At 47.7% G+C, this 72089-nt stretch overlaps 2 protein-coding genes and 1 long non-coding RNA gene across 5 annotated transcripts in view; all 3 read right to left on the bottom strand.

Moving 5' to 3' along the window:
- Window positions 1-2113, bottom strand: part of LOC134983151 (zinc finger protein 33B-like) — a 25690-nt gene extending 23577 nt beyond the window's left edge. Inside the window, exons 1-3 of one of the 3 annotated variants that reach the window (XM_063948890.1) lie at window positions 2029-2113; window positions 758-898; window positions 377-568 (exon numbers count right to left, since the gene is read on the bottom strand). In XM_063948890.1, the coding sequence (XP_063804960.1) occupies window positions 377-568; window positions 758-835 (270 nt within the window). In that variant the 5' untranslated portion in view covers window positions 836-898; window positions 2029-2113. Of the gene's footprint in view, window positions 1-376; window positions 569-757; window positions 899-1149; window positions 1192-2002 lie in introns of those variants that run through there. The other 2 variants (XM_063948891.1, XM_063948892.1) reach the window with 2 other exon arrangements.
- An 18236-nt stretch (window positions 2114-20349) lies between these two features.
- On the bottom strand, window positions 20350-32970 carry LOC134983086 (zinc finger protein 1 homolog). The gene is made up of 4 exons (XM_063948780.1): window positions 32563-32970; window positions 31715-32017; window positions 23468-23555; window positions 20350-22080 (listed from the first exon to the last, which is right to left on the bottom strand). The coding sequence occupies exons 1-4, from the start codon at window positions 32968-32970 to the stop codon at window positions 21359-21361; spliced, it is 1521 nt and encodes a 506-aa protein (XP_063804850.1). The 3' UTR covers window positions 20350-21358.
- Window positions 32971-33864: 894 nt separating this feature from the next.
- LOC134983072 (uncharacterized) lies at window positions 33865-35300 on the bottom strand. The gene is made up of 3 exons (XR_010191604.1): window positions 35126-35300; window positions 34065-34188; window positions 33865-33943 (listed from the first exon to the last, which is right to left on the bottom strand). It is a non-coding gene; the product is annotated as an uncharacterized LOC134983072 (long non-coding RNA).
- Between the last annotated feature and the right edge of the window lie 36789 nt (window positions 35301-72089).

The following is a 72089-nucleotide window of genomic DNA, read 5'->3' as shown; positions in this document are numbered from 1 at the left end:
GTGTTACTGTATAATGTCCTATTCCCAGCAGTCACCTCTCCAGTCACATCCCCTGTTGTTACTGTATAATGTCCCATTCCCAGTAGTCACCTCTCCAGTCACATCCCCTGATGTTACTGTATAATGTCCCATTCACAGCAGTCACCTCTCCGGTCACATCCCCTGATGTTACTGTATAATGTCCCATTCCCAGGAGTCACCTCTCCGGTCACATCCCCTGATGTTACTGTATAATGTCCCATTCCCAGCAGTCACCTCTCCAGTCACATCCCCTGGTGTTACTGTATAATGTCCCATTCCCAGCAGTCACCTCTCCAGTCATCACCCAGACACATCCCCTGGTGTTACTGTATAATGCCCCATTCCCAGCAGTTACCTCTCCAGTCAGCAGCTGAATGATCTTCTTGGTGAGTTCCAGGATCTTCTGGTCATTGTGGCTCTCATGTATCAGTGAGTGAGGTGGAGGCATCGGGATGGGGCTCTGGGTCCTGCTCAGTGATCCTGATACACGTGGATGGCTATTGCATGGTATACTTTTATCAGATGTCTTCTTCACTACTGTGTAATCCTGTGTATTGAGAAGGATAACTATTTAAATTAAAAATCTTCACCTCCCCTGTCAGGTTCCTATGTCTGTAATAAAGAGAAGAGTGACTTCACTGTGACACTCCCAGACTCCCTCACCTCCCCTGTCAGGTCCCTATGTCTGTAATAAATATAAGAGTGACTTCACTGTGACACTCCCAGACTCCCTCACCTCCCCAGTCAGCAGGTAGATGATCTCCAGGGTGAGATGTAAAATCCTCTCAGTTATGTGACGTACGTCCTTCTTCATCCTTAGAGACTGCCTGATACTCTGTACAGATCAGTAAGCAATAGCCAAGTTTCAAATCAAAACCTACAAAATTAGAATACGTTATATCTGGACATACAGTAGTAATAAAAACAGAAAATAAAGACTTAGACTTCCCATCTACTCTTGACAGAGACAGGCAGGCAGAACACCTGTATAAAAGTTTAACAATTGTGTATTGTATATACGCTATTCACTATTAGAACAATGGATTCATAAATGATTATACAGGTAACACAAAAAATAAATAAATAATTTAATGAGTGAAGTGCAGAACATCTGAACTGGGGGTATACCTCATGTGAAGCACATATAAGATTTACATGGGTTGCCGCTGCATAATAAACTCTGCTCCACCTGTATAATAATAGGAGACCAGAGTCTAATTCATAATAAAAAAAACAAATGGAGTCTGCTCTTACTGTATTATAACAAGTATTATGGTAATGGGACATCAGAGTCTCCTAAATCTATATTATAATAGCTGGACAATACAGCCCGCTCCACCTGTATTATAACAGTAGCACTCTACAGTCTGTACGCTGTATTATAATAGCTGGACAATACAGCACGCTCCACCTGTATTATAACAGTAGCACTCTACAGTCTGTACGCTGTATTATAATAGCTGGACAATACAGCCTGCTCCACCTGTATTATAACAGTAACACAACATATTCTGTATGCTGTATTATAATAGACTGACAACAGAGCCCGCTCAACCTGTATTACAACAGTAGCACACCAGATTCTGTATGCTGTATTATAATAGACGGACAATAAAGCCCGCTCCACCTGTACAATAACAGTAGCACACCAGATTCTGTATGCTGTATTATAATAGACGGACAATAGAGCCCACTCCACCTGTATTATAATAGTAGCACACTGGAATCGGTGTGGGGAGATATATTAAGGCTCGGCGATATAGTGGAGAGATAAAGTACCAGCCAATCAGCTCCTAGCTGTCATTTTTCAATCTGCCTGTAACATGGCAGTTAGAAGCTAATTGGCTGGCACTTTATCTCTCTCTATGGCTTAGTAGATAGACCCATATATATATATATATATATATATATATATATTAATAAAAGATGACTAGTCTGCTCGACCTGTATAATGCTAACATGACACCAAAATCCACTCCACCTGTATAATAAGGTAAACGCCATTACCTCCCGCCAGACACAGCAAAGTCTCCTCTGTATTTCCTCAACGATTAGCTTTGAAGATGGTAATACCTCCTCCTCCTGAGTTTACTTCCGGTCTGTGCGTTCCACATTACTTCCCGTATTTGCGTTCCACCCAACTCCTGAGTTACAGAAAGTAAGTGCATTGTGGGATATGTAGTTCACTTCTCCAGAAAGTTCTATTGACTTATAGCATCAGGCGGAGTGCAACATCCAGAATGCATTGCGATAGGCGGCAGCCAGTGTATGGGAAGTAATACTGACCCGTGTGACCTCTCCTGAGTTATTGTAACCTTAGGCTTATGGGAATAACGTATAGGGTTCTGTAGCTGACGCCCTCTGTGCTCTGTCTCGGTACTGCAACCTCCCCACATCACGCTGTGTTACTCCGCCATCTGGTGGCCAAATAGAGAACTGCAGCTACTGTTCTTCCATCATTAAAGTGAGCTGTTTCTGATTGGCAGCTCCCCTCCCTGACCATCAGTTTTATAATTATTATCATCATTATTATTATTATTATTATTATTATTATTGTTGTTGTTGTTATCATTATATTATAAATTGGACAGTATGGATGGTGTAATGGTTAGCACTTTTCCTCACAGCACTTAGGTCATGGGTTCAATTCTCACTATAGCCGTGACTGTGTGGAGTTTGCATATTCTCTCCAAATAAACTGGTAGGTTAATTGGCTCCCAACTAAAAATTAACCCTAGTGTGTAATCGTGTGCATGTGGTAGGGAAAATAGAGCGTAAGCTCCACTGGGGTGTGGACTGATGTGAATGACCAAATATTTTCAGTAAAGAGCTGCGGAATATGTAACATTATTATTATTGTGACACCATTGCCTTGTGGTCTCTGTGTACACTGCAGATGCTCTCTGTGGATTTCACATTTATTATCATTGCTATTATTATCTACCGTTATGGACCCGTCGTTGGCCAGGTCACTAGCTGTCGGGTATATTGCTTGTTGGATGTTATTAAATAACGTCCACACAGAACACTATGGGGATGGTTGCCCTGAATTCTACACTTAAACATGCAGAGACAAGAGCCATGTGCTTATGTGCCTGACATATAGGCCCCATGCTCTGATCCCATCAGTGCTGGCCATCTGCCCACTACTGCTCTATCTGAGCCATACTTGCCGACTTTCTGGCTGCTCTCTCCGGGAGAGAGCAGCTAGGTCGGCTCAAGAGGGGGGCGGGCAGTGATGGGGCGTGCAGAGGGGGCAGGCCAGAGGCGTAATGGGGCGTAGCAGAGGCGGGACGGGGGCGTGGTTGTGGGAACACGTCACGTAAGCCATGCCCCCGCTGTGTAATGCCGCTATTACCGGCATTACACAGCAGGGGGCGTGGCTATGATGACGCGATTCAACAAGAATCGCGTCATCGCCTGCCCGGACCGCCCACTTTACTCGCTAAGTGGGCGGCCGGGCAGTGGGGAACCCCTGGAATCGGGAGACTTGCCTGTTCTTCCGGGGGGGTCGGGAGGGTCACCTGATTTTTGGGAGCCTCCCGGCCATTCCGGGAGAGTAGGCAAGTCTGGTCTGAGCTCCAGTTCTGTCACCTGACCTGGCCAGGGCCGGATTAAGGGCCACATGGGCATGGAGCTGAAAATATTCAAGAGCCTACTGAGAGAAACGAGGGAGGTGTGATCAATGCTGTGTGGGTGTGGAAAGAGCCATGTGGCATACTGACCTACTTTGTATTTCTCTTCTTCGGGAGAAGACCGGAGGGGCAACGCTGCAAGGACCTTTGGGGTGGGCGGAGCTGGGCTGTGACATCATCAAGCATGCCCAACATCAGTAAACTGCAGCGTGGCAAATGCAGCGAGGCTGCATGGGGCTTGTGGTGCACCCCCACCACAGCACGCAGGCATTTCGCTGCCAGAATCCCGCGGTCGGTATACTGACCACCGGGATACCCAGCGGCGGTACAGCATACCCAACCCATGCCACCATATGTACATAAATGTCCCCAGTATATAGAATGTACCCGATGTACATTATGCCCCATCACACCTGTGTATATAATGACCCCAGTGTGCATGATTTCCCTCTGTGTATATAATGACCCCAGTGTGCATGATTTCCCTCTGTATATAATGACCCCAGTGTGCATGATTCCCCGTGTATATAATGTCCCCAGTGTGCATGATTCCCCATGTGTATATAATGCTCCCAGTGTGCATGATTCCCCCGTGTATATAATGCCCCCGGTGTGCATGATTCCCCCGTGTATATAATACCTCCAGTGTGCATGATTCCCCTCGTGTATAGAATGACCCCAGAGTGCATGATTCCCCCCTGTGTATAGAATACCCCCAGTGTGCATGATTCCCCCATGTATATAATACCCCCAGTGTGCATGATTCGCCCGTGTATAAAATTACCCCACTGTGCATGATTCCCCCCCGTGTATATAATGCCCCCACTGTGCATGATTTTCCCCCATGTATATAATGCCCCCACTGTGCATGATCCCCCCCTGAGTATATAATGCCCCCAGTGTGCATGTTTCCCCGTGTATATGCCACCAGTGTGCACGATTACCCATGTATATAATGCCCCCAGTGTGCATGATTCCCCCCTGTGTATATAATGCCCCCAGTGTGCATGATCCCCCGTGTATATATTTTTCCCAGTGTGCATGACCCCCACATGTATATAATGCCCCCAGAGTGCATGATCCCCCCTGTGTATATAATGCCCCCACAGTGCATGAGCCCTCATGTGTATATAGTAACCCCTGTGTGCATGATTCCCTGTGTATATAATGCCCCCAGTGTGGATGTTTCCCAGTGTATATAAAGCCCCCAGTGTACATGATTCCCCATGTATATAATGCACAGAGTGCATGATCCCCCGTGTATATAATGCCACCAGTGTGCATGATCCCATGTATATCATGCCCCCAGTGTGCATGATTCCCCATGTATATAATGCCCCTAGTAAGCATGATTCCATGTGTATATACCCCCCAGTGTGCATGTTTCCCCGTGTATATAATGTCCTCAGTGTGCATGTTCCCCCATGTGTATATAATGCCCCCAGTGTGCATGATTCAACCCGTGTAAATTATACCCCCAGTGTGCATGATTACCCCTGTGTATATAGTGCCCACAGAGTGCATGGTTCCCATGTATATAATGCCCCGAGAGTGCATGATTCCACCCCTGTGTATAATGCCCAAAGAGTGTATGATCCCCCCTTGTGTATATAATGACCCCAGAGTGCATGATCCCCCATGTGTATATAATGCCCCCAGTGTGCATGATTCCCGTGTATATAATGCCCCCAGTGTGCATGATTCCCCTGTGTATATAATTCCTCCAGTGTGCATGATATCTCCTGTATATATAATGCCCTCAGTGTCTATGATTACCCTTGTGTATATAATGCCCAGAGACTGCATGATTTCACCCCTGTATATAATGCCTTAGTGTGCATGATCCCCCCTGTGTATATAATGCCCCCACAGTGCATGAGCCCTCATGTGTATATAATAAGCCCTGTGTGCATGATTCCCTGTGTATATAATGCCCCCAGTGTGGATGTTTCCCAGTGTATATAAAGCCCCCAGTGTACATGATTCCCCATGTATATAATGCCCAGAGTGCATGATCCCCCGTGTATATAATGCCCCCAGTGTGCATGATCCCATGTATATCATGCCCCCAGTGTGCATGATTCCCCATGTATATAATGCCCCTAGTAAGCATGATTCCATGTGTATATACCCCCAGTGTGCATGTTTCCCCGTGTATATAATGACCTCAGTGTGCATGTTCCCCCATGTGTATATAATGCCCCCAGTGTGCATGATTCAACCCGTGTAAATTATACCCCCAGTGTGCATGATTACCCCTGTGTATATAGTGCCCACAGAGTGCATGGTTCCCATGTATATAATGCCCCGAGAGTGCATGATTCCACCCCTGTGTATAATGCCCAAAGAGTGTATGATCTCCCCTTGTGTATATAATGACCCCAGAGTGCATGATCCCCCATGTGTATATAATGACCCCAGTGTGCATGATTCCCAGTGTATATAATGTCCCCAGTGTGCATGATCCCCCATGTATATAATGCCCCCCAGTGTGCATGATCCCCCATGTATATAGGCCCTCATTCCGAGTTGTTCGCTCGCAAGGCGATTTTAGCAGAGTTGCACACGCTAAGCCGCCGCCTACTGGGAGTGTATCTTAGCTTCTTAAATTTGCGACCGATGTATTCGCAATATTGCGATTACAAACTACTTAGCAGTTTCAGAGTAGCTTCAGACTTACTCGGCATCTGCGATCAGTTCAGTGCTTGTCGTTCCTGGTTTGACGTCATAAACACACCCAGCGTTCGCTCAGACACTCCCCCGTTTCTCCAGCCACTCCTGCGTTTTTTCCGGAAACGGTAGCGTTTTCATCCACACGCCCATAAAACGCCGTGTTTCCGCCCAGTAACACCCATTTCCTGTTAATCACACTATGATCGCCGGAGCGAAGAAAAAGCCGTGAGTAAAAATCCTATCTTCATAGCAAAATTACTTGGCGCAGTCGCAGTGCAAACATTGCGCATGCGTACTAAGCAGAAAAACGCTGCGATGCGAAGAAATTTACCGAGCGAACGACTCGGAATGAGGGCCATAATTCCCCCAGTGTGCATGATTCCCCCGTGTATATAATGGCCCCAGTGTGCATGACTCTCCGTGTGTATATAATGCCCCCAGTGTGCATGATTCCCCTGTGTATATAATGCCCCCAGTGTGCATGATATCTCCTGTATATATAATGCCCTCAGTGTCTATGATTACCCTTGTGTATATAATGCCCAGAGACTGCATGATTTCACCCCTGTATATAATGCCCCCAGTGTGCATGATTTCCCCGTGTATATAATGATCCCAGTGTCCATTTCACCCTGTGTATATAATGACCCCAGTGTGCATGATTTCCCTCTGTGTATATAATGACCACAGCGTGCATAATTCTCCCCCAGTGTATATAATACCCCTAATGTCCATGATTACCCCCCTGTGTATATAATGCGCCTAGTGTCTATTATTCCGTGTATAAAATGCCCCTAGTGTGCATGATTCTCACCACGTATATAATGCTCCAGTGTGCATGATCCCCATGAGTATATAATGCCCCCAATGTGCATGATTCCCCACGTGTATATAATGCCCAGAGTGCATGTTTCCCCCTCTGTGTATATAATGCCCCCAGAGTGCATGATCCCCTGTATATAATGCCCACAGGGTGCATGATCTCCCGTGTATAGAAAGTCCCCAGAGTGCATGATTCCCCCCCCCCCCCGTATATATAATGTCCCCCTAGTGTGCATGATTCCCCCTGTATATAATGACCCAGTGTGCATGATTTTCTCCCTGAGTATATAATGCCCCAAGTGTGCAAGAGCCCCCTGTATAAATTGCCCCCAGTGTGCATGATTCTCTCCCTGTGCATATAATGCTCCAGTGTGCATGATTCCCCTTGTGTATATAACGCCCCCTGAGTGCAGGATCCCCCCTGTGTATATAATGACCCCAGTAAGCATGATTCCCTGGTGTATATAATGACCCCAATGTGCATTATTCCCCTCCAGTGTATATAATTCCCCCCATGTCCATGATTTCTCTGTGTATGAACCAAGTGTGCATTATTCCCCGCCCCCAGTGTATATAATGCCCCCAGTGTCCTTAATTACCCTCGTGTATATAATGCCGCTAGTGTCCATTATCCCCCGTGTATAAAATGCCCCCCCGTGTCCATTATTCCCCCATTAATTAAAATTACCCCAGTGTCCATGATTCCCCCTGTAGATAATGCCCCCAGTGTCCATGATTCCCCCGTGTATATAATGCCCCCAGTGTGCATGACAACCCCAGTGTATATAATGCCTCCAGTGTGCAGGATCCCCGTGTATATAATGCTCCCAGTGTGCATGATTCCCCCATGTATATAATGCACACAGAGTGCATGATTCCCCCATGTATATAATGCCCCGAGAGTACATGATTCCACCCGTCTATAATGCCCATAGAGTGTATGAGCCCCCCTTGTGTATACAATGACCCCAGAGTGCATGATCCCCCCTTGTGTATATAATGACCCGTGTGCATGATTTCCCGTGTATATAATGCCCCCAGTGTGCATGATTCCCCCCGTGTATATAATGCCCCAAGTGTGCATGATTCCCCCATGTATATAATGCCCCCAGTGTGCATGATTCCCCCGTGTATATAATGCCCCAAGTGTGCATGATTTCCCCGTGTATATAATGCCCCAAGTGTGCATGATTCCGTGTATATAATGCCCCCAGTGTGCATGATTCCCCCGTGTATATAATGCCCCCAGTGTGCATGATTGCCCCGTGTATATAATGCCCCCAGTGTGCATGATTCCCCCGTGTATATAATGCCCCCAGTGTGCATGATTCCCCCGTGTATATAATGCCCTAAGTGTCCATGATTACCCCCCTGTGTACAAAATGCCCCCATTTTGCATGATTCCCACTGTGTATATAATGCCGCATTGTGCATGATCCCCTCTGAGTATATAATACCCCCAGTGTGCATGATTCCCCCATGTATATAATGCCCAGAATGCATGTTTCCCCCTCTGTGTATATAATCTCCTCAGTGTGCACGATTCTCACCTTGTGTATATAATGCCCCCAGAGTGCATGACCCCCCCTGTATATATAATGCCCCCCTAGTGTGCATGATTCCCCCCTGTATATAATGACCCCAGTGTGCATGATTCTCTCCGAGTATATAATGCCCCCAGTGTGCACGATTTCACTGTGTATATAATGACCCCAGTGTGCATGATATCACCCTGTGTATATATAATGACCCCAATGTGCATTATTCCCCCCAGCGTGCATAATTTCCCCCTGTGTATATAATGCCCCAAGTGTCCATGATTACCCCCCTGTGTATAAAATGCCCCCATTTTGCCTGATTCCCACTGTGTATATAATACTGCATTGTGCATGATCCCCCCCTGAGTATATAATGCCCCCAGTGTGCATGATTCCCCCGTGTATATAATGCCCAGAGTGCATGTTTTCCCGTGTATATAATGTCCTCAGTGTGCACGATTCCCACCCTATGTATATAATGCCCCCTGAGTGCATGATTACCTCCTGTATATATAATGCCCCCGTAGTGTGCATGATTCCCTCCTGTATATAATGACCCCAGTGTGCATGATTCTTTCCCTGAGTATATAATGCCCCCAGTGTGCATGATTCTTTCCCTGTGTATATAATGCCCCAGTGAGCATGATAACCCGTGTATATAATGCCCCCAGAGTGCATGATGCCCCGTGTATATGATGCCCCGTGTATATAATGCCCCCACTAAGCATGATTCCCTGTGTATATAATGACCCCAGTGTGCATTATTCCCCCGTGTATATAATGCCCCCAGTGTGTATGATTTCCCACTGTGTATAGAATGATCCGTGTGCATTATTCCCCTCCAGTGTATATAATGCCCCCGTGTCCATGATTTCCTGTGTATATAATGTCCCCAGTGTGCATTATTCCCTCCACAGTGTATACAATGCCTCCCGGTGTCCATGATTACCCCCTGTGTATATAATGCAGCTAGTATCCATTATTCCCCAGTGTATAAAATGCCCCCAGTGTACATTATTCCCCCATGTATAAAATACCCCCAGTGTGCATGATTCCCCCTGTAGATAATGCCCCCAGTGTCCATGATTTCCCCGTGTATATTAAGCCCCCAGAGTGCATGATTGCACCCCTGTATATAATGCCCCCAGAGTGCATGATCTCCCCCTGTGTATATAATGTCCCCAGAGTGCATAACCACTCCTGTGTATATAATGCACCCAGTGTGCATGATTCCACGTGTATATAATGCCCAGAGTGCATGATCACCTCATGTATATAATGCCCCGAGAGTGCATGATTCAACCCGTCTATAATGCCCAAAGAATGTATTATCCCCCCCTTGTGTATATAATGCCCCCAGAGTGCATGATCCCCCATGTGTATATAATGACCCCAGTGTGCATGGTTCCCCGTGAATATAATGCCCCCAGTGTGCATGTTCACCGTGCATATAATGCCCCCAGTGTGCATGATTCCCCCATGTATATAATGCCCCAAGAGTGCATGATTCAAACCTTGTCTATAATGCCCAAAGAGTGTATGATCCCCCCCTTGTGTATATAATGCCCCCAGAGTGCATGATCCCCCATGTGTATATAATGACCCCACACTGTGCACGATTCCCCATGTATATAATGCCCCCGGTGTGCATGATTCCCCCGTGTATATAATACCTCCAGTGTGCATGATTCCCCTCGTGTATATAATGCCCCCAGTGTGCATGATTCCCCTCGTGTATATAATGGCCCCAGTGTCCATGATTCTGACCTTGGGGTAAATTTACTAAGCTGGGAGTTCAATTTAAGATGGGATGTTGCCCATAGCAACCAATCAGATTCCAGGTATTATCTTCTAGAAGGTGCTAGATAAATGAGAAGTAGAATCTGATTGGTTGCTATGGGCAACATCCCATCTTAAATAGAACTCCCATCTTAGTAAATTTACCCACCTGTGTACATAATGCCCCCAGAATGCATGATCCCCTTCTGTATATAATGCCCCAGTGTGCATGATCCCTCCCTGTATATATAATGCCCCCCAGTGTGCATGATTCCCCCTGTGTATAATGCCCCCAGTGTGCATGATTCCCCCCTGTGTATAATGCCCCTAGTGTGCATGATTCTCTCCCTGAGTATTTCCGTGTGTATATAATGACCCCAGTGTGCATTATTCCCCCCAGCGTGCATAATTCCCCCCGTGTATATAATGCCCCAAGTGTCCCATGATTACCCCCGTGTATAAAATGCCCCCATTTTGCATGATTCCCACTGTGTATATAATGCCGCATTGTGCATGATCCCCTCTGAGTATATAATACCCCCAGTGTGCATGATTCCCCCGTGTGTATATAATGCCCCCAGAGTGCATGATCCGCTTCTGTATATAATACCTCAGTGTGCATGATCCCCCGTGTAAATAATGCCCCCTGAGTGCATGATCCCTCCTGTATATATAATGCCAACCTAGTGTGCATGATTCCCCCCTATATATAATGACCCCACACTGTGCACGATTCTCCGTGTATATAATGCCTCGGTGTGCATGATTCCCCCGTGTATATAATGCCCCCAGTGTGCATAATTCCATGTGTATACAATACTCCCAGTGTGCATGATTCCCACCCTGTGTATATAATTCCCCCAGTGTGCATGATTTTGCCTGTGTATATAATGCCCCAGTGTCCATAATTATCCTCGTGTATATAATGCCCAGAGTGCATGATTCCCCCCTTTGAATATAATGCCCCCAGTGTGCATGATTCCCCCCGAGTTTATGATGCCCCCAGTGTGCATGATCCCCTTCTGTATATAATGCCTGTGTGCATGATCCCCTCTGTGTATATAATGCCCCCAGAGTGCATGATCCCCCCTGCATATAATGCCCCCAGAGTGCATGATCCCCCCTGTATATATAATGCCCCCATACTGTACATGATTCCCCCCCCCCTGTATATAATGCCCCCAGTGTGTATGATTCTCTCGCAGAGTATATAATGCCCCAGTGTGCATGATCCCCCTGTATATAATTCCCCCAGTCTGCATGATCCCCTCTGTGTATATAATGCCCCCAATAAGCATGATTCCCAGTGTATATAATGCCTCCCCGTGTCCATGATTTACCTGTGTATATAATGCCCCCAGAGTGCATGATCCCCTCTGTGTATATAATGCCCCCAATAAGTATGATTCCCCGTGTATATAATGACCCCAGTGTGCATTATTCCCCCCAGTGTATATAATGCCCCCCGTGTCCATGATTTACCTGTGTATATAATGACCCCAGTGTGCATTATTCCCCCAGTGTATATAATGCCCCCAGTGTCCATAATTACCCCCTGTGTATAATGCCCCTAGTGTCCATTATTTCCCCGTGTATAAAATGCCCCCAGTGTGCATGATTCCCCCTGTAGCTAATGCCCCTAGTGTCCATGATTACCCCCGTGTATATGAAGCCCCCAGAGTGCATGTATTCTCCCCGTATATAATGCCCCCAGTCTGCATGATCCCCAGTGTGTATATATTGCCCCAAGTGTGCATGATCTCCGTGCATATAATGCCCCCAGTGTGCATGATTCCCCGGTGTATATAATGTCCCAAGTGTGCATGATTCCCCGTGTGTATATAATGACCCCAGTGTGCATGATTCCACTGTGTAATGCCCCCAGTGTGCATGATTCCCCCGTGTGTATACAATGCTCCCAGTGTGCATGATTCCCACCCTGCGTATATAATTCCCCGTGTGCATGAGTTCCTCTGTGTATATCCAAACAAAAATAATTGAAGCGCTATACAACCAGAATATATTTAATATATTTAATATCACCAATAGACAACACATATATACAAACAACACAACACACGGCCGGTGTATAAAATATTAAAAATAGCAATTGCTTCAAGGAATAATTATTATTAGAACAACCTAACCATTGGGAATAATCATTTGTTAATTAGCCAGTGCACATTGACAATTAATTAATTTCAACTCAGATGTATTCCGTTGATCTTCTGTTAATTGAAACCACAGTCCAGATTGAACAATGTGCAAACAGTCACTTAGACGTGGGTATTAAATCGTGTCCACAGCTATTAATGCATGCATCGATGTATATTAGCCTTTCTAAAAAAGCCCAAAGCAAAACTTGCGTAATGGAATGTAAAATCTAATCCAATTTAGTGCTTATAGTGCAGTTGTATTTATTTAGAATTTAGCAGTTCGCAAGCACTCTTGTCTTAATATGTATCCCGTCAGCACGGGTGGATAATGGACATTGGTATCTTGGTTGGCTTACTGTGCATTGATCATCACCAGTGACTGCAGACTCCACCGGGAGACGATCCCCCCTCCAGCGGCCGAAAGTGCTGTATACCGCAAAAGCTGATCCGGGGTCTAGCCACACCAAGTCCGTTAGTTGTATGTCCCACCAATGGTCAGAAAGTCACAGCCGTGCTTAAGGTGCAACCTCTCTACGCGTTTCTCCGCCTTTAAACTCGGCAGCTTCCTCAGGAGTAATCAGTGATCTCCCCATTTTTTGAAGCAGCAATACACCCAGATACAAGTAGGGAATTTTCCCTAATTAAGTCAGCGCCTAGACTAAATCTTTTGTGTTTTTGTATAGTATCCTCTGTGTATATAATGGCCCCAGTGCCCATGATTACCCTTGTGTATATAATGCCCCCAGAATCCATGATCAATCCTGTGTATATAATGCCCCCAGAATGCATGATCAATCCTGTGTATATAATGCCCCACAGAGTGCATGATTCCCCCTGTGTATATAATGTCCCCGGTGTGCATGATCCCCCATGTATATAATGCCCCCAGTGTGCATGATCCCCCTCGTGTATATAATGCCCCAGAATGCATGATTCCACCACTGTATATAATGCCCACAGAGTGCATGATACCTCTCTCCCCGTGTATATAATGCCCCCAGAGTGCATGATCTCCCTGTGTATATAATGCCGAGTGCATGAACCCTGTGTATATAATGCCCCCAGTGTGCATGATTCCCCTGTGTATATAATAACCCCAGTGTGCATGATTCCCCCTGTGCATATAATTCCCCCAGTGTGCATGATTCCCCCTGTGCATATAATGCCCCCAGTGTGCATGACCCCATGTATATAATACCACCAGTGTGCATGATTCCCCGTGTATATAATGCCCCCAGAGTGCATGATTCCCGGTGTGTATATAATGCCTGCAGTATGCAGGATTTCCCCCGTGTATACAATGCTCCCAGTGTGCATTATTCCCACCATGTGTGTATATAATCCCCCCAGTGTGCATGATTTCCCTCGTGTATATAATACCCCCAGTGTCCATGATTACCCTTGTGTATATAATGCCCCTAGAATGCATGATCCCTGCTTATATATAAATATCCTGAGTGCATGATTCCCCCAGTGTATATAATGCCCTAAGTGTCCATGATTACCCCCCTGTGTACAAAATGCCCCCATTTTGCATGATTCCCACTGTGTATATAATGCCGCATTGTGCATGATCCCCTCTGAGTATATAATACCCCCAGTGTGCATGATTCCCCCATGTATATAATGCCCAGAATGCATGTTTCCCCCTCTGTGTATATAATCTCCTCAGTGTGCACGATTCTCACCTTGTGTATATAATGCCCCCAGAGTGCATGACCCCCCCTGTATATATAATGCCCCCCTAGTGTGCATGATTCCCCCCTGTATATAATGACCCCAGTGTGCATGATTCTCTCCGAGTATATAATGCCCCCAGTGTGCACGATTTCACTGTGTATATAATGACCCCAGTGTGCATGATATCACCCTGTGTATATATAATGACCCCAATGTGCATTATTCCCCCCAGCGTGCATAATTTCCCCCTGTGTATATAATGCCCCAAGTGTCCATGATTACCCCCCTGTGTATAAAATGCCCCCATTTTGCCTGATTCCCACTGTGTATATAATACTGCATTGTGCATGATCCCCCCCTGAGTATATAATGCCCCCAGTGTGCATGATTCCCCCGTGTATATAATGCCCAGAGTGCATGTTTTCCCGTGTATATAATGTCCTCAGTGTGCACGATTCCCACCCTATGTATATAATGCCCCCTGAGTGCATGATTACCTCCTGTATATATAATGCCCCCGTAGTGTGCATGATTCCCTCCTGTATATAATGACCCCAGTGTGCATGATTCTTTCCCTGAGTATATAATGCCCCCAGTGTGCATGATTCTTTCCCTGTGTATATAATGCCCCAGTGAGCATGATAACCCGTGTATATAATGCCCCCAGAGTGCATGATGCCCCGTGTATATGATGCCCCGTGTATATAATGCCCCCACTAAGCATGATTCCCTGTGTATATAATGACCCCAGTGTGCATTATTCCCCCGTGTATATAATGCCCCCAGTGTGTATGATTTCCCACTGTGTATAGAATGATCCGTGTGCATTATTCCCCTCCAGTGTATATAATGCCCCCGTGTCCATGATTTCCTGTGTATATAATGTCCCCAGTGTGCATTATTCCCTCCACAGTGTATACAATGCCTCCCGGTGTCCATGATTACCCCCTGTGTATATAATGCAGCTAGTATCCATTATTCCCCAGTGTATAAAATACCCCCAGTGTACATTATTCCCCCATGTATAAAATACCCCCAGTGTGCATGATTCCCCCTGTAGATAATGCCCCCAGTGTCCATGATTTCCCCGTGTATATTAAGCCCCCAGAGTGCATGATTGCACCCCTGTATATAATGCCCCCAGAGTGCATGATCTCCCCCTGTGTATATAATGTCCCCAGAGTGCATAACCACTCCTGTGTATATAATGCACCCAGTGTGCATGATTCCACGTGTATATAATGCCCAGAGTGCATGATCACCTCATGTATATAATGCCCCGAGTGCATGATTCAACCCGTCTATAATGCCCAAAGAATGTATTATCCCCCCCTTGTGTATATAATGCCCCCAGAGTGCATGATCCCCCATGTGTATATAATGACCCCAGTGTGCATGGTTCCCCGTGAATATAATGCCCCCAGTGTGCATGTTCACCGTGCATATAATGCCCCCAGTGTGCATGATTCCCCCATGTATATAATGCCCCAAGAGTGCATGATTCAAACCTTGTCTATAATGCCCAAAGAGTGTATGATCCCCCCCTTGTGTATATAATGCCCCCAGAGTGCATGATCCCCCATGTGTATATAATGACCCCACACTGTGCACGATTCCCCATGTATATAATGCCCCCGGTGTGCATGATTCCCCCGTGTATATAATACCTCCAGTGTGCATGATTCCCCTCGTGTATATAATGCCCCCAGTGTGCATGATTCCCCTCGTGTATATAATGGCCCCAGTGTCCATGATTCTGACCTTGGGGTAAATTTACTAAGCTGGGAGTTCAATTTAAGATGGGATGTTGCCCATAGCAACCAATCAGATTCCAGGTATTATCTTCTAGAAGGTGCTAGATAAATGAGAAGTAGAATCTGATTGGTTGCTATGGGCAACATCCCATCTTAAATAGAACTCCCATCTTAGTAAATTTACCCACCTGTGTACATAATGCCCCCAGAATGCATGATCCCCTTCTGTATATAATGCCCCAGTGTGCATGATCCCTCCCTGTATATATAATGCCCCCCAGTGTGCATGATTCCCCCTGTGTATAATGCCCCCAGTGTGCATGATTCCCCCCTGTGTATAATGCCCCTAGTGTGCATGATTCTCTCCCTGAGTATTTCCGTGTGTATATAATGACCCCAGTGTGCATTATTCCCCCCAGCGTGCATAATTCCCCCCGTGTATATAATGCCCCAAGTGTCCCATGATTACCCCCGTGTATAAAATGCCCCCATTTTGCATGATTCCCACTGTGTATATAATGCCGCATTGTGCATGATCCCCTCTGAGTATATAATACCCCCAGTGTGCATGATTCCCCCGTATGTATATAATGCCCCCAGAGTGCATGATCCGCTTCTGTATATAATACCTCAGTGTGCATGATCCCCCGTGTAAATAATGCCCCCTGAGTGCATGATCCCTCCTGTATATATAATGCCAACCTAGTGTGCATGATTCCCCCCTATATATAATGACCCCACACTGTGCACGATTCCCCGTGTATATAATGCCTCGGTGTGCATGATTCCCCCGTGTATATAATGCCCCCAGTGTGCATAATTCCATGTGTATACAATACTCCCAGTGTGCATGATTCCCACCCTGTGTATATAATTCCCCCAGTGTGCATGATTTTGCCTGTGTATATAATGCCCCAGTGTCCATAATTATCCTCGTGTATATAATGCCCAGAGTGCATGATTCCCCCCTTTGAATATAATGCCCCCAGTGTGCATGATTCCCCCCGAGTTTATGATGCCCCCAGTGTGCATGATCCCCTTCTGTATATAATGCCTGTGTGCATGATCCCCTCTGTGTATATAATGCCCCCAGAGTGCATGATCCCCCCTGCATATAATGCCCCCAGAGTGCATGATCCCCCCTGTATATATAATGCCCCCATACTGTACATGATTCCCCCCCCCCTGTATATAATGCCCCCAGTGTGTATGATTCTCTCGCAGAGTATATAATGCCCCAGTGTGCATGATCCCCCTGTATATAATTCCCCCAGTCTGCATGATCCCCTCTGTGTATATAATGCCCCCAATAAGCATGATTCCCAGTGTATATAATGCCTCCCCGTGTCCATGATTTACCTGTGTATATAATGCCCCCAGAGTGCATGATCCCCTCTGTGTATATAATGCCCCCAATAAGTATGATTCCCCGTGTATATAATGACCCCAGTGTGCATTATTCCCCCCAGTGTATATAATGCCCCCCGTGTCCATGATTTACCTGTGTATATAATGACCCCAGTGTGCATTATTCCCCCAGTGTATATAATGCCCCCAGTGTCCATAATTACCCCCTGTGTATAATGCCCCTAGTGTCCATTATTTCCCCGTGTATAAAATGCCCCCAGTGTGCATGATTCCCCCTGTAGCTAATGCCCCTAGTGTCCATGATTACCCCCGTGTATATGAAGCCCCCAGAGTGCATGTATTCTCCCCGTATATAATGCCCCCAGTCTGCATGATCCCCAGTGTGTATATATTGCCCCAAGTGTGCATGATCTCCGTGCATATAATGCCCCCAGTGTGCATGATTCCCCGGTGTATATAATGTCCCAAGTGTGCATGATTCCCCGTGTGTATATAATGACCCCAGTGTGCATGATTCCACTGTGTAATGCCCCCAGTGTGCATGATTCCCCCGTGTGTATACAATGCTCCCAGTGTGCATGATTCCCACCCTGCGTATATAATTCCCCGTGTGCATGAGTTCCTCTGTGTATATCCAAACAAAAATAATTGAAGCGCTATACAACCAGAATATATTTAATATATTTAATATCACCAATAGACAACACATATATACAAACAACACAACACACGGCCGGTGTATAAAATATTAAAAATAGCAATTGCTTCAAGGAATAATTATTATTAGAACAACCTAACCATTGGGAATAATCATTTGTTAATTAGCCAGTGCACATTGACAATTAATTAATTTCAACTCAGATGTATTCCGTTGATCTTCTGTTAATTGAAACCACAGTCCAGATTGAACAATGTGCAAACAGTCACTTAGACGTGGGTATTAAATCGTGTCCACAGCTATTAATGCATGCATCGATGTATATTAGCCTTTCTAAAAAAGCCCAAAGCAAAACTTGCGTAATGGAATGTAAAATCTAATCCAATTTAGTGCTTATAGTGCAGTTGTATTTATTTAGAATTTAGCAGTTCGCAAGCACTCTTGTCTTAATATGTATCCCGTCAGCACGGGTGGATAATGGACATTGGTATCTTGGTTGGCTTACTGTGCATTGATCATCACCAGTGACTGCAGACTCCACCGGGAGACGATCCCCCCTCCAGCGGCCGAAAGTGCTGTATACCGCAAAAGCTGATCCGGGGTCTAGCCACACCAAGTCCGTTAGTTGTATGTCCCACCAATGGTCAGAAAGTCACAGCCGTGCTTAAGGTGCAACCTCTCTACGCGTTTCTCCGCCTTTAAACTCGGCAGCTTCCTCAGGAGTAATCAGTGATCTCCCCATTTTTTGAAGCAGCAATACACCCAGATACAAGTAGGGAATTTTCCCTAATTAAGTCAGCGCCTAGACTAAATCTTTTGTGTTTTTGTATAGTATCCTCTGTGTATATAATGGCCCCAGTGCCCATGATTACCCTTGTGTATATAATGCCCCCAGAATCCATGATCAATCCTGTGTATATAATGCCCCCAGAATGCATGATCAATCCTGTGTATATAATGCCCCACAGAGTGCATGATTCCCCCTGTGTATATAATGTCCCCGGTGTGCATGATCCCCCATGTATATAATGCCCCCAGTGTGCATGATCCCCCTCGTGTATATAATGCCCCAGAATGCATGATTCCACCACTGTATATAATGCCCACAGAGTGCATGATACCTCTCTCCCCCTGTGTATATAATGCCCCCAGAGTGCATGATCTCCCTGTGTATATAATGCCGAGTGCATGAACCCTGTGTATATAATGCCATCAGTGTGCATGATTCCCCTGTGTATATAATAACCCCAGTGTGCATGATTCCCCCTGTGCATATAATTCCCCCAGTGTGCATGATTCCCCCTGTGCATATAATGCCCCCAGTGTGCATGACCCCATGTATATAATACCACCAGTGTGCATGATTCCCCGTGTATATAATGCCCCCAGAGTGCATGATTCCCGGTGTGTATATAATGCCTGCAGTATGCAGGATTTCCCCCGTGTATACAATGCTCCCAGTGTGCATTATTCCCACCATGTGTGTATATAATCCCCCCAGTGTGCATGATTTCCCTCGTGTATATAATACCCCCAGTGTCCATGATTACCCTTGTGTATATAATGCCCCTAGAATGCATGATCCCTGCTTATATATAAATATCCTGAGTGCATGATTCCCCCAGTGTATATAATGCCCCCAGTGTGCATGATTTCCTGTGTATATAATGCCCCAAGTGTGCATGATTCCCCGTGTATATAATGTCCCCAGTGTGCATGATTCCCCATGTGTATATAATGCCCTCAGTGTGCACGATTCCCCCATGTGTATATAATGACCCAGTGTGCATGATTCCCCATGTGTATTTAATGCCCCCAGTGTGCATGATTCCCCAATGTGTATATAATGCCCCCAGTGTGCATGATTCCCCATAATGTGTATATAATGCCCCCAGTGTGCATGATTCCCCCATGTGTACATAATTCCCCCAGATTGCATGATTCCCTGTGTATATAATGCCCCCAGTGTGCATGATTTCCCATTTATATAATGCCCCGTGTGCGTAATTCACCGTGTGTATATAATGCCCCCAGTGTGCATAATTCCCCAGTGTACACAATGCTCCCAGTGTGCATGATTCCCACCGTGTATATAATGCCCCCAGTGTCCATGATTACCCTTGTGTATATAATGCCCCAAGAATTAATGATCCCCCTGTATATATAATGCCCCCAGTGTGCATGATTCTGCCTGTGTATATAATGCCCCCAGTGTGCATGATTCCCCTTGCATATAATGCCCCCAGTGTGCATGATCCCCCTGTGTATATAATGCCCCCAGTGTGCATGATCCCCCTGTGTATATAATGCCCCCAGATTGCATGAGTCCCCCCGTGTATATAATAACCCCAGTGTGAATGATTCCCCCGTGTGTATATAATGCCCCCAGTGTGCATGATTCCCCTTCTTTATAATGCCCCCAGTGTGCATGATTCCCCCATATGTATATAATACCCCCAGTGTATACAATGCTCTTAGTGTGCATGATTTCCACCCTGTGTATACAATTCCCCCAGTGGGCAATTCCCCGTGTGTATATAATGACCTCAGTGTGCATGCAATGCTACCAATGTGTATATAATGCACCTAGTGTCCATGATTACCCTATATATATATATATATATATATATAATATGACCCCAGTGTGCATGATTCCCCCGTGTATATAATGCTTCCAGTATGATTGATTCCCCCTTTTTTATATAATTGCTCCCTACACCGTTCCCTGTACTCTCAACCTTTGATCCCGGCAAAGCAAACAGAGATTACAAACAGCAGGGGACTAAGATCACAGCCATACCGTGGAACAGGGGGTGATTGCCCCAATTGCCTTACCCTGGATCTGCCACTGGCTCTGGCCAATTAACCCAGGAGCTCAACCCATGCACTAATGCATGCAGCTAGTTGAATCTGTCCCTTTATGCACATTCAACATTAACCAATTTGACTTTCTTTGATAAAATGCTTCTGTCAGCAACTATCTTTATGTCCTGTGTGCTACTATTCGTTTTATGCTTCTATTCTCTAACACAGAGATAGATGTAGACACTACACTACACTTCAACAGAAACAAATCGCTCAGCTCACTGTGATCATCGGCATTGCGTGTTATTCTCATTTATGCCAAATCTGTTCTGCGAGTCTGGGACTTTAAATTCCACTTAATTCCACAGTGATGCGGACATACCCTTATAAGTGTTCATGCTTAATAAAACACTATATTTATGGTATACTGAGTAGTATTGCAATTCCGGTATCCTGTATCTATATCCGCTCATGGATATTTGCTTATGTGAATTGTCCCATCTATCCGTGTAAAACATTTCCCACACACAGAGCACGGAAACGGCCCCTTGCTCCAGTGACTCCTCTGATGTGTTTTGAGAGTTGATTTATGTGGAAAACACTTCCCACACTCAGCACATGAAAATGGACATTCCCTAGTGTGGATCATCTGATGCTTAATAAGACTGGCTTTGCATGTAAAATATTTCCCGCACTCGGAGCATGAAAATGGAGTCTGACCCGTGTGACTTGCCTCGTGTGCAAGGAGACTCGCCTTGCGGGCAAAACATTTCCCGCACTCGGAGCATGAAAATGGCTTCTCAACCGTGTGCGTTCTCCGGTGTGTTACAAAAGTTGATTTATGCGTAAAATATTTCCCACAGTCAACACATAAAAATAGTTTCTGGCCCAGGTGAATCCTCAGATGTGTAACAAGATCTGATTTATGTGGAAAACATTTCCCGCATTCAGGGCACGGAAATAATTCGCCAGTATGACCACTATAAGGTAAAACAATGGTTGACTGATGAGGGGGGCATTCCTCCGTGCTAGTGGAGTTAGATAATATATTGGCACTGTGATTATCCGGATGTATAACTGGGTAAATGGGGGTTTCTCCTGGAGGATCTGGTGTGAGTTCTTTATCTTCTATTTTACAATATGCAGAGAATATCAGCTGTCCCTGTGAGGTATAACCACTGTTGTATTCATCTGTTGAAAATAAATGTATGGATATGTAAAAAATATAATACAAGGGATTGTAATGAATCAAATCTTTTCACCTGTGGATACATACAAGACGTTAAATCTCAACAACTGCTCTCGTGAGAAAGACCAGGCCCAGTACTAAATGACCAGCAATACCCAAATGGACGTTGGACAGTGGTGATGCGTACGCTGCTGAGAAGACTCTATACCACTGTGTCAGTCATACACATTGCACATATTCCTGGGACAATTCAGCTGGTGCCATTTTCACACTAAGTTCTCTACAGCGATGTGAGGGGAAGAGCAGGACTATAATAGGAGCTGATGGCTCCTTATGTACAAGATACAACAGAGAGTGTGATGAGGAGACTGGTCAGATCTCTGGGCTGGTAACACACAGTGACATGATGTGAGGGGGAGAGCAGGAGTATAATAGGGGCTGATGGCTCCTGATGTATGAGATACACCAGAGAGTGTGGGGAGGAGACTGGTCAGATATCTGGGCTGGTAACACACAGTGACATGATGTGAGGGGGAGAGCAGGAGTATAATAGGGGCTGATGGCTCCTGATGTACGAGATACACCAGAGAGTGTGGGGAGGAGACTGGTCAGATCTCTGGGCTGGTAACACACAGTGACATGATGTGAGGGGGAGAGCAGGAGTATAATAGGGGCTGATGGCTCCTGATGTATGAGATACACCAGAGAGTGTGGGGAGGAGACTGGTCAGATATCTGGGCTGGTAACACACAGTGACATGATGTGAGGGGGAGAGCAGGAGTATAATAGGGGCTGATGGCTCCTGATGTACGAGATACACCAGAGAGTGTGGGGAGGAGACTAGTCAGATCTCTGGGCTGGTAACACACAGTGACATGATGTGAGGGGGAGAGCAGGACTATAATAGGAGCTGATGGCTCCTTATGTACAAGATACAACAGAGAATGTGATGAGGAGACTGGTCAGATCTCTGGGCTGGTAACACACAGTGACATGATGTGAGGGGGAGAGCAGGAGTATAATAGGGGCTGATGGCTCCTGATGTATGAGATACACCAGAGAATGTGGGAAGGAGACTGGTCAGATCTCAGGGCTGGTAACACACAGTGACATGATGTGAGGGGAGAGCAGGAGTATAATAGGGGCTGATGGCTCCTGATGTATGAGATACACCAGAGAGTGTGGGGAGGAGACTGGTCAGATCCCTGGGCTGGTAACACACAGTGACATGATGCGAGGGGGAGAGCAGGAGTATAATAGGGGCTGATGGCTCCTGACTCCCCCACTGGGCAGGTACATTTCCCTCATTAGTGTGTAGTGACAGAGGAGGGTGCAGGATAAGAGAGTGCTGTAGTGACTGAACAAGGAGAATAAGTGATTATTACTCACCTGTGCTGATATCTGTAGAGATTTCCTCTTCCTTACACTGCTGATAACCCATCACATACGTCTCCTCTTCCTCTTCTACATTTGTCCCCTAATATTGTAAATATCACAATGTAATAATTCCTGTGATACAGAACAGAGATCATACGGAGGAATATCAGGCTATAATAACTAGTGATGAGCGCCTGAAATTTTTCGGGTTTTGTGTTTTGGTTTTGGGTTCGGTTCCGCGGCCGTGTTTTGGGTTCGACCGCGTTTTGGCAAAACCTCACCGAATTTTTTTTGTCGGATTCGGGTGTGTTTTGGATTCGGGTGTTTTTTTCAAAAAACCCTAAAAAACAGCTTAAATCATAGAATTTGGGGGTCATTTTGATCCCATATTATTATTAACCTCAAAAACCATAATTTCCACTCATTTTCAGTCTATTCTGAATACCTCACACCTCACAATATTATTTTTAGTCCTAAAATTTGCACCGAGGTCGCTGGATGACTAAGCTAAGCGACCCTAGTGGCCGACACAAACACCTGGCCCATCTAGGAGTGGCACTGCAGTGTCACGCAGGATGTCCCTTCCAAAAAACCCTCCCCAAACAGCACATGACGCAAAGAAAAAAAGAGGCGCAATGAGGTAGCTGTGTGAGTAAGATTAGCGACCGTAGTGGCCGACACAAACACCGGGCCCATTTAGGAGTGGCACTGCAGTGTCACGCAGGATGTCCCTTCCAAAAAACCCTCCCCAAACAGCACATGACGCAAAGAAAAAAAGAGGCGCAATGAGGTAGCTGTGTGAGTAAGATTAGCGACCCTAGTGGCCGACACAAACACCGGGCCCATCTAGGAGTGGCACTGCAGTGTCACGCAGGATGGCCCTTCCAAAAAACCCTCCCCAAACAGCACATGACGCAAAGAAAAAAAGAGGCGCAATGAGGTAGCTGTGTGAGTAAGATTAGCGACCCTAGTGGCCGACACAAACACCGGGCCCATCTAGGAGTGGCACTGCAGTGTCACGTAGGATGTCCCTTCCAAAAAACCCTCCCCAAACAGCACATGACGCAAAGAAAAAAAGAGGCGCAATGAGGTAGCTGTGTGAGTAAGATTAGCGACCGTAGTGGCCGACACAAACACCGGGCCCATTTAGGAGTGGCACTGCAGTGTCACGCAGGATGTCCCTTCCAAAAAACCCTCCCCAAACAGCACATGACGCAAAGAAAAAAAGAGGCGCAATGAGGTAGCTGTGTGAGTAAGATTAGCGACCCTAGTGGCCGACACAAACACCGGGCCCATCTAGGAGTGGCACTGCAGTGTCACGCAGGATGGCCCTTCCAAAAAACACTCCCCAAACAGCACATGACGCAAAGAAAAAAAGAGGCGCAATGAGGTAGCTGACTGTGTGAGTAAGATAAGCGACCCTAGTGGCCGACACAAACACCGGGCCCATTTAGGAGTGGCACTGCAGTGTCACGCAGGATGTCCCTTCCAAAAAACCCTCCCCAAACAGCACATGACGCAAAGAAAAAAAGAGGCGCAATGAGGTAGCTGTGTGAGTAAGATTAGCGACCCTAGTGGCCGACACAAACACCGGGCCCATCTAGGAGTGGCACTGCAGTGTCACGCAGGATGGCCCTTCCAAAAAACCCTCCCCAAACAGCACATGACGCAAAGAAAAAAAGAGGCGCAATGAGGTAGCTGACTGTGTGAGTAAGATAAGCGACCCTAGTGGCCGACACAAACACCGGGCCCATTTAGGAGTGGCACTGCAGTGTCACGCAGGATGTCCCTTCCAAAAAACCCTCCCCAAACAGCACATGACGCAAAGAAAAATAAAAGAAAAAAGAGGTGCAAGATGGAATTGTCCTTGGGCCCTCCCACCCACCCTTATGTTGTATAAACAAAACAGGACATGCACACTTTAACCAACCCATCATTTCAGTGACAGGGTCTGCCACACGACTGTGACTGATATGACGGGTTGGTTTGGACCCCCCCCCAAAAAAGAAGCAATTAATCTCTCCTTGCACAAACTGGCTCTACAGAGGCAAGATGTCCACCTCATCATCATCCTCCGATATATCACCGTGTACATCCCCCTCCTCACAGATTATCAATTCGTCCCCACTGGAATCCACCATCTCAGCTCCCTGTGTACTTTGTGGAGGCAATTGCTGCTGGTCAATGTCTCCGCGGAGGAATTGATTATAATTCATTTTAATGAACATCATCTTCTCCACATTTTCTGGATGTAACCTCGTACGCCGATTGCTGACAAGGTGAGCGGCGGCACTAAACACTCTTTCGGAGTACACACTTGTGGGAGGGCAACTTAGGTAGAATAAAGCCAGTTTGTGCAAGGGCCTCCAAATTGCCTCTTTTTCCTGCCAGTATAAGTATGGACTGTGTGACGTGCCTACTTGGATGCGGTCACTCATATAATCCTCCACCATTCTTTCAATGGTGAGAGAATCATATGCAGTGACAGTAGACGACATGTCCGTAATCGTTGTCAGGTCCTTCAGTCCGGACCAGATGTCAGCATCAGCAGTCGCTCCAGACTGCCCTGCATCACCGCCAGCGGGTGGGCTCGGAATTCTGAGCCTTTTCCTCGCACCCCCAGTTGCGGGAGAATGTGAAGGAGGAGATGTTGACAGGTCGCGTTCCGCTTGACTTGACAATTTTCTCACCAGCAGGTCTTTCAACCCCAGCAGACTTGTGTCTGCCGGAAAGAGAGATCCAAGGTAGGCTTTAAATCTAGGATCGAGCATGGTGGCCAAAATGTAGTGCTCTGATTTCAACAGATTGACCACCCGTGAATCCTTGTTAAGCGAATTAAGGGCTCCATCCACAAGTCCCACATGCCTAGCGGAATCGCTCCGTGTTAGCTCCTCCTTCAATGTCTCCAGCTTCTTCTGCAAAAGCCTGATGAGGGGAATGACCTGACTCAGGCTGGCAGTGTCTGAACTGACTTCACGTGTGGCAAGTTCAAAGGGCAGCAGAACCTTGCACAACGTTGAAATCATTCTCCACTGCGCTTGAGACAGGTGCATTCCACCTCCTATATCGTGCTCAATTGTATAGGCTTGAATGGCCTTTTGCTGCTCCTCCAACCTCTGAAGCATATAGAGGGTTGAATTCCACCTCGTTACCACTTCTTGCTTCAGATGATGGCAGGGCAGGTTCAGTAGTTTTTGGTGGTGCTCCAGTCTTCTGTACGTGGTGCCTGTACGCCGAAAGTGTCCCGCAATTCTTCTGGCCACCGACAGCATCTCTTGCACGCCCCTGTCGTTTTTTAAATAATTCTGCACCACCAAATTCAAGGTATGTGCAAAACATGGGACGTGCTGGAATTTGCCCATATTTAATGCACACACAATATTGCTGGCGTTGTCCGATGCCACAAATCCACAGGAGAGTCCAATTGGGGTAAGCCATTCCGCGATGATCTTCCTCAGTTGCCGTAAGAGGTTTTCAGCTGTGTGCGTATTCTGGAAAGCGGTGATACAAAGCGTAGCCTGCCTAGGAAAGAGTTGGCGTTTGCGAAATGCTGCTACTGGTGCCGCCGCTGCTGTTCTTGCGGCGGGAGTCCATACATCTACCCAGTGGGCTGTCACAGTCATATAGTCCTGACCCTGCCCTGCTCCACTTGTCCACATGTCCGTGGTTAAGTGGACATTGGGTACAGCTGCATTTTTTAGGACACTGGTGACTCTTTTTCTGAGGTCTGTGTACATTTTCGGTATCGCCTGCCTAGAGAAATGGAACCTAGATGGTATTTGGTACCGGGGACACAGTACCTCCAACAAGTCTCTAGTTGGCTCTGCAGTAATGATGGATACCGGAACCACGTTTTTCACCACCCAGGATGCCAAGGCCTCAGTTATCCGCTTTGCAGTAGGATGACTGCTGTGATTTTTCATCTTCCTCGCAAAGGACTGTTGGACAGTCAATTGCTTGGTGGAAGTAGTAAAAGTGGTCTTACGACTTCCCCTCTGGGATGACCATCGACTCCCAGCAGCAACAACAGCAGCGCCAGCAGCAGTAGGCGTTACACGCAAGGATGCATCGGAGGAATCCCAGGCAGGAGAGGAATCGTCAGAATTGCCAGTGACATGGCCTGCAGGACTATTGGCATTCCTGGGGAAGGAGGAAATTGACACTGAGGGAGTTGGTGGGGTGGTTTGCGTGAGCTTGGTTACAAGAGGAAGGGATTTACTGGTCAGTGGACTGCTTCCGCTGTCACCCAAAGTTTTTGAACTTGTCACTGACTTATTATGAATGCGCTGCAGGTGACGTATAAGGGAGGATGTTCCGAGGTGGTTAACGTCCTTACCCCTACTTATTACAGCTTGACAAAGGGAACACACGGCTTGACACCTGTTGTCCGCATTTCTGTTGAAATACCTCCACACCGAAGAGCTGATTTTTTTGGTATTTTCACCAGGCATGTCAACGGCCATATTCCTCCCACGGACAACAGGTGTCTCCCCGGGTGCCTGACTTAAACAAACCACCTCACCATCAGAATCCTTCTGGTCAATTTCCTCCCCAGCGCCAGCAACACCCATATCCTCCTCATCCTGGTGTACTTCAACACTGACATCTTCAATCTGACTATCAGGAACTGGACTGCGGGTGCTCCTTCCAGCACTTGCAGGGGGCATGCAAATAGTGGAAGGCGCATGCTCTTCACGTCCAGTGTTGGGAAGGTCAGGCATCGCAACCGACACAATTGGACTCTCCTTGTGGATTTGGGATTTCGAAGAACGCACAGTTCTTTGCGGTGCTACTGCTTTTGCCAGCTTGAGTCTTTTCATTTTTCTAGCGAGAGGCTGAGTGCCTCCATCCTCATGTGAAGCTGAACCACTAGCCATGAACATAGGCCAGGGCCTCAGCCGTTCCTTGCCACTCCGTGTGGTAAATGGCATATTGGCAAGTTTACGCTTCTCCTCCGACAATTTTATTTTAGGTTTTGGAGTCCTTTTTTTACTGATATTTGGTGTTTTGGATTTGACATGCTCTGTACTATGACATTGGGCATCGGCCTTGGCAGACGACGTTGCTGGCATTTCATCGTCTCGGCCATGACTAGTGGCAGCAGCTTCAGCACGAGGTGGAAGTGGATCTTGATCTTTCCCTAATTTTGGAACCTCAACATTTTTGTTCTCCATATTTTAATAGGCACAACTAAAAGGCACCTCAGGTAAACAATGGAGATGGATGGATACTAGTATACAATTATGGACGGACTGCCGAGTGCCGACACAGAGGTAGCTACAGCCGTGAACTACCGTACTGTACTGTGTCTGCTGCTAATATAGACTGGTTGATAAAGAGATGTAGTAGTATGTATGTATAAAGAAGAAAGAAAAAAAAACCTCGGGTAGGTGGTATACAATTATGGACGGACTGCCGAGTGCCGACACAGAGGTAGCTACAGCCGTGAACTACCGTACTGTACTGTGTCTGCTGCTAATATAGACTGGTTGATAAAGAGATGTAGTAGTATGTATGTATAAGTATAAAGAAGAAAGAAAAAAAAAACCACGGGTAGGTGGTATACAATTATGGACGGACTGCCGAGTGCCGACACAGAGGTAGCTACAGCCGTGAACTACCGTACTGTACTGTGTCTGCTGCTAATATAGACTGGTTGATAAAGAGATGTAGTAGTATGTATGTATAAAGAAGAAAGAAAAAAAAACCTCGGGTAGGTGGTATACAATTATGGACGGACTGCCGAGTGCCGACACAGAGGTAGCTACAGCCGTGGACTACCGTACTGTACTGTGTCTGCTGCTAATATAGACTGGTTGATAAAGAGATGTAGTAGTATGTATGTATAAAGAAGAAAGAAAAAAAAACCACGGGTAGGTGGTATACAATTATGGACGGACTGCCGAGTGCCGACACAGAGGTAGCTACAGCCGTGGACTACCGTACTGTACTGTGTCTGCTGCTAATATAGACTGGTTGATAAAGAGATGTAGTAGTATGTATGTATAAAGAAGAAAGAAAAAAAAACCACGGGTAGGTGGTATACAATTATGGACGGACTGCCGAGTGCCGACACAGAGGTAGCTACAGCCGTGAACTACCATACTGTGTCTGCTGCTAATATAGACTGGTTGATAAAGAGATGTAGTAGTATGTATGTATAAAGAAGAAAGAAAAAAAAACCTCGGGTAGGTGGTATACAATTATGGACGGACTGCCGAGTGCCGACACAGAGGTAGCTACAGCCGTGAACTACCGTACTGTACTGTGTCTGCTGCTAATATAGACTGGTTGATAAAGAGATGTAGTAGTATGTATGTATAAAGAAGAAAGAAAAAAAAACCACGGGTAGGTGGTATACAATTATGGACGGACTGCCGAGTGCCGACACAGAGGTAGCTACAGCCGTGGACTACCGTACTGTACTGTGTCTGCTGCTAATATAGACTGGTTGATAAAGAGATGTAGTAGTATGTATGTATAAAGAAGAAAGAAAAAAAAACCACGGGTAGGTGGTATACAATTATGGATGGACTGCCGAGTGCCGACACAGAGGTAGCTACAGCCGTGAACTACCGTACTGTGTCTGCTGCTAGTATAGACTGGATGATAAATAATGATATAAAAAATATATATATATCACTACTGCAGCCGGACAGGTATATATTATATAATGACGGACCTGCTGGACACTGTCTGTCAGCAGAATGAGTTTTTTATAGAATAAAAAAAAAAAACCCACACAAGTGAAGTCACACGACGAGTGTTTAACTTTTTCAGGCAATCACAATATAGTATACTACTAACTATACTGGTGGTCAGTGTGGTCAGGTCACTGGTCAGTCACACTGGCAGTGGCACTCCTGCAGCAAAAGTGTGCACTGTTTAATTTTAATATAATATGTACTCCTGGCTCCTGCTATAACCTATAACTGGCACTGCAGTGCTCCCCAGTCTCCCCCACAATTATAAGCTGTGTGAGCTGAGCACAGTCAGATATATATACATAGATGATGCAGCACACTGGGCTGAGCAGTGCACACAGATATGGTATGTGACTGAGTCACTGTGTGTATCGTTTTTTTCAGGCAGAGAACGGATATATTAAATAAAACTGCACTGTCTGGTGGTCACTGTGGTCAGTCACTAGTAAACTCTGCACTCTCTACACTTCTACAGTACTCCTAAGCTCCAGTAAATCAGGTCAATCTCTCTCTCTCTCTTCTAATCTAAATGGAGAGGACGCCAGCCACGTCCTCTCCCTATCAATCTCAATGCACGTGTGAAAATGGCGGCGACGCGCGGCTCCTTATATAGAATCCGAGTCTCGCGAGAATCCGACAGCGTCATGATGACGTTCGGGCGCGCTCGGGTTAACCGAGCAAGGCGGGAGGATCCGAGTCTGCTCGGACCCGTGAAAAAAAACATGAAGTTCGGGCGGGTTCGGATTCAGAGAAACCGAACCCGCTCATCTCTAATAATAACACCAGACCACACAGCTTCTGTATTGCGGAGCCCTCTGGTACCTAGGGGATATGAGGTAAGTACCCAGTATTAAACATTTTAATGACCATACTGCAATAAGGAACTGACAGGAAAACCCCAGACTAAAATGGTTATAAATGTGCAATTCAGTGTTTTAGTGCCTGTTGTAATGATTTAGGGAATACAGAGGAAAGGAGTAAAGTGCTCAAAGTTAAAGTGACTACATCAACATGTAAAATAATACATGTGGGGCACACATACAGAGACAGAACTGTGGGACGTGACCTCGATGTCCTAGTATCAGACAATAAGGAAGTCAGCAGGCAGTGTAGCAATGGGGCGGGGTCAGCAAGAAGTGTAGTCAATGGGGCGGGGTCAGCAGGCAGTGTAGTCACTGGGGGCGGGGTCAGCAGGCAGTGTAGTCACCAGGGGCAGAGTCAGTAGAACATGTGGTTAATTATATTATATAAGAAGCGGTATCAGTAGCAGGCAGGTTATATGATCACTGTAGAGGTCACTGGGAATATGACAAATCTGTCTCTATGAATATATTGGTTTGTGTTATAGGAATGGGTAGAAGCAGTGACTGCGACTGGCGAAGAAGAGATCGGAAATGTGCTATGTATTATTACTGGGACCACACAAAGCAAGGTGCGACCCTCTTGTACTCATAGCGACACCGGAGGGAAGATGGATGGCAGGCGAAAGGTCCACAGGACCGCCAATGCGTCCATGAACGCTGCCTGAGGATCCCTGTTTCGATAAGAGCTGAACCTTGTGATTGCGTCGAGAGGCCATGAGATCCACGTCCGGGAGACCCCATCCGTCTACCATTTGTTGAAAGACCTTGGGATGAAGAGCCCACTCTCTGACGAGAACCTCCAGACGACTGAGGAAGTCTGCTTCCCAGTTGAGTACACCTGGGATGAATACCGCCGATATGGCAGGTAGATAGCACTCTGCCCAACGCAGAATCTTGGACACTTCCATCATTGCTATGCGGCTGCGAGTGCCACCTTGATGGTTGATATAGGCCACCATGGTGGCAGTATCCGACTGAACATGAACAGGTCTGTTCTGTAGAATAGGTTGAGCCAAAGTCAATGCATTGAACACTGCTCTAAACTCCAGCACACTGACTGGAAACAGAGATTCTTCCCTGATCAAACATCAGTCACGAAGACTGGCGTCCGTTTTTAGAAGGACCCAGTTGGGGATCCAAAAGGGATGACCCATGCTCAGTCGCTGGTCCTAGAGCCACTAGGTCAGTGACAGGCGAACCTCTGGAGTCAAGGAGATAATTTGAGATCTGATCCGATGAGGTATGCCTCTGCATTTGGAGAGGATCAAACATTGTAGAGGGTGGGAATGAAATGGAGCGTACTTGATCATGTTAAAAGATGACACCATCAGATCGAGAATGTGCATAGTCGAGTGTACAGACACCCGAGGACGGTGAAGGAAGTGACCTATCTTGTTCTGCATTTTCAGAACTTTGGTGATCGATACAGGCTTTGGCTGTGAGTGTCCAGAAGTGCCCCTAGGTGTACCATGCTTTGAAACGGAAGCAAGGAGGACTTTGTCCAATTTATCAGCCAACCATGGGTCTGTAAGAAGGTTACCGTCAGATGGAGATGACCGAGGAGAACTTTCCGTGAGTTTGCCAGAATCAGCAAGTCATCTAGGTACGGAAGGATTAGCATCCCCTGACGACGGAGATAAGCAGTCATAACGGCCATGACCTTGGTAAGGATGCGAGGAGCCGTAGCCAGTCCAAATGGCAGAGCTTGACATTGGTAATGTAGGTTGACAAAAGCAATCCGCAGGAACTTCTGATGCAAAGTGGCAATAGGAATATGCAGATACGCATCCTGTATATCCATGGAAACAATGTAGTCCCCAGGTTCCATGGCCAGAATTATGGAACACAAAGTTTCCATGCAAAACCTGGATACTCTCACAAACTTGTTCAAAGATTTGAGGTTGAGAATAGGCCGGTGCGACCCATTGGGTTTTGGAACCGAAAACATGGTCGAGTGTTTGGTTCCAAAACCCAATGGGTCGCAGCAGCCTATTCTCAACCTCAAATCTTTGAACAAGTTTGTGAGAGTATCCAAGTCAATTATCTCCTACACTCGGCAGTGAGGAACAGGCACAATCACTGCTGAGTGTAAGAGAGAACTGACCACAGTTTGCAAGATTTGCGCCTTTATCGAGTCCGAAGGTAGACCCGTGGTGAAATATTGATGAGGGGGGACGTCCCATGAACGAGACGGCGTACCCATGGGAGACAGATTCTAGCACCCAAGCGTCTGAAGTGGTCGTGTGCCAAACCTGAGCGAAGTGCAGAAGTTGGCCTCCCACCCTGGTGTCCCGCATGGGGAGGCCCGTCCTGTCAGGCTACGGGCTTGTCTGTTTTTGCGGCAGGTTGACGTGCCACCCAGGACTGTTTGGCCTTGGGCTTGGAGGATTTTGAATAGTGAGACTGTCTAGGGAATGACTGACCCTTCACCTTTCCCTGTGTCCGAAAGGAGCGAAAAGTGGTACTTTTAGCCTTCTGAGCAGGGTTAGATGGGAGCAGAAAGGCTCTCTTCGCTGCCACCATAGAAGACACAATCTTATTTAATTGTTCCCCAAAAAGAATATCCCCTGTGAAGGGGAGAATTTCCAAGGTTTCACCTTCCAAGGTCTTAACCACAGAATACGGTGCGCCAGAATGGACGTAGCAGACGCCTTGGTGGCCAACACTCCAGCCTTAGATTATACTTCCTGAATATAGTAAGAAGCAGTTTTAATATGAGACAGGTGTTGTCTGCCTTCCTCAGGAATATCCACAGGCAGCTTCTCCTCCAGTGCCTGAAATTAACACTTTTTGGCATCAGCTGAAACCTTCAGTTCCACCTACCTGATCCTCCTATGGGACACTGTGATTCTCCTCTGTATGATCCTGGGAATAAAGAGGACGGGGACTTCTCTTTGGGGTATTCCTGTTACTGGATCCATCTGTAGGAGACACACAGTGATTGAGTACATTGTATATATGGGATTATCAGATGATGTGTAGCTAGGTGGCCCCCATGTAATGGTGCTCTCTCCATTACACTACACGACAGTCTCCTCTTACCTAGTGATGTGAGGGGCAGGTGATTCTCCATCATCACGTCCTTGTATAGACACCTGTGTTCCTCTATATACTCCCACTCCTCCATGGAGAAATAGACAGTGACATCCTCACACCTTATAGGAACCTGACACACACAAGGACACAGTCATCACCAAGACACATCCCCCGATGTTACTGTATAATGTCCCATTCCCAGCAGTCACCTCTCCAGTCATCACCCAGACACATCCCCTGGTGTTACTGTATAATGCCCCATTCCCAGCAGTCACCTCTCCAGTCATCACCCAGACACATCCCCTTGTGTCACTGTATAATGTCCCATTCCCAGCAGTCACCTCTCCAGTCATCACCCAGACACATCCCCTGGTGTCACTGTATAATGTCCCATTCCCAGCAGTCACCTCTCCTGTCATCACCCAGACACATCCCCTGGTGTTACTGTATAATGTCCCATTCCCAGCAGTCACCTCTCCAGTCATCACCAAGACACGTCCCCTGGTGTTACTGTATAATGCCCCATTCCCAGCAGTCACCTCTCCAGTCATCACCCAGACACATCCCCTGGTGTTACTGTATAATGTCCCATTCCCAGCAGTCACCTCTCCAGTCATCACCCAGACACATCCCCTGGTGTTACTGTATAATGTCCCATTCCCAGCAGTCACCTCTCCTGTCATCACCCAGACACATCCCCTGGTGTTACTGTATAATGCCCCATTCCCAGCAGTCACCTCTCCAGTCATCACCCAGACACATTCCCTGGTGTTACTGTATAATGTCCCATTCCCAGCACTCACCTCTTCAGTCATCACCCAGACACATCCCCTGGTGTTACTGTATAATGTCCCATTCCCAGCAGTCACCTCTCCTGTCATCACCCAGACACATCCCCTGGTGTTACTGTATAATGCCCCATTCCCAGCAGTCACCTCTCCAGTCATCACCCAGACACATTCCCTGGTGTTACTGTATAATGTCCCATTCCCAGCACTCACCTCTTCAGTCATCACCCAGACACATCCCCTGGTGTTACTGTATAATGTCCCATTCCCAGCAGTCACCTCTCCAGTCAACAGCTGAATGATCTTGTTGGTGAGTTCCAGAATCTTCTGGTCATTGTCTCTCTCATGTATCAGTGAGTGAGGTGGAAGCAACAAGATGGGGCTCTGGGTCGTTCTTAGTCCCCCTGACACACAGGGACGGCTCCTTGATGTCTCACAGTCACCAGATGTCTTCTTCACTACTGTATAGTTCTGTGAATTGAGAGGGACACCAATATTTCTCTTACGTCCTAGAGGATGCTGGGGTCCACATTCGTACCATGGGGTATAAATCGGTCCATTAGGAGCCACTGGCACTTTAAGAGTTTGAGAGTGTGGGCTGGCTCCTCCCTCTATGCCCCTCCTACCAGACTCAGGAGGAGCCAGTCACAGCTAGGGAACCTCCTAGAGCTTCTTTCGTTTTATTATTTGGTCACAGCTAGGGTAGCTCCTAGAAAATTAATAATACTAAAGAAGCTCTAGGAGTTCCCCTAGCTGTGACCAAATAATAAAACTAAAGAAGCTCTAAGAGTTAGTTAGGCACAGGGAGGCTGCTGGCAACAGCCTCCCTGCTTCGTGGGACTAAGGGGGGAGTAGTGTCCGCCCTGAGGGGTTCGAGCCACTATCTCCACTGACAGGACACTGAGCTCCTGAGGGTGCTGATCGTTAGCCGCCCCAGGCGACCGCTCACTCCCGCAGCATGCCGCCACCCCCTTACAGAGCCAGAAGATTCCGGTGGCGAGTGAGTCACAGGCCCTTGGCAAGCGGGGTGCTGGTGTGAAGATGGCGGCAACAGGGTGGGAGCGCAGTACTAACTGCACTCCGGAGGCTCAGCGGTACACAGTGTGGCGCTGTGAGGGGCGCCCTGAGCCAGCGCCCATACCCTACACTGGTCAGCAAGCCTGTTAGGGACCTCGGTTACACTGCCAGCAGCAATCCTCAGGCCAGTATAAAGAACTGAAGAGCGGGAAGCAGCGCCATGTTCAGGGGGCGGAGCTTCTCCTCAGAGCGGACCCAGCAGCGTTCAGCACCATTTTCCTGGCTGCAGATCCTGTACAGAGACGCTGACAGGGAGAGATGGCCCTCCAAGCAACTCCAGCTATCCTGTGTGGTATCAGCTGGTTTTAGAAGGGGGGGGGGAGGCTGTGTAAATACTGTGTAGTCTATTAAGGTACACAGTAAGCGCTATGTAGTTGTATTATATCTACCTCAGTAAGAGCTGTGTGTGGGTTGGCTCCAATCTCTGTGTCTCTCTGTGGCATACTAGGGGGGAAACTGTGTCTGACATTTCCCTGTGTGTGAGGGTGTTTGTTGTCTCACATAGGTGGTCACTCCGAGTTGTTCGCTCGTTGCCGTTTTTCGCAACGCAGCGATTAGGTGGAAAATGCGCATGCGCATGGTACGCAGCGCGCATGCGCTAAGTAATTTAACACAAAACTTTGGAGATTTGCACAAGCTCGAGCGATGTTTTTTCAACGCTCGAGTGATCGTAGTGTGATTGACAGGAAGTGGGTGTTTCTGGGCAGCAACTTGGCGTTTTCAGGGAGTGTGCTAAAAAATGCAGGCGTGCCAGGTAAAAACGCAGGAGTGGCTGGAGAAACGGGAGAGTGGCTGGCCGAACGCAGGGCGTGTTTGTAATGTCAAACCAGGAACTTAACGGACTGAAGTGATCGCAGTCTAGGAGTAGGTCTGGAGCTACTCAGAAACTGCAAGGAATTATTTAGTAGCAATTCTGCTAATCTTTCGTTCGCAATTCTGCTAAGCTAAGATACACTCCCAGAGGGCGGCGGTCTAGCGTTTGCAATGCTGCTAAAAGCAGCTAGCGAGCGAACAAGCCGGAATGAGGGCCATAGCCATGTCTAGGGACTCTGTGTCATATGCTGCAGAGGATGTTTCCTCTCAGGAATGTAATGTCTCATCTCAGATGCCCATTAATGAGCCTGAGTGGTTGACCTTTATTAAGGGAATGATGTCTCAGATCTCTACTAGGGTAGTTCATACTGAGACTGAAACTCAAGTGTTAAAGAAATCTATGGCAGTTTGGTCAGGTTCCGTTCCTATTCCTGCAAAATCCCCTAGCATGTTCCCAAAGAAACGTGCACTTGCCCAGATTATGCAAGATGACACGGATACAGACTCTGATACAGCAGACGGTGATGGGGACGTGCTGAGGGGGGCAGCATCCCTTGCAAAGGGGCTCCAGTGAACGCAAAAACGCACTATGGCGCGTTGTTTTACCCATTTTTGTAAGACATGGGACTCCAGTTTACAAAGTGGGAGGGTTCTCAGGGATTGGCTAATGAGGAGTTTAATTGACACGCTTGCCCCGGGCTGAATGATATAAAGAGGAGGTGGAGCCAGTTTCCTCTCCTCTTTGGCGCCTGGCTGCTTGCGGAGGTTGACTCGGTGTCAGTGAGTGAAGGGTAGTGCGGGTGGTGGATGGGTTACGGGAGGGGGGTACCACAGCGAATCTGGGTGGTGCTAGCAATGTGCAGGGATCGGCGTCCTCCATGATCTAGAGGGTAAAGCTGGGCTTAGTGACTGGGGCTTCCTGCGGTGCCGTCTGAGGCTGTGGCCGCGCTGCTGCTCTTGCTGTGAGAGAACACCTCAAAGCAAGAGCGGCAGCGCGGCCACTGCCTCAGACGGCACCGCGGGAAGCCCCAGTCACTAAGCCCAGCTTTACCCACTAGATCACGGAGGACGCCGATCCCTGCACGTGTGAGTGACTGCCTGGGCTTGCTGAGGGGGCCGGGGTTCCCGCGGCGACGGTGCAGCTGTATGGTGCCGGGAGTAAGAAGTGGTCGGTGATTAGTACGTTTATTGTTGTAAGGGTTCCCTGGCTGGCGTCTTCGGAGGGAGGGGGGCTGGAGCTGTGTTCTTTCCCCATCACCGTGGGTGATGGATTGGCTGATAGTTCCGGGGGCGGGGGGGGACACACAAGGTGATTACTGCGATGTGCCTCAGTGCTCTTACCTGGTGCAGTGTGCCTCAGTGCTCTTACCTGGCGCAGTGCGCCTCAGTGCTCTTACCTGGTGCAGTGCGCCTCAGTGCTCTTACCTGGTGCAGTGCGCCTCAGTGCTCTTACCTGGTGCAGTGCGCCTCAGTGCTCTTACCTGGTGCAGTGCGCCTCAGTGCTCTTACCTGGTGCAGTGCGCCTCAGTGCTCTTACCGGGCGCAGGGTGCCTCAGTGCTCTTATTGGGTGCAGGGTGCCTCAGTGCTCTTATTGGGCGCATTGTTTATAATGTGCTGCTCTACCGGGCGCATTGTGTATAACGTGCTGCTCTACCGGAAGCATTGTGTATAACGTGCTGCTCTACCGGGCACATTGTGTATAATGTGCTGCTCTAACTGGCGGTGTGTATAATGCGCTCTAACTGGCGCAGTGTGTATAACGTGTTCTACCTGGCGCAATTTGTATAAGTCATCTACCTGGTGCAAAGTGTATAACGTGCTCTACCTGGTGCAAAGTGTATAACGTGCTCTACCTGGTGCAAAGTGTATAACGTGCTCTACCTGGTGCAAAGTGTATAACGTGCTCTACCTGGTGCAAAGTGTATAACATGCTCTACCCGGTGCAAAGTGTATAACGTGCTCTACCTGGTGCAAAGTGTATAACGTGCTCTACCTGGTGCAAAGTGTATAATGTGCTCTACCTGGTGCAAAGGGTATAACGTGCTCTACCTGGTGCAAAGTGTATAATGTGCAGTACCTGGCGCAGTGTGCATAGGAAGTTCTACCTGGTGCAATGTGTATAAGCGGCACTACTGTGTGGTGTAATGTGAATTGGCACTATTATGTAGCCACGCCCCTTCCCCGTGAAGCCACGCCCCTAAAATTTTGTGTCGCGCCTTCGCCGCGCATTGCCTATACTTTGCGGTCTGGGAGGTGGGACACCAATTCACTTTCTGCCTAAGGGCACCAAAATAACTAGTTACAGCTCTGGTGCAGGGTGTCCTGCACGCTACACAGCCCAGCAGCATCGTCACCCGATCCCCCCACCTTGCAACACTTTTGTAGTGTCCAAACAAGATTACGTTTAAAAAGAACCTTCATTACTATGGGACCCAGAAAAAGACCGGTAGGACCCCAATTTTTAAAAATGAGGGGTCCCTGGGACCCACCTTTTTTTTGGGCTCAGCGCGATCACTGGGCTCATGATTGAGGCCATTAGAGATGTGTTAAACATTAATGACACGCCACCTGAGCAGGTTGAAGAGGCTTACTTCACTGACAATAAGAAAGCATCGCTAACCTTCCCTGCGTCTAAAGAATTGAACGCTATATTTGAAAAATCCTGGGAAAACCCGGAGAAAAAATTCCAGATCCCAAAAAGGGTTCTGGTTGCTTTTCCCTTCCCTGAGGATAGGAAAAAATGGGAAAACCCACCCATAGTTGACACATCTGTCTCCAGACTGTCTAAAAAGGTGGTTTTACCTGTCCCTGGATCTACCGCGTTAAAAGAACCGACTGATTGTAAGATTGACACTACGCTCAAATCTATATACACTGCTTCAGGAGTGGCGTTAAGGCTTACTATTGCCTGTGCATGGATTTCTAAAGCCATTGTAAAGTGGTCAGGCACATTACTAGAGGATCCGGATACAATGGACAGAAGTGACATTGAATTGTTTTTACGTAACATACAGGATTCTGCGGGGTTCATAGTAGAGATGAGCGGGTTCGGTTTCTTTGAATCCGAACCCGCACGAACTTCACTTTTTTTTTCACGGGTCCGAGCGACTCGGATCTTCCCGCCTTGCTCGGTTAACCCGAGCGCGCCCGAACGTCATCATGACGCTGTCGGATTCTCGCGAGACTCGGATTCTATATAAGGAGCCGCGCGTCGCCGCCATTTTCACACGTGCATTGAGATTGATAGGGAGAGGACGTGGCTGGCGTCCTCTCCATTAGAATAGATTAGAAGAGAGAGAGAGAGAGAGAGATTGTGCAGACAGAGTTTACCACAGTGACCAGTGCAGTTGTTGTTAAGTTAACTTTTATTTAATATATCCGTTCTCTGCTATATCCGTTCTCTGCCTGAAAAAAACGATACACAGCAGTCACACAGTGTGACTCAGTCTGTGTGCACTCAGCTCAGCCCAGTGTGCTGCACATCAATGTATAAAAGCTTATAATAATTGTGGGGGAGACTGGGGAGCACTGCAGGTTGTTATAGCAGGAGCCAGGAGTACATAATATTATATTAATTTAAAATTAAACAGTGCACACTTTTGCTGCAGGAGTGCCACTGCCAGTGTGACTAGTGGTGACCAGTGCCTGACCACCAGTATAGTAGTATATTGTTGTATACTATCTCTTTATCAACCAGTCTATATTAGCAGCAGACACAGTACAGTGCAGTAGTTCACGGCTGTGGCTACCTCTGTGTCGGCAGTCGGCACTCGGCAGGCAGTCCGTCCATCCATAATTGTATAATTATATACCACCTAACCGTGGTATTTTTTTTTCTTTCTTTATACCGTCGTCATAGTCATACTAGTTGTTACGAGTATACTACTATCTCTTTATCAACCAGTGTACAGTGCGGTAGTTCACGGCTGTGGCTACCTCTGTGTCGGCAGTCGGCAGGCAGTCCGTCCATCCATAATTGTATTATTATAATATATACCACCTAACCGTGGTTTTTTTTTCATTCTTTATACCGTCATAGTGTCATACTAGTTGTTACGAGTATACTACTATCTCTTTATCAACCAGTGTACAGTGCGGTAGTTCACGGCTGTGGCTACCTCTGTGTCGGCAGTCGGCAGGCAGTCCGTCCATCCATAATTGTATTATAATATATACCACCTAACCGTGGTTTTTTTTTCATTCTTTATACCGTCATAGTGTCATACTAGTTGTTACGAGTATACTACTATCTCTTTATCAACCAGTGTACAGTGCGGTAGTTCACGGCTGTGGCTACCTCTGTGTCGGCAGTCGGCAGGCAGTCCGTCCATCCATAATTGTATTATAATATATACCACCTAACCGTGGTTTTTTTTTCATTCTTTATACCGTCATAGTCAGTCATACTAGTTGTTACGAGTATACTACTATCTCTTTATCAACCAGTGTACAGTGCGGTAGTTCACGGCTGTGGCTACCTCTGTGTCGGCACTCGGCAGGCAGTCCGTCCATCCATAATTGTATTATAATATATACCACCTAACCGTGGTTTTTTTTTCATTCTTTATACCGTCATAGTGTCATACTAGTTGTTACGAGTATACTACTATCTCTTTATCAACCAGTGTACAGTGCGGTAGTTCACGGCTGTGGCTACCTCTGTGTCGGCAGTCGGCAGGCAGTCCGTCCATCCATAATTGTATTATAATATATACCACCTAACCGTGGTTTTTTTTTCATTCTTTATACCGTCATAGTGTCATACTAGTTGTTACGAGTATACTACTATCTCTTTATCAACCAGTGTACAGTGCGGTAGTTCACGGCTGTGGCTACCTCTGTGTCGGCAGTCGGCAGGCAGTCCGTCCATCCATAATTGTATTATAATATATACCACCTAACCGTGGTTTTTTTTTCATTCTTTATACCGTCATAGTCAGTCATACTAGTTGTTACGAGTATACTACTATCTCTTTATCAACCAGTGTACAGTGCGGTAGTTCACGGCTGTGGCTACCTCTGTGTCGGAACTCGGCAGGCAGTCCGTCCATCCATAATTGTATTACAATATATACCACCTAACCGTGGTTTTTTTATACCACCTAACCGTGGCAGTCCGTCCATAATTGTATACTAGTATCCAATCCATCCATCTCCATTGTTTACCTGAGGTGCCTTTTAGTTCTGCCTATAAAATATGGAGAACAAAAAAGTTGAGGTTCCAAAATTAGGGAAAGATCAAGATCCACTTCCACCTCGTGCTGAAGCTGCTGCCACTAGTCATGGCCGAGACGATGAAATGCCAGCAACGTCGTCTGCCAAGGCCGATGCCCAATGTCATAGTACAGAGCATGTCAAATCCAAAACACCAAATATCAGAAAAAAAAGGACTCCAAAACCTAAAATAAAATTGTCGGAGGAGAAGCGTAAACTTGCCAATATGCCATTTACCACACGGAGTGGCAAGGAACGGCTGAGGCCCTGGCCTATGTTCATGGCTAGTGGTTCAGCTTCACATGAGGATGGAAGCACTCAGCCTCTCGCTAGAAAACTGAAAAGACTCAAGCTGGCAAAAGCACCGCAAAGAACTGTGCGTTCTTTGAAATCCCAAATCCACAAGGAGAGTCCAATTGTGTCGGTTGCGATGCCTGACCTTCCCAACACTGGACGTGAAGAGCATGCGCCTTCCACTATTTGCATGCCCCCTGCAAGTGCTGGAAGGAGCACCCGCAGTCCAGTTCCTGATAGTCAGATTGAAGATGTCAGTGTTGAAGTACACCAGGATGAGGAGGATATGGGTGTTGCTGGCGCTGGGGAGGAAATTGACCAGAAGGATTCTGATGGTGAGGTGGTTTGTTTAAGTCAGGCACCCGGGGAGACACCTGTTGTCCGTGGGAGGAATATGGCCGTTGACATGCCAGGTGAAAATACCAAAAAAATCAGCTCTTCGGTGTGGAGGTATTTCACCAGAAATGCGGACAACAGGTGTCAAGCCGTGTGTTCCCTTTGTCAAGCTGTAATAAGTAGGGGTAAGGACGTTAACCACCTCGGAACATCCTCCCTTATACGTCACCTGCAGCGCATTCATAATAAGTCAGTGACAAGTTCAAAAACTTTGGGTGACAGCGGAAGCAGTCCACTGACCAGTAAATCCCTTCCTCTTGTAACCAAGCTCACGCAAACCACCCCACCAACTCCCTCAGTGTCAATTTCCTCCTTCCCCAGGAATGCCAATAGTCCTGCAGGCCATGTCACTGGCAAGTCTGACGAGTCCTCTCCTGCCTGGGATTCCTCCGATGCATCCTTGCGTGTAACGCCTACTGCTGCTGGCGCTGCTGTTGTTGCCGCTGGGAGTCGATGGTCATCCCAGAGGGGAAGTCGTAAGCCCACTTGTACTACTTCCAGTAAGCAATTGACTGTTCAACAGTCCTTTGCGAGGAAGATGAAATATCACAGCAGTCATCCTACTGCAAAGCGGATAACTGAGTCCTTGACAACTATGTTGGTGTTAGACGTGCGTCCGGTATCCGCCGTTAGTTCACAGGGAACTAGACAATTTATTGAGGCAGTGTGCCCCCGTTACCAAATACCATCTAGGTTCCACTTCTCTAGGCAGGCGATACCGAGAATGTACACGGACGTCAGAAAAAGACTCACCAGTGTCCTAAAAAATGCAGTTGTACCCAATGTCCACTTAACCACGGACATGTGGACAAGTGGAGCAGGGCAGGGTCAGGACTATATGACTGTGACAGCCCACTGGGTAGATGTATGGACTCCCGCCGCAAGAACAGCAGCGGCGGCACCAGTAGCAGCATCTCGCAAACGCCAACTCTTTCCTAGGCAGGCTACGCTTTGTATCACCGCTTTCCAGAATACGCACACAGCTGAAAACCTCTTACGGCAACTGAGGAAGATCATCGCGGAATGGCTTACCCCAATTGGACTCTCCTGTGGATTTGTGGCATCGGACAACGCCAGCAATATTGTGTGTGCATTAAATATGGGCAAATTCCAGCACGTCCCATGTTTTGCACATACCTTGAATTTGGTGGTGCAGAATTTTTTAAAAAACGACAGGGGCGTGCAAGAGATGCTGTCGGTGGCCAGAAAAATTGCGGGACACTTTCGGCGTACAGGCACCACGTACAGAAGACTGGAGCACCACCAAAAACTACTGAACCTGCCCTGCCATCATCTGAAGCAAGAAGTGGTAACGAGGTGGAATTCAACCCTCTATATGCTTCAGAGGTTGGAGGAGCAGCAAAAGGCCATTCAAGCCTATACAATTGAGCACGATATAGGAGATGGAATGCACCTGTCTCAAGTGCAGTGGAGAATGATTTCAACGTTGTGCAAGGTTCTGATGCCCTTTGAACTTGCCACACGTGAAGTCAGTTCAGACACTGCCAGCCTGAGTCAGGTCATTCCCCTCATCAGGCTTTTGCAGAAGAAGCTGGAGGCATTGAAGAAGGAGCTAACACGGAGCGATTCCGCTAGGCATGTGGGACTTGTGGATGCAGCCCTTAATTCGCTTAACAAGGATTCACGGGTGGTCAATCTGTTGAAATCAGAGCACTACATTTTGGCCACCGTGCTCGATCCTAGATTTAAAGCCTACCTTGGATCTCTCTTTCCGGCAGACACAGGTCTGCTGGGGTTGAAAGACCTGCTGGTGACAAAATTGTCAAGTCAAGCGGAACGCGACCTGTCAACATCTCCTCCTTCACATTCTCCCGCAACTGGGGGTGCGAGGAAAAGGCTCAGAATTCCGAGCCCACCCGCTGGCGGTGATGCAGGGCAGTCTGGAGCGACTGCTGATGCTGACATCTGGTCCGGACTGAAGGACCTGACAACGATTACGGACATGTCGTCTACTGTCACTGCATATGATTCTCTCAACATTGATAGAATGGTGGAGGATTATATGAGTGACCGCATCCAAGTAGGCACGTCACACAGTCCGTACTTATACTGGCAGGAAAAAGAGGCAATTTGGAGGCCCTTGCACAAACTGGCTTTATTCTACCTAAGTTGCCCTCCCACAAGTGTGTACTCCGAAAGAGTGTTTAGTGCCGCCGCTCACCTTGTCAGCAATCGGCGTACGAGGTTACATCCAGAAAATGTGGAGAAGATGATGTTCATTAAAATGAATTATAATCAATTCCTCCGCGGAGACATTGACCAGCAGCAATTGCCTCCACAAAGTACACAGGGAGCTGAGATGGTGGATTCCAGTGGGGACGAATTGATAATCTGTGAGGAGGGGGATGTACACGGTGATATATCGGAGGGTGAAGATGAGGTGGACATCTTGCCTCTGTAGAGCCAGTTTGTGCAAGGAGAGATTAATTGCTTCTTTTTTGGGGGGGGTCCAAACCAACCCGTCATATCAGTCACAGTCGTGTGGCAGACCCTGTCACTGAAATGATGGGTTGGTTAAAGTGTGCATGTCCTGTTTTGTTTATACAACATAAGGGTGGGTGGGAGGGCCCAAGGATAATTCCATCTTGCACCTCTTTTTTCTTTTCTTTTTCTTTGCATCATGTGCTGATTGGGGAGGGTTTTTTGGAAGGGACATCCTGCGTGACACTGCAGTGCCACTCCTAGATGGGCCCGGTGTTTGTGTCGGCCACTAGGGTCGCTAATCTTACTCACACAGCTACCTCATTGCGCCTCTTTTTTTCTTTGCGTCATGTGCTGTTTGGGGAGGGTTTTTTGGAAGGGACATCCTGCGTGACACTGCAGTGCCACTCCTAGATGTGCCCGGTGTTTGTGTCGGCCACTAGGGTCGCTAATCTTACTCACACAGTCAGCTACCTCATTGCGCCTCTTTTTTTCTTTGCGTCATGTGCTGTTTGGGGAGGGTTTTTTGGAAGGGCCATCCTGCGTGACACTGCAGTGCCACTCCTAGATGGGCCCGGTGTTTGTGTCGGCCACTAGGGTCGCTTATCTTACTCACACAGCGACCTCGGTGCAAATTTTAGGACTAAAAATAATATTGTGAGGTGTGAGGTATTCAGAATAGACTGAAAATGAGTGTAAATTATGGTTTTTGAGGTTAATAATACTTTGGGATCAAAATGACCCCCAAATTCTATGATTTAAGCTGTTTTTTAGTGTTTTTGGAAAAAAACACCCGAATCCAAAACACACCCGAATCCGACAAAAATAATTCGGTGAGGTTTTGCCAAAACGCGTTCGAACCCAAAACACGGCCGCGGAACCGAACCCAAAACCCGAAAAATTTCAGGCGCTCATCTCTAGTTCATAGCTCGCAGGGGACTCTGGCTACGCCAATGGTCTGCAGACGCAGAATCCAGGAGAAGTGTGGAGAACCTACCCTACACAGGTCAGGCACTATTTGGGGAAGCATTGGATGCGTGGATTTCCACGGCAACTGGGGGTAAGTCACCTTTCCTTCCCTCTGCTACGCCTTCTACGAAGAAACCATTTTATTCAGCTGCTTCGCAGTCCTTTCGGACCGCTAAGGCTAAAAAGTCCAGGACTCCTACCACCTTCTTTAGAGGTGGTCATGCAAAATCCAAAAAGCCTGCACCCGCATGCTCCCAGGACCAGAAACCTGCTTCTGGTTCCTCAAAATCCTCAGCATGACGGTGGACCGCACAGCCTGGAGGACCGCCTGGTGGGTGTGAGACTCAGACATTTCAGACACGTCTGGGTGTCGTCTGGCCTGGATCACTGGGTACAGGTTATTGTGTCCCAGGGATACAGACTAGAGTTTCAAGAGCTCCCGCCACACCGATTCTTCAAATCAGGCTTGTCAGCTTTGCTGACAGACAGGGCTATCCTACAGGAAGCCATCCTAAAATTGGAAAAGTCACAGGTCATTATCCCAGTTCCACCTCATATGCAAAACAAGGATTATTATTTAAACCTTTTTATGGTAATGAAACCGGACGGTTCGGTCAGACCAATTTTGAACTTGAAATCGTTGGGTGTTCAAATTCAAAATGGTGTCTTTCAGAGCAGTGATCTCAGGTCTGGAGGAGGGAGAGTTTCCGGTATCCCTGGATATCAAGGATGCGTACCTCCACATTCCGATTTGGCCGCCGCACCAGGCTTATCTCAGATTTGCACGGTTAGACAGTCACTATCAATTTCAGGCACTGCCATTCGGCCTCTCCACAGCACTGAGGGTCTTCACCAAGGTGATGGCAGAGATGATGGTTCTCCTCCGCAGACAGGGAGTGAACATAATCCCATATCTGGACGATCTGCTGATAAAGGCATCGTCCAGGGATACGTTGTTGCAGTCCATTGCCCTCACGACTCATCTACTCAGGGAACACGGTTGGATCCTGAACCTTCCAAAGTCACATTTGGAGCAGACAAGGAGATTGTCTTTTCTGGGGATGATCCTCGACACGGAAGTGCAGAGGGTGTTTCTACCGGAGAAGAAAGCGGTGATTCAAACAACGGTCCAGGATGTCCTGAAGCCAACCCGGGTATCGGTTCATTAGTGCATTCACCTTCTGGGGAAGATGGTTGCCTCCTACGAGGCTCTACAGTACGGAAGGTTTCATGCTCGGTCTTTCCAACTGGATCTCCTAGACAAGTTGTCGGGATCTCACCTACACATGCACCAGAGGATACGTCTGTCGCCGAAAGCCAGGATTTCACTCCTCTGGTGGCTGTAAATGCCTCACCTTCTGGAGGGCTGGAGGTTCGGGATTCAGGACTGGATCCTTCTAACCATGGATGCAAGTCTCCGGGGCTGGAGCGCAGTCACTCAGGTGGAAACCTTACAAGGAAGGTGGTCAAGCCTGGAATCCAGTCTTCCAATAAACATTCTGGAACTAAGAGCTGTCTACAACAGTCTTCTCCAAGCGCTCATCTTCTGTGAGATCGAGCCATTCAAGTGCAGTCGGACAATGTAACGACGGTGGCCTACATAAACCGACAGGGTGGAACGAAGACCAGAGCTGCAATATCAGAGGTAACAAGAATCATCCTCTGGGCAGAAAAACACACATTGGCGCTGTCAGCAATTTTCATTCCGGGAGTAGACAACTGGGAAGCAGACTTCCTCAGCAGACACGATCTCCATCCAGGAGAGTGGGGCCTCCATCCGGAGGTGTTCACGGAAGTGACAGATCTTTGAGGTGTACCTCAAATAGACATGATGGCCTCCCATCTCAACAAAAAGCTTCGGAGGTATTGTTCCAGGTCAAGGGACCCGCAAGCCATGGCGGTGGACGACCTGGTGACTCAGTGGGTGTTCCAGACATATACGGGTTTCCTCCACTTCCACTAATTCCAAGACTTCTAAAACTCATAAGGAGAGCAAGAGTTCAGGCAATCCTCATTGCTCCGGACTGGTCAAGAAGGGCTTGGTACGTGGATCTTCTGGGTCTTCTGCTGGAAGATCTGAGGCCTCTTCCTCTTCGGAAGGACCTACTGCAACAGGGGCCGTTCGCTTATCAAGACTTACCACGACTAAGTTTGACAGCATGGAATTTGAATGCCAGATGTTAGCTCAGAAGGGCATTCCGAACAAGGTTATTCCTACCCTGATACAGGCTAGGAAAGGAGTAACGTCTAAACATTACCATCACATTTGGAAAAATTATGTCTCTTGGTGTGAATCCAAGAAGTTTCCTACGGTGGAGTTTTAACTGGGATGGTTTCTCCTCTTCCTGCAAGCAGGTGTGGATATGGGCCTGAGGTTGGGATCCGTAAAGGTCCAGATTTCAGCCCTGTCCATTTTTTTTACAGAAACAACTGGCCACCCTCCCTGAGGTTTAGACTTTCTTGAAAGGGGTTCTACACATCCAGCCTCCCTTTGTACCACCTACGGCACCCTGGGATCTTAACGTGGTGTTACAGTTCCTCCAATCGAATTGGTTCAAGCCTCTACCGGAGGTTGAGGTCAAGTTTCTCACGTGGAAGGCTGTCACTTTGTTGACCTTAGCTTCTGCTAGACGTGTGTCGGAGTTGGGGGCTTTGTCTTGTAGAAGCCCCTAATTGATCTTCCATGAAGATAGGGCTAAGCTCCGGACACGTCAGCAGTTCCTTCCGAAGGTTGTGTCGGCATTTCATATTAACCAACCTATTGTGGTGCCAGTTGTACTGACTCCCCAATTTCATCAAAGTCCTTGGATGTTGTAAGGGCTCTGAAGATCTATGTGAAGAGGACTTCTAGTCACAGAAAATCGGACTCGCTGTTTGTCCTGTATGATCCCAAGAAAATTGGGTGTCCTACTTCTAAGCAGACTATATCTTGCTGGATCAGGTTCACTATCCAGCATGCATATTCTACTGCAGGATTGCCGTGTCCTACGTCTGTTAAGGCCTACTCTACTCGTAAAGGGGGGTTCTTCCTAAGCAACTGCCCGGGGTATCTTGGCTTTACAGCTTTGCAGAGCGGCTACTTGGTCTGGGTCCAACACGTTTGCTAAGTTTTACAAGTTCGATACTTTGGCCTCTGATGACCTGAAGTTTGGTCAATCAGTTCTGCAGGAGCCTCCGCGCTCTCCCTCCCGTTCTGGGAGCTTTGGTACATCCCCATGGTACTAATGTGGACCCAAGCATCCTCTAGGACGTAAGAGAAAATAGGATTTTAATTACCTACCGGTAAATCCTTTTCTTTTCTTTTTTAAATACTTTATTTATGCGTGGTCAGGTAGATACAGAAAGCATATTGAAAATACATGGGACAGGCGGCCAACATAGCCAGTGTCCGGGGTAGACCACATTTTTCAAGCATATAACAAGATTAATCAGTGAGGGAGAGACAATCAAGTTCAAACATGGGGTTTGGGAGGGGAGGGGGGAGGACCACATTTGTGTCTATACATGATGTATACCATGAGAACAAGTAAAGTCAGATTAAGAGGGGGGAGGGGATTCAGAAAGGGGGTGTGGACGGAGAGAGCAGCAGGGAGGAAGGGAAGTTAGAGCGGGGGGGGGGGGGTTTAGAGAGAATTGTCAGAGGGAGGGAGCGGTAGGGGCCCATGGGTCCCTGGGGGGGAGGGGGATGTTCTAAAGGAGGGGAGACTAGTTTCTGCGTTCGGCGGCGAGCCAAGGAGCCCAAACCTGCTTGAAGACGTGGCCCCGGTCGTGGAGATAGTATGTGATCTTTTCCATTGAGGCGATGTGCCAAATTTTAGCTTTAAGGGAGAGTAGGGAAGGTGGGGAGGGGTTCTTCCAGTTGAGGGCAATCAATGATTTTGCTGCTGCTAAAATATGTGAGGTTAGCTTTTGGGAGAATTTATTGAGGAGTGGGGGGGGATAACATAGCAGGGAGGTCCAGGGGTCTTTCCGGACAGGAGGGTCTAGAAGTGAGTTAAGGAGGGAGTAGACCAAGTCCCAGAAGGGCACAATTACTGGGCAGGTCCACCATATGTGGAGCATAGTGCCTCTAGCTCCGCAGTTTCTCCAACAGGACGGGGAGGAGGACGGGAAAATTTTGTTAAGTCGTCGGGGGTGTAGTACCAGCGGTAGTAGATTTTGTAGGCCGTTTCCTTAAAGGCAGTGGCAATGGAGCTTTTAGCGATCCCCAGCCTCATGTCCTCCCAGTCCTCTGTTTCTGGAGGAGGCCCGAGGTCTTGTTCCCATGCGAGTTCATGGGGCCGGGAAGAAGGGAGGGAGGAGTCTAGTAGGAGAGAGTAGAGTTGGGAGATTATACCTTTGGAGGAATGGGAGTTGACGCATAGGGATTCAAAGGGAGTAAGGGCGCGGAGTAAGGCGGTAGAGGGGAAGGAGGCCAGAAAGTGGCGTATTTGTAGGTATTGGAAGGGGTTAAGTGGTTGTGAGGGAGTTTTCCGCTGGAGGTCGGGCAGGGACAACCATTGGCCTCGATCGGCAAAGTCCGTTGGAAATTTAAGGCCCAGTGTTATCCACATTCGGGATCTCGTAACTGAGAGTCCGGAGGGAAACTTGGGGTTTTGCCAGATGGGGGTCAAGGGTGAGGGTGTGGTAGTGAGACCCCAATTCAGAGAGAGAGCATCCCATGTTTTGAGATTGAATTTGATGGTAGGGAGATGCTTAGAGGCTGGGGATCGAGAGGTGGGGGAGAGGCCCCATAGGGGGGACAGGTCTGGCATGCCCATGAAGGCTGCTTCGATGTCCAGCCAGGACACCGATCCTGGAGGAGCGTATGAGGTGACAATGTGGGATAGGTGGGAAGCAAGGTAGTATAGTTTGACGTCGGGCAGGCCTCTGCCACCCGCGGAGGTTGGTCTTTTCAGAGTATTGGCGGCTATGCGGGGAGGTCTGTGGTTCCAAATAAAGCGTGTGAGGGCTCGTTGGATAGTGCGGAGGAAGGTGGTCGGGACTGCCACGGGAAGGGTCTGGAAAAGGTAGAGCCATTTGGGGAGAATGGTCATTTTAACCGCTATGATCCTGCCCAGCCACGAGATGAAAAGACTGTTCCAAGAGGTCAAGTCAGCTAGTGTTTTGGTAAGAAGGGGTGGGAAGTTTTCTCGGAAGAGGCAGTCGTATCGAGGGGTTAGGTATATCCCTAAGTATTTGATCTTCGTGGGTTGCCATTTAAAATTGAAGTTGGTACGGAGGGACTCGGCCTCACGCTGGGGGGTATGAAGCATCATGGCCTCAGATTTGGAATAGTTGATTTTATATCCTGATATAAGACTGTAGGCTTGTAGAAGCGAGAATAGATTTGGGAGTGAGATGAGGGGCTGGGACAGGGAGAGTAGGATGTCGTCTGCAAAGAGAGAAATTTTGGGATTTGTGGGGCCCACCTGTATACCGTGTATGTCCGGATGTGCTCTAATTTGAGAAGCAAGTGGCTCTATAATGAGGGCAAATATTAGAGGGGAGAGAGGGCAGCCCTGACGTGTGCCGTTGGCAATACTAAGTGGGGCGGATGGGATACCATTGATAAGGACGGTGGCAGTGGGGGTGGAGTATAATGCTAGGATGCTTGTGAGAAAGCCGCCAGATAGGCCATAGGCCTCTAGGGCGGGTCTCAAGAAATCCCAGGAGATTCGGTCGAATGCTTTTTCGGCGTCTAAGGAGAGTATGATAGTGGGGGCTCTCCTGGAATTCGAGATATGTATGAGGTCAATAGCACGCCTGGTGTTATCCCTTGCCTGGCGGCCCGGGATAAATCCTACTTGATCGTAGTGAACTAGGGAAGGGAGGTATGGGTTAAGACGGGTGGCCAGGATCTTGGCAAAAATTTTAAGGTCTAGGTTCAGGAGGGATATGGGGCGGTAGCTGGCGCAGTTAAGGGGATCTTTGCCTTCTTTGGGAATCACCACGATTCTGGCCTCTAGCATCTCAGGGGGAAAGAGGTCGCCCTGGACAACCCCATTAAAGAGAGAGTGCAGGTGTGGGGAGAGAAGGGCAGAGAATTTTTTGTAGTATAGAGCCGTAAATCCGTCCGGGCCCGGGGATTTGCCAGTTTTTTGCATGAGGATAGTCTGGGCGATCTCCTCCACCGTGATCTCCCTGTTGAGGGAGTCCAATGCGTCCTGGGGTAGTCTGGGTAGTTTGGAAGCAGAGAGAAAGTGGGAAATGAGGTCAGCGTGGGGTTGGGAGGGAGCACCCGGTGGGGGGGGGCGGGAGGTTGTATAAATCAGTATAGTAGGATTGAAAAGCGGCTCTAATGGCTATGGGGTCTTGAACAAGTTGGTTGAGAGAGTTCCTGATAGTGACAATGTTGGTTGTGGCTCTCGTAGAGCGGAGTCGTGCCGCCAGAATCTTGTCCGCCTTGTCGCCCTTCTCATAAAAGGTCTGGCGAAGCCACTTAAGACGCTTGGCCACCCGTGTAGTGAGAAGGAGATCAAGTTCCGCCTTAATGGTGCGAAGTTCGGACAAGACCGTCGGGTCGGAAGACGCCTTGTGTAGGGTCTCGAGTGCGTGGAGTTTAATGGAGAGTCTATTGTATTGGGAGAGGGTTTGCTTTTTGGCTTTTGAGGCAAGGCTAATGAGGTGCCCCCGAAGGACAGCCTTGTGTGCCAGCCAGAGGGTGGACCTAGAGGTATCGGGATGGTCATTTAAGGCGAAGTAATCAGAGATCATGTTTTGGAGGTGAGAGTTTATCTCAGAGTTGTGTAGGAGGGAGTCGTTGAGACGCCATGTCATAGAGCGAGGACGAGAAACCAAGCCTGTCAGGTCGCAGGATATGGGGGCGTGGTCGGACCAAATTAGTGGGTGAATATGGGCATCCCAGAGATTCAAGGCCAGATCATGGCTGAGCAGGATCATATCAATTCGGGAGTAGGAGTTATGTGGGGCGGAGTAGAAGGTGTAATCGCGGGCAGAGGGATCTTTTATCCTCCAAGAGTCATAGAGGAGTTGAGAGCGCATGAGACGGAGGAGGGATCTAGAGCGGAGGGAGTCCGACGGGGACGGGGCAGCGGAGGCGGTAGAACGATCTAGCTGTGGGTTGAGGACGGAGTTAAAGTCCCCTGCAAGTATGAGGTCGCCCCGTCGGACTCGCGTGAGGAGAGTATCCAGCCTTGTGAAGAATCGTTCCTGTCGTTGGTTGGGGGCGTAGACGTTGACCAGGGTGCATAATTTATTATTAAGTTTCCCCACCAGGACAAGGAATCGACCGTCTTTGTCGGTATGGGAGTCTAGGAGTTCAAAGGTGAGGTGACGGGCAAATAGGATCGCTACTCCACGTTTTTTGGCTGAGTGATCGCAGGCGTGAAAGGAGACAGGGAATGGTTTGCAATGGAGGGTAGGATGGGAGTCGTGTAGAAAGTGAGTTTCCTGTAGGAAGATCAGGTCGCCTCTGTGGTGTTTAAGGGAGGCAAACAGTTTACCTCTCTTTTGAGGGCTATTCAGACCCTTCACATTATGAGAAAGTACCCGGAGACCCATGGGGAAACAACAGCGAAGTAGGCAGATTAAAAAGAGCGGAAATGTTTAGAGATGTAGGAAGGGGAGGGGGAGATAGATTGGAGGTATATGAGGTGGGAAAGAGTGTGGTCCACGGAGGGAGGGGGGGGAGAGGAGACCGGAAGGGGTGGGAAGGTAGTTGGTCATCTGGCATTGGGGGCCAGGACCGGTAGAGCTGACAATGGGAGGGAGTACTAGGCGTCGGGTGAGCACCTAGGTCAGCGGTAGGGCGCGTGGCCCTGTGGGGGCGCGGCATGGGGCCCAGTTCGTGGATCACAAGCCGCTCGGGAAATAATCGTAGGCAAGTCTCCCCCGGGGGGAGCCTGAGGGAGAAAGCTAGAGAGAGGACAGGAAGAGAAGACAGCTGGAGCGCCAGCCCCAAGGGGCTAAGAAGAGGAGAGGGGGGGGGGGGGGGGAGGATGGAAGGACTTAACTCAGAGGATAGGATGGAATCACTTCAGGACAGAGACATTTGTAATTTTAGGCAGTTAGGCATTAAGATTCGCAACATTGAAACGTTTCAACAGGGGGCAACAATAAAGCATTTGTAAAACAACAACTGAGGAAACAAGAGATCAGGTTACGGAGAACCTGAAATAACGTAACATTTCTATTGGGAGAGTGCGACCAGGGGTGGTCGCCCCATTTTTGTGTGAAAAGCGGTTGTGTAGAGGGATAAAAGTTCTCAGGTAACTGGAGGTGGAGCTTGGGAGGTCGCGGAAGATGGGACCGTGATCCATTCTGAGCGAGGAGATTGGGGTGTGTCCCGTTGTGACCGTGGCGGGAAGCGCGGCGGGTGAGCATCTTGGTCAGGGGTGGAGATGCCCAGCCTGGAGAGGAGCATTTGGGCCTCTGATTGATCTTTGGCTGTGAGAAGTTTCCCTTGGTGCCATACGAGGATCCGGAAAGGGAAACCCCAGCGGTACTTCACGTTGTGGCGGGAGAGTAGGGAGGTAATGGGTTTAAAGTCCCTACGTTTAGCTAGAGTGAGCGGGGATAAGTCCTGAAAAATTTGAAGCGGGGTGTTTTGGAAAGTCACAGATCCTAATCGTCGGGCCTCCCTCATGACGGCTTCCTTTGCCGTGAAGTAATGTAGTCGGAGGATGACATCTCTGGGCTGGGAGGAGTCCTGGGAGCGGGGCCGCAGGGCCCTGTGGGCCCGGTCCAGGAGGAGATGTTCCTCAGGGGTGTCAGGCGATAGGTGTGCAAAGAGGCGTTTGAGGTAGAGCTCAAGGTGAGTAGGCTCGACCTCCTCGGGGATACCCCGGATCCGCAAATTATTTCTCCTTGCTCTGTTGTCTTGATCTTCATGCTCCTCCTTAAGGTGGGCGACATCTTGGCGGATTTGGTGAAGATCGGTTTCAACCGTTTGCTGGAACGTTACCACCTCCTCGACCCTTCTTTCGAGTTGGTCAGTTCTGGAGCCGATGTCAGCGATATCTGATTTGAGGGAGTGTAGAGCTTGGACTGAGGATTTGATATCCCGCATCTCCCTAAGGAGGGAGAGGAAGTCTCTGCGGGTAAGGGGCATAAGATCGTCTTCCTCGGCTTCCGATTCGGGAGGGGCCTGGGAGGGCCCGGGAGTAAATCCTTTTCTTATAGTCCGTAGAGGATCCTGCAGTGATCCTGCAGTGGTTGTTTAACTCAGTACTGCTTAGTTCTTGGTTAAGCACTGTTCTGTTACTTGGTTAAGTAATCCTGTTCAGCCGTTGCTGATTTTACAAGCTGGTTAGCTTGGTTTGCCTTGTTTGTGCGAGTTGGTGTGAATCTCGCCACTATCTGCGTAAAATCCTCTAAAAGTTGTCCGTCTCCTCGGGCACAGTTTCTAGACCGAGTCTAGTAGGAGGGGCAGAGAGGGAGGAGCCAGCCCACACTCTCAAACTCTTAAAGTGCCAGTGGCTCCTAGTGGACCCATTTATACCCCATGGTACTAATGTGGGCCCCAGTATACTCTACGGACTACGAGAAAAGGATTTACCGGTAGGTAATTCAAATCCTATTATCACTATATACGAGGGTGGTTTAATAAACAAGCTAACAAGATCGCTCATCATGTAAATGTATTCAAATCATACATATATGTATAATCAGTAGCATGGTCTTTGTGGAAACCAAACAGTACAAAAAGGGTATCTGACCTCCTAATAGAGGCAATTCTCTTCACAAACATGCGGAGAGCCCGTACCACATCCAAAGACCGTTCTTTGGAGGACAATTCCCAAGAGATGAAGGCCGGAACCACAATCTCTTGGTTAAGGTGAAAAGATGACACCACCTTAGGTAAATAACCAGGGCGAGTTCTGAGAATTGCCCGGTCACGATGAAATATCAGAAAGGGTGGACGACAGGACAAAGCGCTTAGGTCCAATACCATTCTGGCAGAGGCAATAGCCAGTAAGAACAGGACCTTAGCCGTAAGCCACTTAAGTTCCACTGACCCAAGAGGTTCAAATAGAGACTCTTGCAGGGCATTCAAGACAACAGACAAATCCCAGGGAGAAATAGGGAGGATGAATCCGCAATACGCCCTAGTGAATGTATGAACGTCAGGTATAGATGCAATTTTTCTCTGAAACCACACCGACAAGGCAGATATGTGAACCTTGAGGGAGGCCAGACGAAGGCCTAAGTCCAGGCCGTGTTGCAGGAAAGCCAGGATTCTGGAAATTTTGAATCTGTACGCATCATAGTTCTTATCAGCACACCAGGTGAAGTAAGAATTCCAGACCCTGTAATAGATCCGGGCAGATGCCGGTTTGCATGCTTTCAACAAAGTTTGGATGACTGCTTCAGAAAAACCTTTTGCCCTTAGGAGTGAAGCTTCAAGAGCCACGTCGTCAAAGCCAGTCTGGCCAGGTCTGGATAGAGACAAGGTCCCTGTACAAGGAGGTCTCGTCATTGAGGAAAAAGAGGATGCTCTATCGATAGACTGAGAAGGACATCATGGGAGTTTGCCAGAATTAGCAAGTCGTCCAGATACGGCAGGATCCTGACTCCCTGGCGAAAGAGATGACCATAACCTTGGTGAAGATCCGAGGGGCCGTACCCAGTCCAAACGGCAGAGCCTGGAACTGATAGTGGAGGTTGCCAATAGCAAACTGCAGATATTACTGATGCGACATGGCAATAGGTATATGCAGGTATGCATCCTGTATATCCAGGTATACCAAATTGTCTCCGTGTTCCATGGCCAGTACAAATGAGCGCAGCGTTTCCATAAGGAACTTGGACACTCTCACAAACTTGTTCAATGATTTGAGGTTGAGCATAGGCCGGAAAGACCCATTGGGTTTCGGAACTAGAAACAGGGTTGAGTAGTATCCTCTAACTCTCTGGGACCTAGGTACCAGCACCACCATTCCTGTATCCAGGAGGGAACTCACAACCAATTGTAGAGCTTGCGCTTTTAACGTATCCAAAGGGATAACCATGGTGCAAAACTGGCGAGGGGGACATCTCTTGAAGGAGACTGTGTACCCTTGAGAGACGACTTACCGCACCCATGCATCTGAAGTGGTCTTTAACCAGACCTGGGTGAACTGTAGGAGTTGGCCTCCCACCCTGGGATCCCCTAGGAGGAGGCCCGCCCCGTCATGCGGCAGGCTTGTCTTGTTTAGAAGCAGGCTTATGGGCCGCCCAGGACTGTTTTGTCTTGAGATTTGTGGTTTTGGTAGCACGAGACAGTCTGGAGTATGCCTGACCTTTTGCTTTCCCTTGAGGCCGAAAAGGAAAGAAAAGTGGTATCTTTTGCCTTCTGTGCAGAGGGAGTAGGATTTGGGAGAAATGCAGTTTTAGCAGCCGCTAAATCAGACACAATTTTATTTAGGTCTTCCCCAAACAAGATGTCTCCCTTAAAAGGGAGTACCTCCAAAGTTTTTTTGGAGTCCAGGTCCACCTTCCATGACCTCAACCACAGAATACGGCGAGCTAGGACAGACGTAGTCGACGCCTTAGCCGCCAACACACCTACCTCAGAGGACGCCTCTTGTATATAATAAGCGGCGATGGTAATGTGTGACAGGTATTGTCTTGCCTTGTCAGATGATTCATCGGGTAGCTCTTCCTCCAGTGCCTGAACCCATGCATCAATACCTTTCGCCAGGTCCGCCATCAGAAATTCTGGGGCCCGGGACTCACAAAAAAGGCAGGCACCCTCCCCCCCCCCCCCAAAAAAAAAAATAAAAATCTGTTTTTATATATATATATATATATATATATATATAGAAATATATATAGAAATATATATAGAAATATATATAGAAATAAATCAAACAAGGAGGGTCTAGCACATCCACATAGGCAAACTTACTGTTGGGTGCCTTCACGGAGGAGAATGAATAGGTGGGCAGAGGTGCGGCACTCCAATAATTGATGCAACAGCTTATTAGAAATCAACGTTTCACTGCCTTTATTCTAAAGTGGCATTTTCATCAGGATAAAAATAAAAAAAAACCCTTTTAAAGGGAGAGACACCATGTGAAACGCCAATCCGCGACGGGACCACACACCCGACCGGTGGCTCTAAAATCATCACGTCATCGGGAAGCGCCAATTACAGAGCAACGTTAGACGCGTGAGCAAGGAACACTATCACCATAGTAACATCTATATACAGAGCATAAATACAAAGCAGCAATCCGACCAAACAGTACTGTAAATAAAGTACAAATAGACACATATATGTATAACAGTATGGAAAGCGTCAGAAGCAATGGTAACAGGGTAAGCATGGACTAACCTAAAGACAAAGTATTAATGCCAGTTTGTTCGTTTAACCCCTTAGGGGCCAAGGGGCCCAGCCAGACTATCCACCTAGCCTCACACTGAAGCAGTTTTAACCCACGATTTCCACCTCTAATATAAAGTGGAATGTGGTCTATCTTGCGTTAGCGTAATGATGTGAGGCTATGGGATGCCACGGCAAAGTGCCTTGCAACTGGTTGTTCACTAGAACCTAACATCAAAGCAACTTTGATTGCAGAACGGTTGGCAGACAAACGTTCTTTGAACATTCTTTCTGTCTTCCCACATATGACAGGCCACAGGGGCAAATGATTTAGGTTGTGACGAATTTGAATAGGTTGACCAGTTTGTGAGTGATAAAAAGTATCCCCAGCAATTAAAAAAACGACACGTAATGCAAGTGCACCTGAAGCAACCCAACCTACCGGGCCTGCTACTCAAACAGACACTGGAAATGTCTGTCTTGACCAACAGGTCCCGCAGATTGCATCCGCGACTATAACACGACATAAGTCGAGTGTTATTAAGGTTAAGATCCACATCAGACTGGACAATGGGCCAAAGTTTTTTAGATATCTGATTGATCACTGGGCTTGGAAGCATGGACGTATTAGATTTATTGTGCGGCTTCAAAAGGGAGGATCTCTCAATAGCAAGTACTTTAGCTTTAGTTTGTTGCAGATGATGCATTCTATACATTCTAGCCACAATTTTTATCATTTCATCCATTTGAAATTCCGCTAAGACAGGGTCAGAGGTCATCCTACTTACTCTAAGTAGCTGAGAATAAGGGAGCCCTTTAATCATAGACTGAGGGTGACAACTAATATAGCTCAACAGATTATTTCTGTCAGTGGGTTTAGCAAATAAACTATCCCTCATTGATAGACATAGCCACATCCCAAAATTTCACCACTGAGGAACTGACAGTAAAAGTGAATTTGACTGGAATGGTACTGTTGTTATGAGCAGAAATATGGTTAATTAAATCAATACTGGCACCTTTCCACAAAACAATCAAATCGTCAATGTAGCGATAAAAAGAGAGAATACGATTGGCTATGCAAGGGTCTTAGAAGAACACATCGTCCTCAATATTAAACATGAAGATGTTTGCATAAGATGGAGCCACTGCCGTCTCCATCGCACAGCCAATCAACTGCAAATACAATTTATTATAAAGAAAAAAGTATTTTGTCAAAATCAAATTCAACAAATCAATAATTAAATTCACATCTGGACCAGTGTACAAAAAGACAGCGAGTCCAAAAACGTCTAACTGCTGCCAAACCACAATCATGGGGAATAATTGTGTACAAATTACTAGAGATGAACGGAAACCGGTTTCACTCGGTTTTACTCGGTTCTCAAAACGGCATCTAATTGGCTCACGGATGTCACGTGTTTTGGATAGCCAATAAGATGCCGTTTTGAGAACCGAGTAAAACCGAATCCGCTCATCTCTACAAATTACATACATCAATGTTAAACATACAGACATCTGTATCTAAAGTAGGTAATTACTGAAGTTTAATTAATAAAGTAGTAGTGTCCAACAAATAACGTGGGTGCCCACGTATGCATGGTTGTAGCAAGCTATCCAAGTAAACTGAAGATGGCTGAAATAAACCACCACAGGCAGAAATGAAAGGTCTACCCGGGAGTTTAAAAAGAGATTTATGAAGTTTAGGAATCGTGTAAAATATGGGAACCAGGGGAAAAGATGGAAGTAAATCATCCCTTAGTTTAGCAGGAATAATCTGATTATCCACAGCAGCATTCAATACATCTGACAATTCTGTCTTGAACAAATTTGATGGATCACTAGGCAACAGACGGTATGTGGCAGTGTCATCCAAATGCAGAGCCACTTGTACTCCATAATCACTCAAATTTTGAAGTACTGAAGCCCCTCCTTTATCCGCAGAGCGGAATACCAAATCAGGATTATTAGTCAAGTTCTCAAGGGCTTTCCGTTCCAAACTAGTTAAATTAGGACGGATCCGGGGTAAACGTGAAACCTCAGTCTGGACCTCAGTTTCCAAGAGTCGCAAAAAAGTCTTTATTGAAGAGTTGAACGATTGAGGTTCAAATGTTGATCTCGGCAATATTTTGGTTAACTGGGCAGGTAACGGCACCTCAGTAGATGTAATAGCTGTTTTTTTGCCAAATAATTCGTTCAATTGAAGTTGTCTGGATAAATTAAAATGTTCAACTTTCCTTTCCAACGGATCAAATTTGGTTGAGGGTACAAATGATAGACCTTTAGGTAGTACCTGAGATTCTATAGGGGACAAATCATATGTTGAAAGATTGATAATCAAGCTTTGTTCGTTAGTTGAGGTCTTTTTCCACGAGCTCTGCCTTTGCCTCTGCCCACCACGTCTGGTGCATCTCCGTTTTCTCGGGAAAGTTGAACCCGAGTTGCAACGCCTAAAGGGTATTGATGACCCCTAGTAGACGCATCCAAATTTGTGCGTCCATTGTCACTTGTTGATGAATTAAAATAAGTAGAGGATTCCATCAAGGTACCGCCCCTTTTCCTCTGGTTCCTGAAAAATGGCTTACGCACCAATGATTTGTTGTATGAATGAGTCCATTGATAAACAGAGTTCATTTCAAAGTCCATATCCCCTTTATCTCATTTAGACTTCTTAAATTTGATCAGGTTTCGCTTGTAAATCTGCAACTGGGAGTTTAATTTTTCGTACCAATCAGTTTCAGTGTCATTAATCAGGCTAGGCTTATGAGTGGCTTCAAACCTCTCAATTTTCTCTTTGGACAAATTAGTTTCTTTAGTGAAAAATTCGATGATCAACAACATTAAATCGAAAGAACACTCCTTGACAATAGAGACCCATTTCTTGCAGAAAGAAGGGTCATGTCTACCGATAGTAGGACCATTATGAACTCGACGTGATGACGTCATGATTTTAGCGCCACCGGTCGGGTGTGTGGTCCCGCAGCGGATTGGCGTCTCACATGGTGTCTCTCCCTTTATAAGGTATGTGTTTGTTCTGTTTTTTTATCCTGATGAAAATGCCACTTTAGAATAAAGGCATTGAAACGTTGATTTCTAATAAGCTGTTGCATCAATTATTGGAGTGCCGCACCTCTGCCCACGTATATATATATATATATATATATATATATATATATATATATATTATTTATATATAAAAACATACAAAATAAATATACACACACACACACACACACACACACACACACACACACACACACACACACTTTCTCTCTCCCACTCATTCTCCCTCAATTTACCTATCCCAGGCTGGCAGGAGCTGTAGCAGCCTGGTCCCGTGTAGCTCCGCCCCCTTTTCATGACTGAGATCTGGCACTGTCACAGTAGAGGGGAGAGTACAATGCAAGCTTCTATTCAAAAGTCTCTGCCAAAATGGCTGCCGCCTCAGAGGAGACAGTTATTAAAGATACTAGAGGAGCCTCCTCTAGTATCTTTAATAACTGTCTACTCTGAGGCAGTGGCCATTTTTGGAGGGACGTTTACAATGGAAGCTTGCAGCGTCCTCTCCCCCTCCTTTGACAGTGCCAGAACTCAGTAATGAAAAGTGAGCGGAGCATCGCGGCGGCATGAGCAGCCCGGGCCCTCTCCTCTCTGTCAGAGAGGCCAGGCCCCGGACATCTGTGCCCGCAGCACCCCCTGATGGCGGGCCTGCCATTTGCAGCCCAAGAGGCAGCAATAGTGGGTCTATGTACAGCACCTGTAAGGGAGTAAATAGATTTCAGGCATCCCTCCACACGTTTATCTGTCGGTTCCTTTAGTGAGGTGACAGTAGGGACAGGCAGTAAAAGATACCTAGACGAGTGACATGGGAATCCACCAGCAGTGGATTTTTCTACTTGTTACATAACTCTGCAGGGAGAGGATATAGAGCTAAGGCCCGTTTAGGTAGCGGGAATTTGTTCCCTGGCTCACACCAGGGTTCTCGGCGTATGTCCACCTAATGGCCCTCATTCCGAGTCGTTCGCTCGTTCTTTTTTTTCGCATCGCAGTGAAAATCAGCTTAGAGCGCATGCGCAATGTTCGCACTGCGACTGCGCTAAGTAATTCTGCTATGAAGAAAGGATTTTTACTCACGGCTTTTTGTTCGCACCGGCGAACGTAGTGTGATTGACAGGAAATGGGTGTTACTGGGCGGAAACACGGCGTTTTATGGGCGTGTGGCTGAAAACGCTACCGTTTCCGGAAAAAACGCAGGAGTGGCCGGAGAAACGGGGGAGTGTCTGGGCGAACGCTGGGTGTGTTTGTGACGTCAAACCAGGAACGACAAGCACTGAACTGATCGCACTGGCAGAGTAAGTCTGGAGCTACTCTAAAACTGCTAAGTTTTTTTTGTTCGCAATATTGCGTAAACTTCGTTCGCACTTTTAAGATGCTAAGATACACTCCCAGTAGGCGTAGACTAAGCGTGTGTAACTCTGCTAAATTCGCCTTGCGACCGATCAACTCGGAATGAGGGCCTATGGTCAGAATGTGGTAATAGAGTTTTAGCTACTTTCTGACGTTTAAACTTGTCAGCTTCCAAGACACCGTAGTGGAATCCTCATCATCATCAGATATTTGGAGGATTTGTCTAATAGCAACTACCAGGTCAGGGACATCAACCTGTAAAGAAGATTCCTCGTCAGAAGCAGTGACTGACATGATAGTTGCGTGGATTGTGAGGAGGAAGCAGCCCGCTTAGAAGACCCAGGGACACGAATGTGACCTATAGCAGATAAAAAGATTTTAAACCTACCGGTAAATCTTTTTCTCTTAGTCCGTAGAGGATGCTGGGGACTCCGTAAGGACCATGGGGTATAGACGGGCTCCGCAGGAGACATGGGCACTATAAAGAACTTTTAGTATGGGTGTGCACTGGCTCCTCCCTCTATGCCCCTCCTCCAGACCTCAGTTAGAGAACTGTGTCCAGAGGAGACGGACAATACGAGGAAAGGATTTTGTTAATCTAAGGGCAAGATTCATACCAGCCCACACCAATCATACCATATAACCTGGAATATACACAACCAGTTAACAGTATGAACAACAAACAGTATCAGTCAAAGACCGATCTCAACTGTAACATAACCCTTATGTAAGCAACAACTATATACAAGTCTTGCAGAAATATGTCCGCACTGGGACGGGCGCTCAGCATCCTCTACGGACTAGGAGAAAAAGATTTACCGGTAGGTTTAAAATCTTATTTTCTCTTACGTCCTAGAGGATGCTGGGGACTCCGTAAGGACCATGGGGTTTATACCAATGCTCCAAACCGGGCGGGAGAGTGCGGACGACTCTGTAGCACCGATTGAGCAAACGCAAGGTACTCATCAGCCAGGGTATCAAACTTGTAGAATTTTGCTAAAGTGTTTGAACCCGACCAAGTAGCTGCCCGGCACAACTGTAAAGCCGAGACGCCTCGGGCAGCCGCCCAAGAAGAGGTCACCTTCCTAGTGGAATGGGCCTTTACCGAATTTGGTAGCGGCAATCCAGCCGTAGAATAAGCCTGCTGAAATAGTGTTACAGATCCAGCAAGCAATAGTATGCTTTCAAGCAGGCGCGCCAATCTTGTTAGCTGCATACAGGACAAACAGAGCCTCTGTTTTCCTAACCCTAGCCGTCCTGGCTACATAAATCTTTAATGCTCTGACTACATCCAGGGACTTGGAGTCCTCCAAGTCACTTGTAGCTACAGTCACCACGATAGGCTGGTTCATATGAAATGAAGACACCACCTTAGGCAAAAATTGAGGACACGTCCTCAATTCTGCTCTATCCACATGAAAAATCAAGTAGGGGCTCTTCTGAGACAAGGCCGCCAATTCTGACACCCGCCTTGCCGAATCCAAGGCCAATAACATGACCACCTTCCAGGTGAGAAATTTTAATTCAACCGTTTGAAGGGGTTCAAACCAGAGTGATTTAAGGAACTGCAACACCACGTTCAGGTCCCATGGTGCCACTGGGGGCACAAAAGGAGGCTGGATGTGCAGCACTCCCTTTACAAAAGTTTGAACTTCTGGCAGAGAAGCCAATTCCTTCTGAAAGAATATAGATAGGGCCGAAATCTGTACCTTAATGGAGCCTAACTTCAGGCCCATATCCACTCCTGTCTGTAAGAAATGGAGAAAATGGCCCAGATGGAAATCTTTCGTAGAAGTATTCTTCGTTTCACACTAAGAGACATATTTCCTCCAGATACGGTGATCATGTTTCATCGTCACCTCCTTACTAGCCTTTATTAGAGTAGGTATCACCTCCTCCAGAGGGATCGGTATGAAATACCTCCAATCAAAATCCGACGTTCAAAATCCCGACACCAATTGACTGATGGTCAAAATCCCGACAAGGTCAAAATCCCGACATGGACAAAATACCGACATGGACAAAATGCCGACATGCGGTTTTTGTTGGGTTTTTGTGTGTATGTCGACATAAGTCAACATGGACACCATATAAAGTGTACCGCGTCCCCTCGCATGGCTCGCTACGCTCGCCATGCTTCGGGCACGGTGCCTCGCTGCGCTCGGCACACTATTATATTCCCCCTCCAGGTCCACTGGGATGGTAAAGTATGAACAAGTCTGTTTCAATGGAAAAAATCATGAAAAACTCATGTCGGTATTTTGACCTGTCGGCATTTTACATGTCGGTATTTTAAATGTCTGTATTTTGCCCATGTCGGGATTTTGACCTTGTCGGGATTTTGACCATCGGTCAATTGGTGTCGGGATTTTGAACGTCGGGATTCTGATTGGAGGTAAACTGACTGCATCCCCCTCCGGAATACCTTTCCCAGCTAGGATCCGGCGTTCAACCGCCATGCCGTCAAACGTGACCGCGGTAAGTCTTGGAACACGCAGGGCCCCTGCTGCAACAGGTCCTCCCTGAGAGGAAGAGGCCACGGATCTTCTGTGATCATTTCCTGAAGATCTGAGTACCAGGCCCTTCGAGGCCAATCTGGAACAATGAGTATTGTCTGTACTCTTTTTCGTCTTATGATCCTCAAAATTTTTGCGATGAGAGTAAGAGGAGGAAACACATAGACCGACTAAAACACCCATGGTGTTACCAGGGCGTCTACTGCTATTGCCTGAGGGTCCCGGGACCTGGCACAATACCTCCGAAGCTTCTTGTTGAGGCGTGACGCCATCATGTTTACTTGAGGAATTCCCCAGAGACCCGTTATCTCTGCAAAGACTTCTTGATGAAGTCCCCACTCTCCTGGATGGAGATCGTGCCTGCTGAGGAAGTCTGCTTCCCAGTTGTCCACTCCCGGAATGAAGACAGCTGACAGAGCGCTTACGTGATTTTCCGCCCAGCAAAGAATCCTGGTGGCTTCCGCCATCGCTACTCTGCTCCTTGTCCCGCCTTGGCAGTTCACATGAGCCACGGCTGTGACATTGTCTGATTGAATCAGTACCGGTAGGTCTCAAAGAGGATTCTCCGCTTGCCGAAGGCCGTTGTATATGGCCCTTAATTCCAGCACGTTGATGTGCAGACAAGACTCCTGGCTTGACCATAGTCCCTGAAAATTTCTTCCTTTCGTGACTGCTCCCCACCCTCGGAGGCTCGCGTCCGTGGTTACCAGAACCCAGTCCTGAATGTCGAACCTGCGACCCTCTAGAAGGTGAGCACTTTGCAGCCACCATAGGAGAGACACCCTGGCCCTGGGGGACAGTGTTATTTTCTGATGTATTTGTAGATGGGACCCGGACCACTTGTCCAGAAGGTCCCACTGAAACGTCCTCGCATGAAACCTGCCGAAGGGAATGGCCTCGTATGAGGCCACCATTTTTCCCAGAACTCTAGTGCATTGATGAACTGACACTCTTTTTGGCTTTAGGAGGTCTCTGACCATGTTCTGGAGGTCCTGGGCTTTTTCCGACAGGAGAAAGACCTTCTTTCGTTCCGTGTCCAGTATCATGTCTAGAAACGATAGTCGATTCGTGGAACCAATTGCGACTTTCGCAGATTGAGAATCCAACCGTGCTGTTGGAGCACTCTCAGGGAGAGCGACACGTTCTTCAGCAATTGATCTCTTGATCTCGCCTTTATCAGGAGATCGTCCAAGTATGGGATAATTGTGACTCCTTGTATGCGCAGGATCACCATCATTTCCACCATCACCTTGGTGAAAATCCTCAGGGCCGTGGAAAGCCCAAACGGCAACGTCTGAAACTGGTAATGACAGTCCTATACAGCGAATCTCAGGTACTCCTGATGAGAGGGATATATGGGGACATGAAGGTAAGCATCCTTTATGTCTAGCGACACCATAAAATCCCCCCCCTCCAGGCTGGATATTACAGCTCGGAGCGATTCCATCTTGAATTTGATTTTTTTCAAGTACAGGTTTAGGGATTTTAGATTTAAAATGGGTCTGACCGAACCATCCGGCTTCGGGACCACAAACAGGGTCGAATAATACCCTTTTCCCTGTTGGACCAGGGGAACCCTGACAATCACTTGCTGTCGACACAGCGTTTGAATTGCAGTTAACACTACTTCCCTCTCTGGGGGAGAAGCTGGTAAGGCCGACTTGAAAAATCGGTGTTGGGGCACCTCTTCGAATTCCAGCTTGTAGCCTTGGGAAACAATTTCCATCGCCCAAGGATCCACGTCTGATCGAACCCAGACTTGGCTCAAAAGTCGAAGGCGTGCCCTCACCGGTGTGGACTCCCACAGGGGGGCCCCAGCGTCATGCGGTGAACTTTGTAGAAGCCGGGGAGGACTTCTGCTCCTGGGAACCAGCCGAAGCAGGTGTTCTCTACCCTTACCTCTGGCAAGGAAGGAGGAGCCCCGACCTCTTCTGGACTTATGCGACCGAAAGGACTGCATCTGATACTGTGGAGTTTTCTTTTGTTGTTGGGGAACAAAAGGTAAAAAGGTAGATTTACCCGCTGTAGCTGTGGAAATCAGGTCCGCGAGCCCCTCCCCAAACAACACTTCACCCTTGTAAGGTAAAACCTCCATATGCTTTTTAGAGTCCGCATCACCCGTCCATTGGCGGGTCCATAAGGCTCGTCACGCAGAAATAGCCATGGCATTCGCTCTGGAACCCAGCAATCCAATGTCTCTTTGAGCGTCTCTCATATATAAGACAGCGTCCTAAATATGGGCTGAAGTTAATAAAATAGTATCCCTATCTAGGGTATCAAGGTCAGCTGACAAGGTATCTGTCCAACCTGCAACTGCGCTACATACCCATGCCGACTCAATTGCCGGTCTGAGCAAAGCACCAGTATGTGTATACATAGACTTTAACGTAGTATCCTGCCTGCGGTCTGAGGGATCCTTGAGGGCCGCCGTGTCTGGCAACGGCAGCGCCACCTTCTTGGACAGGCGTGTTAAAGCCTTGTCCACTCTGGGAGAGGATTCCCAACGTACCCTGTCCTGCGTAGGGAAAGGGTACGGCATAAGAACCCTTTTGGGAATCTGCAGTTCCTTATCTGGAGTTTCCCAGGCTTTTTCAAATAACTCGTTAAGTTCATGAGATGGGGGAAAGGTTACTACCTGCTTCTTCCCCTTAAACATATGTACCCTCGTGTCGGGAACAGAGGGTTCATCAGTGATATGCAAAACATCCTTTATTGCAATAATCATACACTGAATACTTTTTGTCACCGTCGGGTGCAATCTTGCTTTATCGTAGTCAACACTGGAGTCAGACTCCATGTCGATATCCGTGTCTCCAATTTGTGACAAGGGACGTTTCTGAGACCCTGAAGGGCCCTGTGAGTCGGTCCAATCCGTGGATTGACCCCCTGTTGTCTCCCTGGACTCTGCTTTGTCCAGTCTCTTATGTAATGATGCCACACTTGCATTTAACATATGCCACATATCCATACACTCTTGGGTCGGCACCACCGACGGGGATTCCCCACACATCTGCTCCACCTCCTCCTTGGACAAGCCTTCCGCTTCAAACATGCCGCGCCTTCCGCTTCAAATATGCCGACACGCATGTGCCGACACCCCACACACACTGGGATATAACTATAAAGGGACAATTCCCCAATCAGGCCCTTTGGAGAGACAGAGAGAGAGAGAGTATGTCAGCACACACCCAGCGCCCACTTACACTGGAATAACACCAGATAGCGCTTTTATGTTATAATAATAACTTCCACACTCACTGCGCCAATAATTGTGCCCCCCACCTCTTTTTCAGCCCTCTGATCTGTGTTCAGCAGGGGAGAGTCCGGGAAGACAGCGTCTCTGCAGCTTCTGTGGAGAAAATGGCGCTGGTTAGTGCTGAGGGATCAAGCTCCGCCCCCTCCAGCGGCAGGCTTCGGTCCCACTTCAATTTTTAAAAAATGGCGGGGGTTTATCTAGTTACTGCCTCCGCAGCCTAATATATATCCATATGCCAGCCTTGAGGTTTATTGCTGCATCCCCTGCGCCCTGCACCCATCTGTGCCTGCTCTGTGTGTTATGTGGGAGCAATGGCGCGCAGCGGCTTACCTCAGTGAAGATCTGAAGTCTTCTGACGCCTTGAAGTCTTCTTTTCTTCCTATACTCACCCGGCTTCTGTCTTCCGGCTCTGCGAGGAGGACGGCGGCGCGGCTCCGGGACGAACGGCAGGGTGAGACCTGCGTTCCGACTCCCTTTGGAGCTAATGGTGTCCAGTAGCCTAAGAAACAGAGCCTATCAGTTCAGTAGGTCTGCTTCTGTCTCCTCAGTCCCACGATGCAGGGAGCCTGTTGCCAGCAGTGCTCCCTGAAAATAAAAAACCTAACAAAATTCTTTTACACAGAAAACTGAGGAGAGCTCCTCTGTAATGCACCCTATGTCCTCTGGGCACAAGGAGGAGGGGCATAGAGGGAGGAGCCAGTGCACACCCATACTAAAAGTTCTTTACAGTGCGCATGTCTCCTGCGGAGCCCGTCTATACCCCATGGTCCTTACGGAGTCCCCAGCATCCTCTAGAACAGGGGTTCTCAAACTCGGTCCTCAGGACCCCACACAGTGCATGTTTTGCAGGTAACCCAGTAGGTGCACAGGTGTATTAATTACGCACTGACACTTTTTAAAAGGTCCACAGGTGGAGCTAATTATTTCACTTGTGATTTTGTGAGGAGACCTGCAAAACATGCACTGTGTGGGGTCCTGAGGATCGAGTTTGAGAACCTGTGCTCTAGGACGTAAGAGAAAATAAGATTTTACTCACTGGTAAATCTATTTCTCGTAGTCCGTAGTGGATGCTGGGACTCCGTAAGGACCATGGGGAATAGCGTCTCCGCAGGAGACTGGGCACAACTAAAGAAAGCTTTAGGACTACCTGGTGTGCACTGGCTCCTCCCACTATGACCCTCCTCCAGACCTCAGTTAGGATACTGTGCCCGGAAGAGCCGACACAATAAGGAAGGATTTTGAATCCCGGGTAAGACTCATACCAGCCACACCAATCACACCGTATAACTCGTGATACTATACCCAGTTAACAGTATGAAATATAACTGAGCCTCTCAACAGATGGCTCAACAATAACCCTTTAGTTAACAATAACTATATACAAGTATTGCAGACAACCCGCACTTTGGATGGGCGCCCAGCATCCACTACGGACTACGAGAAATAGATTTACCGGTGAGTAAAATCTTATTTTCTCTGACGTCCTAAGTGAATGCTGGGACTCCGTAAGGACCATGGGGATTATACCAAAGCTCCCAAACGGGCGGGAGAGTGCGGATGACTCTGCAGCACCGAATGAGCAAACTCTAGGTCCTCCTCAGCCAGGGTATCAAATTTGTAGAATTTAGCAAAAGTGTTAGACCCTGACCAAGTAGCAGCTCGGCAAAGTTGTAAAGCCGAGACCCCTCGGGCAGCCGCCCAAGAAGAGCCCACCTTCCTTGTGGAATGGGCTTTTACAGATTTAGGATGCGGCAGTCCAGCCGCAGAATGCGCATGCTGAATTGTGCTACAGATCCAGCGAGCAATAGATCAGCTTGTTGGGTGCATACAGGATAAATAGCGAGTCAGTTTTCCTGACTCCAGCCGTCCTGGAAACATATATTTTCAAGGCCCTGACTACGTCCAGTAACTTGGAATCCTCCAAGTCCCTAGTAGCCGCAGGCACCACAATAGGTTGGTTCAAGTGAAAAGCTGATACCACCTTAGGTAGAAACTGGGGACGAGTCCTCAATTCTGCCCTATCCATATGGAAAATCAGATAAGGGCTTTTACACGACAAAGCCGCCAATTCTGACACACGCCTGGCCGAAGCCAAGGCCAATAGCATGACCACTTTCCACGTGAGATATTTTAAATCCACGGTTTTAAGTGGCTCAAACCAATTTGATTTTAGGAAACCCAACACCACGTTGAGATCCCAAGGTGCCACTGGAGGCACAAAAGGGGGCTGAATATGCAGCACTCCCTTCACAAATGTCTGAACTTCAGGCAGTGAAGCAAGCTCTTTCTGGAAGAAAATCGACAGAGCCGAATTCTGGACCTTAATGGAACCCAATTTTAGGCCCATAGTCACCCCTGACTGTAGGAAGTGCAGAAATCGACCCAGCTGAAATTCCTCCGTTGGGGCCTTCCTGGCCTCACACCACGCAACATATTTTCGCCAAATGCGGTGATAATGGTTTGCGGTCATTTCTTTCCTAGCTTTAATCAGCGTAGGAATGACTTCCTCCGGAATGCCCTTTTCCTTCAGGATCCGGCGTTCAACCGCCATGCCGTCAAACGCAGCCGCGGTAAGTCATGCAACAGACAGGGCCCCTGCTGCAGCAGGTCCAGTCTGAGCGGCAGAGGCCATGGGTCCTCTGAAATCATTTCTTGAAGTTCCGGGTACCAAGCTCTTCTTGGCCAATCCGGAACAATGAGTATAGTTCTTATTCCTCTTCTCCTTATTATCCTCAGTACCTTGGGTATGAGAGGCAGAGGAGGGAACACATAAACCGACTGGTACACCCACGGTGTCACTAGAGCGTCCACAGCTATTGCCTGAGGGTCTCTCGACCTGGCGCAATATCTTTCTAGCTTTTTGTTTAGGCGGGACGTCATCATGTCCACATGTGGCCTTTCCCAACGGTTTATAATCAGTTGGAAAACTTGTGGATGAAGTCCCCACTCTCCCGGGTGGAGGTCGTGTCTGCTGAGGAAGTCTGCTTCCCAGTTGTCCACTCCCTGAATGAACACTGCTGACAGTGCTAACACGTGATTTTCCGCCCATCGAAGAATCCTTGTGGCTTCTGCCATCGCCATCCTGCTTCTTGTGCCGCCCTGTCGGTTTACATGGGCGACTGCCGTGATGTTGTCTGACTGGATCAGTACCGGCTGGTTTTGAAGCAGGTGTCTTGCCTGACTTAGGGCATTGTAAATGGCACTCAGTTCCAGAATATTTATGTGTAGGGAAGTCTCCTGACTTGACCAAAGTCCTTGGAAGTTTCTTCCCTGTGTGACTGCCCCCCAGCCTCGAAGGCTGGCATCCGTGGTCACCAGGACCCAGTCCTGTATGCCGAATCTGCGGCCCTCTTGAAGATGAGCACTCTGCAGCCACCATAGCAGAGACACCCTGGTCCTTGGAGACAGGGTTATCAGCTGATGCATCTGAAGATGCGATCCGGACCACTTGTCCAACAGGTCCCACTGAAAAGTTCTTGCATGGAACCTGCTGAATGGAATTGCTTCGTAGGAAGCTACCATTTTTCCCAGGACTCGCGTGCAGTGATGCACCGAGACCTGTTTTGGTTTCAGGATGCCTCTGACTAGAGATGACAGCTCCTTGGCTTTCT

This window comes from Pseudophryne corroboree, assembly GCF_028390025.1.
Source record: "Pseudophryne corroboree isolate aPseCor3 chromosome 3 unlocalized genomic scaffold, aPseCor3.hap2 SUPER_3_unloc_1, whole genome shotgun sequence".
NCBI classification, from domain to species: Eukaryota; Metazoa; Chordata; class Amphibia; order Anura; family Myobatrachidae; genus Pseudophryne; species Pseudophryne corroboree.
Note: the sequence above shows the minus strand (reverse complement) of the source record. Positions and strands in the feature narration are given on the sequence as shown.

Coding starts and splice junctions, on each gene's coding strand:
- LOC134983086 (XM_063948780.1), bottom strand. CDS start 32,970: ATGTTTTCGGTTCCAAAACCCAATGGGTCGCACCGGCCTATTCTCAAC. Junction 23,556..31,714: donor CCTCTCGACGCAATCACAAG/GTTCAGCTCTTA, acceptor TTACAATATTAG/GGGACAAATGTAGAAGAGGA. Junction 22,081..23,467: donor CTCTACAGATATCAGCACAG/GTGAGTAATAAT, acceptor TATTTTCAACAG/ATGAATACAACAGTGGTTAT.